Source organism: Salmo salar, chromosome ssa17 (assembly GCF_905237065.1).
Source record: "Salmo salar chromosome ssa17, Ssal_v3.1, whole genome shotgun sequence".
Classification (NCBI taxonomy): Eukaryota; Metazoa; Chordata; class Actinopteri; order Salmoniformes; family Salmonidae; genus Salmo; species Salmo salar.
The window spans coordinates 36,601,966-36,670,837 of record NC_059458.1 but is presented as its reverse complement, the minus strand read 5'-3'; the positions used below and the strand labels follow the sequence as shown (position 1 = coordinate 36,670,837).

The following is a 68,872-nucleotide window of genomic DNA, read 5'->3' as shown; positions in this document are numbered from 1 at the left end:
GGAGAGACAGAGAGAGGGAGAAGATAGAGGGAGAGAGAGAGAGGGAGAAGATAGAGGGGAGAGAGAGAGGGAGAAGATAGAGGGAGAGAGAGAGAGAGAGAGGGAGGGGGAGAGAGAGAGAGAGAGAAGATGAAGGAGAGAGACAGCGAGAGGGAGAAGATAGAGGGAGAGAGAGAGAGAGGGAGGGGGAGAGAGGTGGGGGGGTGCTTTGTATGTACACCTGGCCACCCTGCTTCTCCTCTCCCGGGGTGATAATGCTCAGATTGCAGCCCTGCCTAATAACAACCTTGAGGCTCTTGAAATGTAGTTATTTTATCGCTGTAAGAGCAAAGCTTTCATCATATTTACCCCCACCCTGTCACCCCCCACCAACCCCGAGGTATCTGATATTGACAATAAAACAGGACAGGTGGGGGTAGGGTGAGATTTAGTGATCACGCTCCAATGCAGGCTTTCATTAAGACCTTCACCACCAGAGCCTGAAGACCATATCACAGACTGTCTCTTTAATGTGGACGAATCACAGAGTGGCCCTTTAACTGCAGAGCTTTAGAGGTGTTTACTCAGCTTCACTATGGGGGGGTGCAGAGAGACACATGACAATGTGACATCACTCATACTATGGGGGGGTGAAGAGAGACACATGACAATGTGACATCACTCATACTATGGGGGGGGGGGTGCAGAGAGACACATAACAATATGACATCACTAATGCTATGGGGGGGTGAAGAGAGACAGATGACAATGTGACATCACTCATACTATGGGGGGGTGCAGAGAGACACATGGCAATATGACATCACTCATACTATGGGGGGGTGCAGAGAGACACATGACAATGTGACATCACTCATGCAATGGGGGGGTGAAGAGAGACACATGACAATGTGACATGTAAAACAACACATTACACTGCACCTATCATACTACTATGGCTGATCCTGTACAACAACACATTACACTGCACCTATCATACTACTATGGCTGACCCTGTACAACAACACATTACACTGCACCTATCATACTACTATGGCTGACCCTGTAAAACAACACATTACACTGCACCTATCATACTACTATGGCTGACCCTGTAAAACAACACATTTCACTGTACCTATCATACTACTATGGCTGACCCTGTAAAACAACACATTTCACTGTACCTATCATACTACTATGGCTGACCCTGTAAAACAACACATATCATACTACTATGGCTGACCCTGTACAACAACACATTACACTACACCTATCATACTACTATGGCTGACCCTGTAAAACAACACATTTCACTGTACCTATCATACTACTATGGCTGACCCTGTAAAACAACTCCTATCATACTACTATGGCTGACCCTGTAAAACAACACATATCACTGCACCTATCATACTACTATGGCTGACCCTGTAAAACAACTCCTATCATACTACTATGGCTGACCCTGTAAATCAACACATATCATACTACTATGACGGACCCTGTAAAACAACACATTACACTGCACCTATCATACTACTATGGCTGACCCTGTAAAACAACACATTTCACTGCACCTATCATACTACTATGGCTGACCCTGTAAAACAACACCTATCATACTACTATGGCTGACCCTGTAAAACAACACATATGTGTCAATCATAAACATACAGTGTCTATATTACATGCTACCATGACTATGTTTGGCTTTTTCCCTGCTGTCTGGTATCCCTCAGTACATCAGAGAAACTAGCTGTGGCCATGGTGACTGTGTGTTGCCTGCTCTGTTTTATGTGAATGACTCTAGCACCACCTGGTGACGTAATGTTTTATATGAATGACCCTAGCACCACCTGGTGATGTAATATTTTATATGAATGACTCTAGCACCACCTGGTGATGTAATGTTTTATATGAATGACTCTAGCGCCACCTGGTGATGTAATATTTTATATGAATGACTCTAGCGCCACCTGGTGATGTAATATTTTATATGACTCTAGCACCACCTGGTGATGTAATATTTTATATGAATGACTCTAGCACCACCTGGTGATGTAATATTTTATATGAATGACTCTAGCGCCACCTGGTGATGTAATATTTTATATGAATGACTCTAGCGCCACCTGGTGATGTAAATATATGTACCTAGCGCCACCTGGTGATGTAATATTTTATATGAATGACTCTAGCGCCACATGGTGAGTTGTTTTATATAATACTCTGGCGCCACCTTTACTCCTGTTTTAATGATGCCGCACCACCTGGTGATGTAATATTTTATATGAATACTCTGCACCACCTGGTGATGTAATATTTTATATGAATGACTCTAGCACCACCTGGTGATGTTATGATGACCTAGCGCCACCTGGTGATGTAATATTTTATATGAATGACTCTAGCACCACCTGGTGATGTAATGTTTTATATGAATGATTAGCGCCACCTGTTATTACATTATTACATGCATTATAGACTCAAAAGGGAAGCAAGCGATCATCTGGGTAGTGTCCCAATTGCACCCTATTCCTTATATAGTGCACTACTCTTGACCAGGGCCCATAATCTGATAGATTTCACTACCTGTCTTGACCAGGGCCCATAGTCTGATATACTTCACTACTTGTTTTAACCAGGGCCCATAGTTTGATAGACTGGAATATTTGTCTTGACCAGGGCCCATAGTCTGATAGACTTCACTAGTAGTGAAGTCTATCAGACTATGGGCCCTGGTCAAGACAAGTAGTGACAAGACTATGGGCCCTTGTCTTGACAAGTAGTGAAGTCTATCAGACTATGGGCCCTGGTCTTGACAAGTAGTGAAGTCTATCAGACTATGGGCCCTGGTATTGTTACCTTGTGCTGCTTATTTGAACTAAACACAATAAATCAAGTCTCCACTTTTTTTGTCCATCAAGCTGTAGGAATGTAATTATTTTATGTCTGGTTCAGATCATATGAAATGCTCAGCCTCCTGTAGATTACTCCTCTTCTTTACTGAGAGAGAACACCTGATTGTTCAACTACTTTAATTGGCATGGTTGTTACAAGAGGGAGAGAAAGATGGGAGAAATATGGAGATAGAGATAGAGAGAGATAGAGAGATAGAGAGGAGGCGGTGCGAGATGGGTGGAAAAATACCTATTCTCTCTTATTACTTTGGCCAGGTGGGATCTTACAAATCAATGCAGGATAAATTGGATCGAATCTGTTCTGTAGAGCCCTCCTCTTCATCCCCCTCCTCCGAGCACCCTGTTCTGTGCAGCCCTCCTCCTAGCCCCCTGTTCTGTGGAGCTCTCCTCCTCCTCCTAGCTCCCTGTTCTGTGGCGCCCTCCTCCCCCTCCTCCTAGCCCTCTGTTCTGTGCAGCCCTCCTCTTCCTAGCCCCCTGTTCTGTGGAGCCCTCCCCTCCTCCTCCTAGCCCCCTGTTCTGTGGAGCTCTCCTCCTCCTCCTAGCCCCCTGTTCTGTGCAGCCCTCCTCCTCCTCCTAGCCCCTGTTCTGTGCAGCCCTCCTCCCCCTCCTCCTAGCCCCCTGTGCTGTGGAGCCCTCCTCCTCCTCCTAGCCCCCTGTGCTGTGGAGCCCTCCTCCTCCTCCTAGCCACCTGTCTGTGGAGCCCTCCTCCTCCTCCTCGCCCCCTGTTCTGTGGAGCCCTCCTCCTCCTAGTCCCCCGCTCTGTGAAGCCCACCTCCTCCTAGCCCCCTGTGCTGTGGAGCCCTCCTCCTCCTCCTCCCCCCTCCTCCTAGCCCCCTATGCTGTGGAGCCCTCCTCCTCCTCCTCCCCCTCCTCCTAGCCCCCCTATGCTGTGGAGCCCTCCTCCTCCTCCTCCCCCCTCCTCCTAGCCCCCCTATGCTGTGGAGCCCTCCTCCTCCTCCCCCTCCTCCTAGCCCCCTGTTCTGTGGAGCCCTCCTCCCCCTAGCCCCCTGTTCTGTGGAGCCCTCCTCCCCCTCCTCCTAGCCCCCCTGTTCTGTGGAGCCCTCCTCCTCCTCCTCCTAGCCCCCTGTTCTGTGGAGCCCTCCTCCTCCTCCTAGCTCCCTGTTCTGTGGAGCTCTCCTCTTCCTCCTAGCACCCTGTTCTGTGGAGCCCTCCTCCCCCCTCCTCCTAGCCCCGTTCTGTGGAGCCCTCCCCTCCTCTTCCTAGCCCCTTGTTCTGTGGAGCCCTCCTCCTCCTCCTCCTCCTAGCCCCCTGTTCTGTGGAGCCCTCCTCCTCCTCCTAGCCCCCTGTTCTGTGGAGCCCTCCCCCTCCTCTTCCTAGCCCCCTGTTCTGTGGAGCCCCCCCTCCTCTTCCTAGCCCCCTGTTCTGTGGAGCCCTCCTCCTCCTCCTAGCCCCCCTGTTCTGTGGAGCCCTCCTCCCCCTCCTCCTAGCCCCCTGTTCTGTGGAGCCCTCCTCCTCCTCCTAGCCCCCTGTTCTGTGGAGCCCTCCTCCCCCTCCTAGCCCCCTGTTCTGTGGAGCCCTCCTCCCCCTCCTAGCCCCGTTCTGTGGAGCCCCCCCTCCTCTTCCTAGCCCCCTGTTCTGTGGAGCCCTCCTCCTAGCCCCCCTGTTCTGTGGAGCCCTCCTCCTAGCCCCCTGTTCTGTGGAGCCCTCCTCCTCCTCTTCCTAGCCCCCTGTTCTGTGGAGCCCTCCTCCTCCTCTTCCTAGCCCCGTTCTGTGGAGCCCTCCTCCCCCTCCTCCTAGCCCCCTGTTCTGTGGAGCCCTCCTCCTCCTCTTCCTAGCCCCCTGTTCTGTGGAGCCCTCCTCCTCCTCCTCTTCCTCACCTCTTGTTCTGTGGAGCCCTCCTCTTCCTCACCTCTTGTTCTGTGGAGCCCTCCTCCTCCTCTTCCTCACCTCTTGTTCTGTGGAGCCCTCCTCCTCCTAGCCCCTAGATGGTGCTAAACCCATATAATTCTACAGAGCTGCTGAGACAACATGAAGGCCTACCACTATATCACATTTAGTTACTCTAGTCTAGAGACGTAGTTTCACGAGCCCTACCTTGTGGCAATAACGCTAGTTAGCAACTGCACTAACACTAGTTAACAACTACCTTCAAAACTGCACGCAGACATAAAACGGTTATTCATGAGTTCATCTGAATGTGGGGAAGTAGATAACGGGCTTAAACTGTCAAAATCAAACTATCTCTGCATGGCTAGCGTTAGCTGATCAATGTAACCTGGTGGTGGCTAATTGACTGGCAAATAACGTTAGCCTGCTTTCTATGCTATCTTTAGCTAGCTATATAACATATATACCGGAATTACAATATAAAATGCAACATGCAACAATTACTAAGACTTTATTGAGTTACAGTTCATACAAGGAAATCAGTCAATTTAAGCCCCAACCTATGGATTTCACATGATTGGGCAGGGATGCATCCATGGGTGGGCATAGGCCCACCCACTGGGGAGCCAGGCCCAGCCAATCAGAATGAGTTTTTCCCCACAAAAGGGCTTTATTACAGACAGAAATACTCGTATGCCCCCCGACAATCCCGTAGGTGAAGAAGCCGGATATGGAGGTCCTGGGCTGGAGTGGTTGCACGTGGTTTGCAGTTGTGAAGCCGGTTGGACAAACTGCCAAGTTCTCTAAAAATGACATTGGAGGCAGCAGATGGTAGCTCTGGGGGACATTCTTGCAGTCAGCATGCCAACTGCACGTTCCCGCAAACCTTGAGACATCTGTGGCATTGTGTTGTGACAAAACTGCACATTTTAATAAAGTGGCCTTTTATTGTCCAAAGCACAAGGTGCATCAGTGTAATGATCAAGCTGTTTAATCAGCTTCTTGATATGCCACACCTGTGGATGGATTATCTTGGAAAAGGAGAAATGCTCATTAACAGGGACGTAAACAAATTTGCGAGAAAAAAGCTTTTTGTGTATTTAGAACATTTCTGGGATTTTTAATTTCAGCTCATGAAACATGGGACCAACACTTTACATGTTGCATTTTATAATTTTGTTCAGTGTAGTGAGACAACCTGAACCTGTCAGTCGATAATGGGTTGCTAAAAATCAACATTCACTACAACAGTTTAAAATACTATCAACTCCCGGGTGGCTCAGTGGTCTAAAACACTGCATCTCAGCGGTCTAAAACACTGCATCTCAGCGGTCTAAAACACTGCATCTCAGCGGTCTAAAACACTGCATCTTAGCGGTCTAAAACACACTGCAGTACCTGGTTCGAATCCACTCTGCATCACATCCGGCTGTGATTGGGAGTCCCGTAGGGACTAGTAAAGCTGCATGAACTGTCAAGTCTCGACATGTCCTGGGCGATGGAGAGAGGGAAATAGACAGCTATCAAAATGTTTATACAAGCACTGAAAGCTGGCCAGTCACCAGGAAAGCACCCCATCCATCCACCACCACTAAACCTTGTACCAGCTGCTTAAAAAAGCAGGAGAAAAGGAGAAAAAAATGTATTCGGACATCTAATGTACAGGATTTCCCATGTGCATTTTTTAAAATGGAACCTTTATTTAAGTGTGTCTGGATTCCCGCGCAAATGCCAGTATGCATTCTAAAAACGGTGGAAAAGGCAACATATGATAATAACACAACTGATGGCAGTTGCTAACTACTGTAGCTAACTAGCCTCTGTAGCTAGAAAGCAATGCTAAAGAGATTGCAAACGGGTTAGCAAAACTAGCCAAATAAAAACATTTTGTTCTAAATATTAGCTAATTGACTAGCATTTGAGGCCAGCAAACAAATTCCTCACATGCGAGGAACGTATTTCCTCTAACGTTATACTGAAAAGGTGCCTCTCGGTCACAAAACAAGTTTTCTGGAAACTTGTGGGAGTGCTGATGACGTCGCTCACTGTTGGCGCTTTTGGTAGCCGGATTGCATCCAGACTGACGAGAAACCCACACACAATTGTCGTGACTTTACTTTCATTAATCTGATGACTGTTATGTACCTAAATCAACAAACTTTTTAATTGTTACCCGATTAAATGAATCATGTAACAATTAACTCATTAGGAATTTGGGGCACCATGAGAGCGGTTGTTTAAAAGAGTTAACATCTCCCGAATTAAACTCTAAAAAGGTATTTACCTATCACAACCATAAAACAGTCAACATATTAATCATAACCTCGTCTCATATCATCATTCTGAACAGTGGTAACCTCCTGCATCTGCAAAAACCCCAGCCTTACTTATGATTCAGCACTATACAAATTGGTTTAAATATTTATTTACTAGCTAACTAAATGATAACACAGGATAAACAAAGACACTTAATACATAAGAAAAGGTCCCTAGCGGACTGACACAATATAGTGGAGTTTATTTTTACAAAAGGAGAGAGAGAGAGAGAAAGCGACACTTATCATTGATATATTTTAGAAACTATTCTCAAAGTAATCATATACTTTGCAGACGAATCGCCGCCCGTTTGGAGTAAGAAATCATGAATGTATTTACATGTGAATGCCTTCGTTCGCCGTTTATCTGTCGGAACCAGACCTTCTTAGGAAGGGTGTGTGGCTTTTCCCGCAGCACGTTTGTAAGGCTCTGATTGTCCAAAAGGGTTTCCCCCAAAATGTGTTCCGGCACCTATTTCAGTCCAAGTCAAGCAATGAGATTAAAATCACTCCACCACTTAATTTTTATCTTAGCTGGTCTGAGAGAACTGACGAGGCTTCTCTCCTTTATGTATACGTTGGTGTGTTTTTAAGTTGCTCTCTTGAGAGAAACTCTTCCCACACACAGAGCAGTAGTAAGGCTTCGCTCCTGTGTGTATACGTCGATGTGTGTTTAAATGGTTCTGTTGAGAGAAACTCTTCCCACAGTCAGAGCAGATGTAAGGCTTTTCTCCAGTGTGTGTTCTCAGATGAACTCTTAGATCAAATGATGTTGTGAAGCATTTTCCACAGTCACAGCAGGAGTAAGGCTTCTCTCCTGTGTGTAGACGTTGGTGTTTCTTGAAGCTGCTCTGTTGAGAGAAACTCTTCCCACAGTCAGAGCAGATGTGAGGCTTTTCTCCAGTGTGTGTTCTCTGGTGAACTTTTAGATCAGATGATGTTGTGAAGCATTTTCCACAGTCACAGCAGGAGTAAGGCTTCTCTCCTGTGTGTAGACGTTGGTGTTTCTTGAAGCTGCTCTGTTGAGAGAAAGTCTTCCCGCAGTCAGAGCAGACGTAAGGCTTTTCTCCAGTGTGTGTTCTCTGATGAACTTTTAGATCATACGATGTTGTGAAGCATTTTCTACAGTCAGAGCAGGAGTATGCCTTCTTTTCTATGTGTATACGTTCATGTGATTTTAAATGGTTCCGTTGAGAGAAACTCTTCCCACAGTCGGAGCAGTAGTAAGGCTTCTTTCCTGTATGTATACATTCATGCGATTTTAAGGTACCCAAACGGGAGAAATTCTTCCCACAGTCACAGCAGGAGTACGGCTTCTCTCCTGTATGTATACATTGGTGTGCTTTAAAGCTACCCTGGTGGGAGAAACTCTTCCTACAGTCAGAGCAGAAGTAAGGCTTAATTCCTGTATGTATACGTTTATGCAATTTTAGGGTACCCAATCGGGAGAAATTCTTTCCACAGTCAGAGCAGGAGTATGGCTTCTCTCCTGTATGTATACGTTGGTGTGCTTTTAAGCTACCCTGGTGGGAGAAACTCTTCCCACAGTTAGAGCAGATGTAAGGCTTTTCTCCAGTGTGTGTTCTCTGATGAACTGTTAGCTCAGATGATGTTGTGAAGCATTTTCCACAGTCACAGCAGGAGTACGGCTTCTCTCCTGTGTGTAGACGTTGGTGTTTTTTTAAGTTGGTCTGTTGAGAGAAACTCTTCCCACAGTACGAGCAGGAGTAAGGTTTCTCTTCTGTGTGCACTCTCTGATGAATTGTCAGAGCCTTTGATGTTGTGAATCTCTCCCCAGAGTCAGTACAGGAAAACAGATTCTCTCCTGTGTGGATTTTTAAGTGTATTTTTAGCTTTGATAGAAATGGGAAAATCTCCTCACAATGTGGGCAGTGGTGAGACCTCTTAGTTCTGTGATCTTCCTGCTGTTGCTCTCTGGATGTAGAGAAAGTCTCAACATGGTCTCCTGTGTGAACAACATCAGAAGAACCAGTCAGTTGGTGTGATATACAGTACCAGTCAAAAGTTTGGACACACCTACTCATTCAAGGGTTTTTCTTTAACAATTTTCTACATTGTAATACCAAAAGCGTGCAAAGTTGTCATCAAGGCAAAGGGTGGCTACTTTGAAGAATACAAAATATAAAATATATTTTGATTTGTTTAACACTATTTTGGTTACTACATGATTCCATATGTGTTATTTCATAGTTTTGATGTCTTAACTATTATTCTACAATGTAGAAAATAGTAAAAAATAAAGGAAAACCCTTGAATGAGTAGGTGTTGTCAGGATTCACCTAGGGATCATGATTTGGGGTTGTACAAATGTTTGATGTATTAGAATAATTGATTATGCTTATGTTATATTAATAGAAGGGGAGGGGTTATAAGACCCCCTCCATCCTTACATTTATAGGGTTTTAGACTACAGATTAACAATATATATATATTAATTGTAGAAGTTTAGTATTGTTCTACAGTTGTATTTTAGTTCTCTCTCTGCCTCATTATAAAGAGGCCCCTCTTAGAAATGTGTGACTTAGACAGAACTCTGCAGGGGAGTGAAGGAGATAAGACTAGGCAAACTTTCCACAATAAATCAACTTTTTTTGGGAAGGGGACATTTACTGCTAAGTGTTTAGCTAACAATAAAGGCCCTGTTTATACAGCTTTGTAGGTATGGCTTTGGTCCCAGGAGTAGAGGATGATAACGTGGGCAGTGACATCATCAGGGCGCGACTTAGGGTTTAATAAAACAACTGGAGACCTTTTGTTTGATGCAGAACTTACTCAGAAACATGCATTCTATGTTCCTGTTTGTCAACTTCTGTCTGCAATTGCATTAATAAAGGTTTTTGAATGATTTAATTAAAGATATTGTCATAATGCTAATTTCACCAATGAACCAATGATTGACAAGGCAGGAAGTAAGGAACGAACCCTAACAGTGTGTCCAAACTTTTGACTGGTACTGTACTTATTTTATGAAGCTACACCTGCATTGGTTGCTCTTTGGGATTTTAGGCTGGGTTTCTGTTAAAGCACTTTGTGGTCAACTGCTCATGCAAAAAGGGTTTATAAAATAAATGTATAAGTGCTTTACAGAAACCCAGCCTGAAACCCCAAACAGCAAGCAATGCAGATGTAGAAGCACAGTGGCTAGAAAAAAACTCCCTAGAAGGCAGAAACCTAGAAAGGAACCAGGCTCTGAGCCGTGGCCAGTCATCTTCTGGCTGTACTGGGTGACATATGTATTCATATCAGTAGGCTGTGAAATACAGGGGAATAAAACTATTCCAAAAGTGGGTAACAGCCAGGGTTGGGTCAATTCCATTTAAATAACGGTCAATTCAGAAAGTAAACCAAATTCCAATTCCACATTTTCCTAAATGAAAAGCATTGAAGAGAATTGGAATTTCTGTGTATTTCCCAAAATATCTGGATTGACCCGAACCCTGGTAACAGTTGAAGGCAAAATGAGTGAAAATAATTATCCATAATCATCGTCCACTCACTATCACAAGGGTTAGTAAGTACAGACTCACTTCATATCATCCTCCTCTCACTATCACAAGGGTTACTAACTACACAGACTCATTTCATATCATCCTCCACTCACTATCACAAGGGTTAGTAACTACACAGACTCATTTCATATCATCCTTCTCTCACTATCACAAGGGTTAGAAACTACACAGACTCATTTCATAGCATCCTCCACTCACTATCACAAGGGTTAGTAACTACACAGACTCATTTCATATCATCCTCCACTCACTATCACAAGGGTTAGTAACTACACAGACTCATTTCATATCATCTTCCTCTCACTATCACAAGGGTTAGTAACTATACAGACTCACTTCATATCATCCTCCTCTCACTATCACAAGGGTTAGTAACTACACAGACTCAATTCATATCATCCTCCACTCACTATCACAAGGGTTAGTAACTACACACTCATTTAGTTGAACTTTAAAACACTGGCAATTTATCTACTTCACTTCTTTAGTCTACTCTCTGATCACTCCAGATAACCCAGTTGTTCAGGGATGTGTGATGTCAGAATTACAGAATTCAACCTAGCAATAGACTGGGTCATAACTTACAGACGTTTTAACTTACGAAGATAACTTACAGATAGATAGAACCAGCTCTTACCATGATTAACAGTTGTCCTAATCTTCTCCTCCTCTTCTTCATCTTTAATGTTGACATTCAGCTCCAGTGTTTGACTGCAGTCTTCCAGCTTCACTGATGCCATCTCTGGATCCTGCAGTGCAAACTGGGCTCCACTGTCACAATCAGGACCCAGTGACTGTAGGTTTGGACTCAGTGTGGAAGGAGAGAGGCAGGCTGGGTTTGTCCTCACTGTTGACGTTACCGGCCTCAGACTTAATCTGAGTCGGCCTGTAGTAATATAGAGAAACAGAAAACAATCTTGACAGTTCTGGAGCTTTCTTTATCCTCAAAATATATTCTCTTTTTTGTTGTTCAATTATCTCATTTGAATAGATCAGGTAGCTAAACATTGACAACAAAACATTCATTCAAAACTTTAGACAAAATTCCCCCTTTAAATTACATTAATAAGAGATGGATCTAAATGTACAGAATGGTTACCTGGAGAAAAATGAGGGTTATGCTTTTTCAATTTCAGTCAAGGGGAGGGTTTAGTATTGTTTTAATCTAGTCCAGAAGAGGGTCCTGTCATTTATAATTGATGAAATGTCAATATTTCTCAGTGTATAAGAATGAGTTGCTTATTAGGCTTTATAAACTGGGTGGATCGAACCCTGAACGCTGATTGGCTGACAGCCGTGGTATATCACACCATATACCACGGGTATGACAAAACATTACTTTTTACTGTTCTAATTACATTGGTAACCAGTTTATAATAGCAATAAGGCACCTCAAGGGTTTGTGGTGTATGTCCAATATATCAGGGATAAGGGCTGTATCCAGGCACTCCACAACAGCCCTTAGCCATGGTATATTGGCCATATAACAAACCCCCTCTGGCCTTAACGCTTAAATATATCAATGTGTGGCCGATACCGCCCCTCATCTCTGATGGGCTCACAATATCAAGTTATACTCTAACATAGTTGCTGGGATGGTGTAAATACAACTAGGCTGCATTACACACTACAAAAGGTTATTCCAACCCCGAGCAACGGCCTGCTCTGCTTGTTGAGCCAAAACGTTATTTTTTTAATGGTGCCTAACCAATGGCTGTGCTGTGTCGGCCTATCCTAACCAATGGCTGTGCTGTGTCGGCCTATCCTAACCAATGGCTGTGCTGTGTCGGCCTATCCTAACCAATGGCTGTGCTGTGTCGGCCTATCCTAACCAATGGCTGTGCTGTGTCAGCCTATGGTGGCAGTTGAGGAAGGGAGTGAAAGGTTTCTTCACATTTTGTTGTTGTTGATTAGACCTAGTCCCCCCCAAAAATACACTATCTTGCTTGCGGACTAGCCTATTCCTCCACCTACCATGCACTCTTTAAATAGCCTACCTCCATGTCAGTGAAGGGCTTTTGAGTTAAAACCCAGACTCCACTTGAGGGGGTATGAGGGGTTACGACATAGGCCTCTTTTATTGAAGATGTCAAAAAGCACAGGCCTACACCTTGTTAGATTAACATGAAGAAAATAAAACTGATCTGATTATATCAAGGGATCTATAACAGTGTTTTGGTCAGCACTGCTTTATGCTACAAAACAAGCTGTAAAATAACCAGGAAAGACACAACTCAGATGCATATCACAGTTTAATTTCTTTGACATTCAGTGGCTGAGATATAACCTTCTATAGCTCAGGAGACAAAACAAAAAGAAATACACAAATCTCACTAATCTAATTCTGTCACTACCAATGTATTAAGCTATCCACTTTCTGTACAATAGAAGATGTTTAAACCCAGACAGCTTTTAGGGAAATACTTGTTGGGTTAAAGACACAGAATGAGAGTAGCCAGCAGTTAGAGATTTACATTTCTCTGCTAAAAGACTCTGGATGGTCCATCCGATATCTGAAGTGGCCATACAGCATTTACTGCAGATGCATCCTCCGCAGACATCAGGGCTTTCATACTTATTGCGCTTAACGGAGCAGAGCTGTTGTCAAGGAAGTGAGTTAGAGTTTATACTGGACCTCCCGCCCACCAATCATGTCAATGCGGAGCTATACAGAGCCCTTCACATTGTTACAAAACTTGAAGAGGCACAAGGCGATGCGTTAGGAGCTTGATTTGACCTCTACCTGCGTGGGTTCAGAAATTGTGTCACACCCTCCCTAAGAAGCTTCCCAACACATTTTGGGATCAAACATGAATCGGCTTTTACTCTGTCTGGAGTGGAGAGGTAGGCCTAACTATTTAAAGTACCAGGATCAGATGGTCTCACATGTAATTATTAGTAAACCGGGACAGTTTCGTTGTAAACGAGACACATTGATTTGGCATTGGAGAAATATAAGATGAACACACAGGCCTCTCTCTCTGTCCATTCTTAGCCTGTGTGGTATTAAAACATTCTGCTAATATGTAAAATGACATAGACTTGCATGAAATGTTTATAAAAGGCTATTTTTTTCTCAGACCTGCAAATACGATGATAGATTCATGGAATGATTTTACCATGAAATAGATCTATCCACCCCTACTCTTGTTCACAGTGGTCTGTGAACCCACAACCTCCTGGCCCGCAGCCCTGTATGCTATCAAAATTCCTGCGTTGCCATGCAATGCTTACAGGATGAAGAACAGTTTCTAAAATGGCATATCTAAAGGCTCTGGTCTGTCCAAGAAGTGAGGGTAAACATGTTCTCTACTATCCACTGTTTTCATAATTATTTTGGCTACAGGGGATACTTTTTACATTTTCAGCGTTCAGGGAGGGTTTATGTCCATTTTCCTTTCAGATGTCCTTATTAAAAATAATGTTCACTACCTAAGTGCAGTTAATTTATAGTAGACTTCCTAAATTCACAAATTACTAAATAAACAGGTACTTACTTCACTCACAAAAACCAATTGTATTTCCCATTCATATTATAGTAACAATTATAGATAAATATAGAAACTGAATGTGTCTGAATCAGGGGCGGAAATCCCAGGGGGGGGGGGTCGCGGGGGACACGACCCCCCCATCCTGGGAAAAATATGATTTGTCCCCCCCAATATATCACTGAAACATAACTATGTAATTTAAATAATATTAATAATATGCAATGAAAGCAATTGTGCTGATTATAGACACTTAATAGCGCATTTTTAAGTTTCAAAAGATTGCGACCCCCCCACCCTTTGCCTCACAATGGTTTGATCCACTGCCAGTTCCTTAGCTTGCTAGGTAACGTAGAGGTCGTATCTACTGTCTGAAAGGCACTCAATGCACGTAACTGACGAGAGGTTAATCCAGTCAATCGCGCACACACACACTAGCTGAATATGCAGAGCTAGCGCGCAAATATTAACTATTAAGCTAGCTAGTACCTATTCCATTTATGTGGCGTCGTCAAACATGGAATCTTTGCTATCGTCAATTTATTCCAAGATCAGCATGCATGTAAGTTAGTGCTTCAAAGTCCTTGTGATAAGGTTAGCGATAAACTGAACAGAACTACACTCTCATCTACCATTGTTTTAAATATATTTAATGGTCTCGTTGCAAAAGCTAAATTGTCGCAAGGGAACTTTGATTTATATATTTTATTTCACCTTTATTTAACCCGGGTAGCAAAGATTATAGCAAACACCACTGAATTGGTGCTCGCTAGCTTTGCACATTCAGCTATTGTTAGAAGCCAGCCAATATGAAACAAACGATTCAAATTACAAAAGGTTGCAGCATATGTTGTGTAAATGGTGAACTCATACAGCTGTCAACTCTTGTCACTGCAATCCGTTTCACATTTGCTAGCTACCTTTTAGATCGAAGCCCATATAGAATGATAGAAGATAAGATGATAGAAGCCCATCTCCTACTGTAAATAACCTACATACTGTGTGTGTGTGTAGCCAGCCAGGTAGAAAAATGGCAGAAAAAAGACGGATATCAGAGTATTTTTAGGTACACCAAAACGCAAAGTAAGAACCCTAGTAGCCTAATATCTCAGACTAGTTGATAAAATGTTCATAAGAAAGAAGTGAAATGCTAATGTAATGTTTCACAATGATGTCATTAGGCAGAGCAGGCAACAGATGGCACACAGACAGCAGAGTTGGGGACAGATATGCAGGGACAGACTGGCAGAGACAGGGAGTCTCAGGTAAGTTTGTTGAGTCTTTGTTTGGCAACATTATGAAAGGTTCTCAATTTTTTTGACTTGTAAAATAGGAACATAATTGGAAAATGCCATGGATACCCCCACTCTCAACTTAAACTGGTGACTGAACTAAGATTTGTTAAAGGCAATGGTATTGCTGTTGTGATTAGTTGTGTAGTTTTGGGTACCGGTAGTTAGGAGTACGGCAAACACCTTATTTCTTTGGTTCCTCAATATACATTTACCATATTACAATGTAGGCTATGTGTTACAGCACTACTTTTGGTGTCCCCCTCAGGAATTGCTCTTGAGAAAATGTAATGTAATTGTCCCCTCCAAAGTTGATATCAGATTTTCGCCCCTGGTCTGAATATTGTTACAGTGACATGTAGAAATCAGATGAACATGACATTCTGCTTCTAAACAGTAGAACAACCCTGAAAGTGTCTCTCTGGTGCATCCGCACTGCCTGCAAGTCTATTGACTCAGACCGAGGCGCCGCCATTTTACCAGCTCGTGAACATATGGAAATAATCATAATAAACATGTCAAACGAACTCAGAAATCTAAAATAAATTGATTCTTTATGAAATTAGATTATTTCGTCAATGTAGATTCATTCACTGATAAAGCCAAAGTCTAAACTTAGCTAGTTAGCTAAATGTGACTTCTAAAAGTATATTTAATCACGTTCTTCATTCACTCGGTTTAGCACAAAAATAACACGTCATAAAACCTTTAACAAACGCGATAATACCTTGACGGATTTGTTACCTAACATGTTACGACATGTTCTTTCGATATTAGAAAGTTTAAACGTGCTAATGCATACCTTTAGTAATACTTTTGAAACGGACACACAAGCTATCGTCTTCAGAGAACAATTGTGTCTGGAGCCTGCCCGGAACTTCCTGTTTCCCGACTATCAAAGCGCAACAGGACTTCTTCTTCTCCGGTGGGTTTAATGGTGGTTGGCATTCAATATCTTGCATTAGTTTATTGAGTCAATATTTTCTTAACAGCACCATCAACAAGGCAGGTCCTACAGGCCCTAGTTTTGTCGCACCTGGACTACAGTTCAGTCATGTGGTCAGGTGCCACAAAAAAGGACTTAGGAAAATTGCAATTGGCTCAGAACAGGGCAGCATGGCTGGCCCTTGGATGTACACAGAGAGCTAATATTAATAATATGCATGTCAATCTCTCCTGGATCAAAGTGAGAGGTATTGACATGTTGAATGCACCGAGCTGTCTGTTTGAACTACTGGCACACAGCTCGGACAACCATGCATACCCCACAAGACATGCCACAAGAGGTCTCTTCACAGTACCCAAGTCCAGAACAGACTATGGGAGGTGCACAGTACCACATAGAGCCATGACTACATGGAACTAACTCTATTCCATATCAAGTAACTGATGCAAGCAGTAAAATTAGATTTTAAAAAACGGATTAAAAAAAAACACCTTATGGAACCGCGGGGACTGTGAAGCAACACAAACATAGGCGCAGACACATGCATGCATACGTACATGATAACATACGCACTATACACACGTACAGTCCCTTTTAACAGTATTCATCCCCATTGGCGGTTTTCTTATTTTGTTGCATTACAACCTGTAATTTAAATAGATTTTTATTGGATTTAATGTAATGGATATACACAAAATAGTTTAAATTGGTGAAGTGAAATGAAAAAAATTACTTGTTTCAAAAAATTACAAACGGAAAAGTGGTGCATGCATATGTATTCACCCCCTTTGCTATGAAGCCCCAAAACGAGATCTGGTGCAACCAATTACCTTCAGAAGTCACAATAATTAGTTAAATAAAGTCCACCTGTGTGCAATCTATGTGTCACATGATCTCAGTATATTTACACCTGTTCTGAAAGGCCCCAGAGTCTGCAACAGCACTAAGCAAGAGGCACCACCAAGCAAGCGGCACCATGAAGACCAAGCAGCTCTCCAAACAGGTCAGGGACAAAGTTGTGGAGAAGTACAGATCAGGGTTGGTTATAAAAAAATATCAGAAACTTTGAACATCCCACAGAGCACCATTAAATCCATTATTAAAAAATGGAAAGAATATGGAACCACAACAAACCTGCCAAGAGAGGGCCGCCTACCAAAACTCAGACCAGGCAAGGAGGGTATTAATCAGAGGCAACAAAAAGACCAAAAATAACCCTGAAGGAGCTGCAAAGCTACACAGCGGAGATTGGAGTATCTGTCCATAGGACCACTTCAAGCCGTACACTCCACAGAGTTGGGCTTTATGGAAGAGTGGCCAGAAAAAAGCCATTGCTTAAAGAAAAAAATAAGCAAACACATTTGGTGTTTGCCAAAAGGCATGTGGGACACTCCCCAAACATATGGAAGGTACTCTGGTCAGATGAGACTAAAATTGAGCTTTCTGGTCATCAAGGAAAATGCTATTTCAGGCGCAAACACAACACCTCTCATCACCCCCACAGTGCAGCATGGTGGTGGCAGCATCATGCTGTGGGGATGTTTTTCCATCGGCAGGGACTGGGAAACTGGTCAGAATTGAAGGAATGATGGATGGCACTAAATACAGGGAAATTCTTGAGGGGAAACCTGTTTCAGTCTTCCAGAGATTTGAGACTGGGCCCGGAGGTTCACCTTCCAGCAGGACAATGACCCTAAGCATTCTGCTAAAGCAACACTCGAATGGTTTAAGGGGAAACATTTAAATGTCTTGGAATGGCCTAGTCAAAGCCCAGACCTCAATCCAATTGTGAATCTGTGGTATGACTTAAAGATTGCTGTACATCAGCGGAACCCATCCAACTTGAAGGAGCTGGAGGAGCGGTTTTCCATTGAAGAATGGGCAAAAATCCCAGTGGCTAGATGTGCCAAGCTTATAGAGACATACCCCAAGAGCTGTAATTGCTGCAAAAGGTGACTCTACAAAGTATTGACTTTGGGGTATGGTTCAAAATAACAAAATTTAGCATCTTCAAAGTGGTAGGCATGTTGTATAAATCCAATGATACAAACCCCCAAAAAATATATTTTAATTCCAGGTTGTAAGGCAACAAAATAGAAAAAATGCCAAGGGGGGGTGAATACTTCCGCAAGCCACTGTACACATGGATTTTGTACTGTAGATATGTGGTGGTGTAGGGGCCTGAGGGTACAGAGTGTGTTGTTTTTGGGGGGGGGGGTTGGACCCCAGGAAGAGTAGCTGCAGCCTTGGCAGCAGCTAATGGGGATCCATAATAAAAACAAAAATACAGATACAACATACTATAGCGATACACATCACGCGTAACCAATCCTGCCCAGGACCTCCACATCCTGCTTCTTTACCTGGGGGGTGCTGAGGAGTATTTCTGACTGTAATAAAAATAAAACATATTTTGCATCTTCAAAGTGGTAGGCATGTTGTATAAATCAACTGATACAACCCCCCCAAAAATCTATTTTAATTCCAGGTTGTAAGGCCACAAAATAGGAAAAATGCCAAGGGGGATTGAATACTTTCGCAAGCCACTATACACATGGATCTGGTTTGCACTTAGTGGGACTATCATTTGTTTTTCAACAGGACAATGACCCAAAACCCCTCCAGGCTGTGTAAGGGCTATTTGGCCAAGAATGAGAGTGATGGAGTGCTGCATCAGATGACCTGGCCCTCCACAGTCACCCGACCTAAACCTAATTGAGATGGTTTGGGATGAGTTAGACCGCAGAGTGAAGGAAAAGCAGCCAACAAGTGCTCATCATATGTGGGAACTCCTTCAAGACTGTTGGAAAAGCATTCCAGGTGAAGCTGGTTGAGAGAATGCCAAGAGTGTGCAAAGTTGTCATCAAGGCAAAGGGTGGCTACTTTGAATAATATATTTTGATTTGTTTAACTCTTTTTTTTTTTTGGTTACTACATGATTCCATGTGTTATTTCATAGTTTGTCTTCATTGTTATTCTACAATGTAGAAAATAGTAAAAAATTAAGAAAAACCCTTGAATGAGTTGGTGTGCTAGAAAACAAATCCCTAGAATGCAGGAACATAGGAAGAAACCTAGAAAGGAACCAGACTCCGAGGGGTGGCCAGTCATCTTCTGGCTGTACCAGGTGACATATGTATTCATATCAGTAGGCTGTACAATACAGGAGAATAAAACTATTCTAAAAGAGGGTAACAGCCAGGGTTGGTGTCAATTCCATTTCAATTCCAATCAATTCAGAAAGTAAACCAAATTCCATTTCCACATGCTGCTAATTGAGAAGCATTGAAGAGAATTGGAATTTCAGTGTATTTCCTGAATTATCTGGAATTGACACCAACCCTGACAACAGTCTAAGGCAAAAGGGGTGAAAATAATTATCCATAATCATCGTCCACTCACTATCACAAGGGTTAGTAACTACACAGACTAATTTCATAGAATTTTAAAACACTGGCAGATTGTCTAGTTCTCCTCTTTAGTCTCTCCTAGCGTTAGACCTCCATAACTTACGACCCAGTCTAACTTATGAGGAACCTGCTCTTACCATGAGTAAGATATTTCCCAATCTTCTCCTCCTCTTCTTCATCTTTAATGTTGACATTCAGCTCCAGTGTTTGACTACAGTCTTCCAGCTTCACTGATGTTACTGGCCTCAGAATTAATCTGAGTCGGCCTGTAGTAATAAAGAGAAACAGACACAAAATCTTGACAGTTCTGGCACATTGTTTATCCTCAAAATATATTCTCTTTTTTGTTGTTCAATTATCTCATTTCAATAGATCAGGTAGCTAAACATTGACAACAAAACATTCATTCAAATCAGACAAAATTCCCCCTTTAAATTACATTAATAAGAGATGGATCTAAATGTACAGAATGGTTACCTGGAGAAAAATGAGGGTTATGCTTTTTCAATTTCAGTCAAGGGGAGGGTTGAGTTTAAAAAAAAAAAAACTAGTCCAGAAGAGGGTCATGTCATTTGTACTTGCTGAAATTTCTATATTTCTCAGTGTTTAAGAATTAGTTGCTTATTAGGCTTTATAAACTGGGTGGTTCGAACCCTGATTGGCTATATAGCAATGTGTGCCCGATGCCGCCCCTCATCTCTGATTCGCTGCTGGGCGCGCAATATCAAGTGTGCCTATAGGCTATTTAGTGTGGTGTCAATCAAATGATCCACAGCCTATAGGCTAAAGCAGGGCTCTCCAACCCTGTTCCTGGAGAGCTGTATGTTTACACTCCAACCATGTTCCTGGAGAGCTGTATGTTTACACTCCAACCATGTTCCTGGAGAGCTGCCCTCCTGTATGTTTACACTCCAACCATGTTCCTGGAGAGCTGCACTCCTGTATGTTTACACTCCAACCATGTTCCTGGAGAGCTGCCCTCCTGTAGGTTTACACTCCAACCATGTTCCTGGAGAGCTGCCCTCCTGTAGGTTTTAACTCCAGCCCTGTTCCTGGAGAGCTACCCTCCTGTAGGTTTTTACTCCAGCCCTGTTCCTGGAGAGCTACCCTCCTGTAGGTTTTAACTCCAGCCCTGTTCCTGGAGAGCAACCCTCCTGTAGGTTTTAACTCCAGCCCTGTTCCTGGAGAGCTACCCTCCTGTAGGTTTTAACTCCAGCCCTGTTCTTGGAGAGATAGCCTCCTGTAGGTTTTAACTCCAGCCCTGTTCTTGGAGAGATTGCCTCCTGTAGGTTTTCACTCCAAGTTTTCACTGGAGCGAAAGCCTACAGGACTGTAGCTCTCCAGGAACAGGGTTGGAGAGCCCTGGCCTATAGGATACGAAGTGCATGCTAGGAGAACCACAGAGCAAAGTTATACTGTATTTCTAACATAGTTGCTGGGATGGTGTAAATACAACTAGGCTGCATTACACACTGCAAAGGTTATTCCAACCCTGAGCCCCGGCCTGCTCTGTGCTTGTTGAGCCAAAACTTGTTTAATGCTGCCTAACCAATGGCTGTGCTGTCGGCCTATCCTAACCAATGGCTGTGCTGTGTCGGCCTATCCTAACCAATGGCTGTGCTGTGTCGGCCTATCCTAACCAATGGCTGTGCTGTGTCAGCCTATGGTGGCAGTTGAGGAAGGGAGTGAAAGGTTTCTTCACATTTTGTTGTTGTTGATTAGACCTAGTCCCCCCCAAAAATACACTATCTTGCTTGCGGACTAGCCTATTCCTCCACCTACCATGCACTCTTTAAATAGTCTACCTCCATGTCAGTGAAGGGCTGTTGAGTTAAAACCCAGACTCCACTTGAGGGGGTATGAGAGGGTATGAGGAGTTATGCCATAGGCCTCTTTTATTGAAGATGTCAAAAAGCACAGGCCTACATCTTGTTAGATTAAGATTTTGAAGAAAATAAAACTGATCTGATTATATAAAGTGATATATAACAGTGTTTTGGTCCGCACTGCTTTATGCTACAAAACAAGCTGTAAAATAACCAGGAAAGACGTGACTTTGTTTCTTTGACATTCAGTGGCTGAGATATAACCTTCTATAGCTCAGGAGACAAAACAAAAAGAAATACACAAATCTCACTAATCTAATTCTGTCACTACCAATGTATTAAGCTATCCACTTTCTGTACAATAGAAGATGTTTAAACCCAGACAGCTTTTAGGGAAATACTTGTTGGGTTAAAGACACAGAATGAGAGTAGCCAGCAGTTAGAGATTTACATTTCTCTGCTAAAAGACTCTGGATGGTCCATCCGATATCTGAAGTGGCCATACAGCATTTACTGCAGATGCATCCTCCGCAGACATCAGGGCTTTCATACTTATTGCGCTTAACGGAGCAGAGCTGTTGTCAAGGAAGTGAGTTAGAGTTTATACTGGACCTCCCGCCCACCAATCATGTCAATGCGGAGCTATACAGAGCCCTTCACATTGTTACAAAACTTGAAGAGGCACAAGGCGATGCGTTAGGAGCTTGATTTGACCTCTACCTGCGTGGGTTCAGAAATTGTGTCACACCCTCCCTAAGAAGCTTCCCAACACATTTTGGGATCAAACATGAATTGGCTTTTACTCTGTCTGGAGTGGAGAGGTAGGCCTAACTATTTAAAGTACCAGGATCAGATGGTCTCACATGTAATTATTAGTAAACCGGGACAGTTTCGTTGTAAACGAGACACATTGATTTGGCATTGGAGAAATATAAGATGAACACACAGGCCTCTCTCTCTGTCCATTCTTAGCCTGTGTGGTATTAAAACATTCTGCTAATATGTAAAATGACATAGACTTGCATGAAATGTTTATAAAAGGCAATTTTTTTCTCAGACCTGCAAATACGATGATAGATTCATGGAATGATTTTACCATGAAATAGATCTATCCACCCCTACTCTTGTTCACAGTGGTCTGTGAACCCACAACCTCCTGGCCCGCAGCCCTGTATGCTATCAAAATTCCTGCGTTGCCATGCAATGCTTACAGGATGAAGAACAGTTTCTAAAATGGCATATCTAAAGGCTCTGGTCTGTCCAAGAAGTGAGGGTAAACATGTTCTCTACTATCCACTGTTTTCATAATTATTTTGGCTACAGGGGATACTTTTTACATTTTCAGCGTTCAGGGAGGGTTTATGTCCATTTTCCTTTCAGATGTCCTTTTAAAAATAATGTTCACTACCTAAGTGCAGTTAATCTATAGTAGACTTCCTAAATTCACAAATTACTAAATAAACAGGTACTTACTTCACTCACAAAAAACGATTGTATTTCCCATTCACACCATACTAACAATTATAGATAAATATAGAAACTGAATGTGTCTGAATATTGTTACAGTGACATGTAGAAATCAGATGAACATGACATTCTGCTTCTAAACAGTAGAACAACCCTGAAAGTGTCTCTCTGGTGCATCCGCACTGCCTGCAAGTCTATTGACTCAGACCGAGAGGCGCCGCCATTTTACCAGCTCGTGAACATATATCAAATAAAATACATGTCAAATCAATTGATTCTTTATGAAATTACATTGACGATATAATGTACATTCATTCACTCTGACAAACCCAAAGTCTAAACTTAGCTAGCTAGATAAAATCGATTTTAATCACGTTCTTCACTCACTCGGTTTAGCACACAAATAACACGTCATAAACCTTTAACAAACGTGAAAATACCTTGACGGATTTGTTACTTAACATGTTACGACATGTTCTTTCGATATTAGAAAGTTTAAACGTGCTAATGCATACCTTTAGTAATACTTTTGAAACGAACACACAAGCTATCGTCTTCAGAGCACAGTTTCGCAGACTTCATTGTGTCTGGAGCCTGCCCGGAACTTCCTGTTTCCCGACTATATATACACAGTTGAAGTCGGAAGTTTACATACACCTTAGCCAAATACATTTGAACTCAGTTTTTCACAATTCCTGACATTTAATCCTGGTAAAAAATTCCCTGTCTTAGGTCAGTTAGGATCACCACTTTATTTTAAGAATGTGAAATGTCAGAATAATAGCAGAGATAATGATTTATTTCAGCTTTTATTTCTTTCATCACATTCCCAGTGGGTCAGAAGTTTACATACACTCAATTAGTATTTGGTAGCATTGCCTTTAAATTGTTTAATTTGGGTCAAACGTTTTGGGTAGCCTTCCACAAGCTTGCCACAATACGTTTTGTGGGAAGCTTTTGGCCCATTCCTCCTGACAGAGCTGGTGTAACTGAGTCAGGTTTGTAGGCCTCCTTGCTCGCACACGCTTTTTCAGTTCTGCCCACAAATGTTCCATAGGATAGAGGTCAGGGCTTTGTGATGGCCACTCCAATACCTTACCTTTGTTGTACTTAAGCCATTTTGCCACAACTTTGGAAGTATGCTTGGGGTCATTGTCCATTTGGAAGACCCATTTGCGACCAAGCTTTAACTTCCTGACTGATTTCTTGAGATGTTGCTTAAATATATCCACATAATTTTCCTTCCTCATGATGCCATCTATTTTGTGAAGTGCACCAGTCCCTCCTGCAGCAAAGCACCCCCACATCATGATGCTGCCACCCCCGTGCTTCACGTTTGGGATGGTGTTTTTCGGCTTGCAACCACCCCCCATTTTTCCTCCAAACATAACGACGGTAATTATGGCAAACAGTTCTATTTTTGTTTCATCAGACCAGAGGACATTTCTCCAAAAAGTACAATCTTTGTCCCCATTTGCAGTTGCAAATCGTAGTCTGGCTTTTATATGGTGGTTTTGGAGCAGTGGCTTCTTCCTTGCTGAGCGGCCTTTCAGGTTATGTTGATATAGGTCTCGTTTTACTGTGGAAATACTTTTGTACCTGTTTCCTCCAGGATCTTCACAAGGTCCTTTGCTGTTGTTCTGGGATTGATTTGCACTTTTCGCACCAAAGTACGTTTATCTCTAGGAAACAGAACGCATCTCCTTCCTGAGCGGTATGACAGCTGCGTAGTCCCATGGTGTTTAAACTTGCATACTATTGTTTGTACACATGAACGTGGTACATTCAGGCGTTTGGAAATTGCTCCCAAGGATGAACCAGACTTGTGGAGATCTACAATTTTTTTATGAAGTCCTGGCTGATTTCTTTTGATTTTCCTGTAATGTTAAGCAAAGAGGCACTGAGTTTGAAGGTAGGCCTTGAAATACATCCACAGGTACACCTCCAATTGACTCAAATGATGTCAAACCAGCCTATCAGAAGCTTCTAAAGCCATGACATAATTTTCTGGAATTTTCCAAGCTGTTTAAAGGCACAGTCAACTTAGGGTATGTAAACTTCTGACCCACTGGAATTATGAGACAGTGAATTTTAAGTGAAATAATCTGTCTGTAAACAATTGTTGGAAAAATGACTTGTGTCATGCACAAAGTAGATGTCCTAACCGACTTGCCAAAACTATAGATTGTTAACAAGACATTTGTAGATAGGTTGAAAAACGAGTTTTATTGACTCCAACCAAAGTGTATGTAAACTTCCAACTGTATATATATATATACATGAACTCTGCAAAAAAAGAAACGTCCTCACTGTCAACTGTGTTTATTTTCAGCAAAATTAACATGTGTAAATATTTGTATGAACATAAGTTTCAACTGAGACATAAACTGAACAAGTTCCACAGACATGTGACTAACATGAATGGAATAATGTGTCCCTGAACAAAGGGGGGTGTCAAAATCAAAAGTAAGTCAGTATCTGGTGTGGCCACCAGCTGCATTAAGTACTGCAGTGCATCTCCTCCTCATGGACTGCACCAGATTTGCCAGTTCTTGCTGTGAGATGTTACCTCACTCTTCCACCAAGGCACCTGCAAGTTCCCAGACATTTCTGGGGGAATGGCCCTAGCCCTCACCCTCCAATCCAACAGGTCCCAGACGTGCTCAATGGGATTGAGATCCGGGCTCTTCGCTGGCCATGGCAGAACACTGACATTCCTGTACTTGCAGGAAATCACAAACAGAACAAGCAGTATGGCTGGTGGCATTGTCATGCTGGAGGGTCATGTCAGGGTGAGCCTGCAGGAAGGATACCACATGAGGGAGAAGGATGTCTTCCCTGTAACGCACAGCATTGAGACTGCCTGCAATGACAACAAGCTCAGTCCGATGATGCTGTGACACAGCGCCCCAGACCATGACGGACCTTCCACCTCCAAATGGATCCCGCTCCAGAGTACAGGCCTCAGTGTAACGCTAATTCCTTTGACGATAAACGCGAATCCGACCATCACCCCTGGTGAGACAAAACTGCGACTTGTCAGTGAAGAGCACTTTTTGCCAGTCCTGTCTGGTCCAGCAACGGTGGGTTTGTGCACATAGGCAACGTTGTTGCCAGTGATGTCTGGTGAGGACCTGCCTTACAACAGGCCTACAAGCCCTCAGTCCAGCCTCTCTCAGCATTTTGCGGACAGTCTGAGCACTGATGGAGGGATTTTGCGTTCCTGGTGTAACTCGGGCAGTTGTTGTTGCCATCCTGTACCTGTCCCGTAGGTGTGATGTTCGGATGTACCGATCCTGTACAGGTGTTGTTACACGTGGTCTGCCACTGCGAGGACGATCAGCTGCCCGTCCTGTCTCCCTGTAGCGCTGTCTTAGGCGTCTCACAGTACGGACATTGCGATTTATTGCCGTGGCCACATCTGTAGTCCTCATGCCTCCTTTCACCATGCCTAAGGCACGTTCATGCAGATGAGCAGGGACCCTGGGCATCTTTCTTTTGGTGTTTTTCAGAGTCAGTAGAAAGGCCTCAGTGTACTAAGCTTTCATAAATGTGACCTTAATTGCCTACCGTCTGTAAGCTGTTAGTGTCTTAACGACCGTTCCACAGGTGCATGTTCATTAATTGTTTATGGTTCATTGAACAAGCATTGGAAACAGTGTTTAAACCCTTTACAATGAAGATCTGTGATGTTATTTGGATTTGTACAAATTACCTTTGAAAGACAGGGTCCTGAAAAAGGAACGTTTCTTTTTTTCCCGAGTTAATATATATGGAAATCAGTCCATTTAAATGTAATTAATTAGGCCCTAATCTATCGATTTCACATGATTGGGCAGGGATGCAGCCATGGGAGCCTTGGAGGGCAAAGGCCCACCCACTTGGGAGCCAGGCCCAGTCAATCAGAATAAGATTTTCCCCACAAAATTGCTTTATTACAGACAGAAATACTCCTCAGCAACCCCCTCAAACAATCCCGTAGGTGAAGAAGCCGGATGTGGAGGTTGTGGGCTGGCATGGTTACATGTGGTCTGCGCTTGTGAGGCCGGTTGGACAAACTGCCAAATCCTCTGAAAATGACGTTGGAGGCAGCTTATGGTAGAGAAATTAACATTAAAATATCTGGAAATAGCTCTGGTGGACATTCTTGCAGTCAGCAAGCCAACCACAAACCTTGAGACATCTGTGGCATTGTGACAAAACTTCACATTTTAATAAAGTGGCCTTTTATTGTCCAAAGCACAAGGTGCACCAGTGTAATGATCATGCTGTTTAATCAGCTTCTTGATATGCCACACCTGTGGATGGATTATCATGGCAAAGACGTAAACAAATTTGTGCACAACATTTGAGAGAAATAAGTTTTTTTTTTTTTCAGCTCATGAAACATGGGACCAACACTTTACATGTTGCATTTTATATTTTTGTTCAGTGTAGTGAGACAACCTGAACCTGTCAGTCGATAATGGGTTGCTAAAAATCAACATTCACTACAACAGTTTAAACTATTCAACAACTTACGTGCAAATGGGACATCCTGTACATTAGTCCTCCCTCTGTATCATGTGAAAGAAAACTCCTATTTCCAGGTCTGAATACATTGTATTATCCTTTTCTCCTGATTCACTACCTTTTTTAACAGCTGGTTCAAGGTTTGGTAGTGGTGGTGGATGGATGAGGCGCTTTCCTGGTGACTGGCCAGTTTTTTCCCCCTCATCAATCAACACACAATGCCCCATAATGACAAAGCAAAAACAGGTTTTTAGATATATTTTTGTTTAAAAACTCTAATATTACATTTACATAAGTATTCAGACCCTTAGTACTTTGTTGAAGCACGTTTGGCAGTGATTACAGTCTTCTTGGGTATGATGCTACAAGCTTGGCAAACCTGTATTTGAGGAGTTTCTCCCATTCTTCTCTGCAGATCCTCTCAAACTCTGTCAGGTTGGATGGGGAGCGTCACTACACAGCTATTTTCAGGTCTCTCCAGAGATGTTCAATCGGGTTCAAGTCCAGGCTCTGGCTGGGCCACACAAGGACATTCAGAGACTTGTCCTGAAGTCACTCCTGCATTGTCTTGGCTGTGTGCTTAGGGTCGTTGTGGTCCTGAGTGCTCTGGAGCAGGTTTTCATCAAGGATCTCTCTGCAATTTGCTCCGTTCACCTTTCCCTCAATCTTGACTAGTCTCCCAGTCCCTGCCGCTGAAAAACATCCCCACAGCATGATACGATCACCACCATGCTTCACCATAGGGGTGGTGACAGGTTTCCTCCAGACGTGACACTTGGCATTCAGGCCAAAGAGTACAATCTTGGTTTCATCAGACCAGAGAATCTTGTTTCTCATGGTCTGAGAGTCCTTTAGGTGCCTTTTGGCAAACTCCAAGCAGGCTGTCATGTGCCTTTTACTGAAGAGTGGCTTCCGTCTGGCCACTCTACCATAAAGGCCTGAATGGTGGAGTGCTGCAGAGATGGTTGTCCTTCTGGAAGATTCTCCCATCTCCACAGAGGAACTCTGGAGCTCTGTCAGAGTACCCACCGGTTCTTGCTCACCTTCCTGACCAAGGCCCTTCTCCCCGATTGTTCAATTTGGACGGGTGGCCAACTCTAGGAAGAGTCTTGGTGGTTCCAAACTTCTTCCATTGAAGAATGATGAAGGCCACTGTGTTCTTGGTTACCTTCTAACCTGCAGAGAGGTTTTGGTACCCTTCCCCAGATCTATGCCTCAACGCAATCCTGTTTCAGGATCTACTGACAATTCATTTGACCTCATGGCTTGATTTTTGCTCTGACATGCACTGTCAACTGTGGGACCAATATAGACAGGTGTGTGCATTTCCAAATCATGTCTGATCAATTGATTTTACCACAGGTGGCCTCCAATCATCTCAAAGATGACCAACGGAAAAGGGATGCACCTGAGCTCAATTTCAAGTCTCATAGAAAAGGGTCTGAATACTTATGTAAATAAGGTTTCTGTTTTGTATTTTTAATAAATTTGCAAAAATGTCACTATACATTTTTGAATAAGGATGTTAAAAAAAAATTGAAAAAGGGAAGGGGTCTGAATACTTTACGGATGCACCTTTTTTACCATCCAAAGTTTGGGACTGGACCTAAAACATCCGGGGCTGAAGCCCCGAAAGCCCAGGACTAGTAACGCCACTGGATGCAATTATCCAAACCCATTGATGATGAATAACTTCAATATCTAATCTAGTTTTGAAAGACAACTTAATAAACACATGTAGTTGTTTCAGAGACTGTGTATCATTAAACAAATAACTATGTAGTAAAAACCAATCCCCCCCCAAACTAATAGTGAAAACTGATCATCACACCATCTCTATCTGATGCATGTTGTGTCTACTAACTCATTCCCACAGAGAACTGATCATCACATCATCTCTATCTGATACATGTTGTGTCTACTAACTCATTCCCACAGAAAACTGATCATCACACCATCTCTATCTGATGCATGTTGTGTCTACTAACTCATTCCCACAGAGAACTGATCATCACACCATCTCTATCTGATACATGTTGTGAGTACCGGCGCTTGACTTGGGCAGGAACTTACCGGAGCGGAGTACCAGGACCTCAAGTGTTCTACTGCTTGAGCTCCTGTTCCTGTTATAGATTAGCTCAAAAATATGGTGGAGGTCCTGAAGCTAAATATAAACAGTACCGGCACCCAAAATAAGTACCGGCACATATTTCAGTTCAAGTCAAGCAATGAGATTAAAATCACTCCATCACTTAATTTTAATCTCAGCTGGTCTGAGAGAACTGACGAGGCTTCTCTCCTTTATGTATACCTTGGTGTGTTTTTAATCGGTTCTGTAGAGAAATTCTTCCCACCGACAGAGCAGTAGTAAGGCTTCTCTCCTTTATGTTTACGTTGGTGTGTTTTTAAGTTGCTCTCTTGAGAGAAACTCTTCCCACAGTCAGAGCAGTAGTAAGGCTTCTCTCCTGTGTGTATACGTCGGTGTGTTTTTAAGTTGCTCTGTTGAGAGAAACTCTTCCCACAGTCAGAGCAAGAGTATGGCTTCTCTCCTGTGTGTATACGTTGGTGTGCTTTAAAGCTACCCTGGTGAGAAAAACTCTTCCTACAGTCAGAACAGGAGTAAGGCTTCTTTCCTGTATGGGTACGTTCATGTGATTTTAAGGTATACAATCGGGAGAAATTCTTCCCACAGTCAGAGCAGGAGTATGGCTTCTCTCCTGAATGTATACGGTGGTGTGCTTTAAAGTTACACAGGTGGGAGAAACTCTTCCCACAGTCAGAGCAGATGTAAGGCTTTTCTCCAGTGTGTGTTCTCTGATGAACTGTTAGCTCAGATGATGTTGTAAAGCATTTTCCACAGTCACAGCAGGAGTAAGGCTTCTCTCCTGTGTGTAGACGTTGGTGTTTTTTGAAGTTGCTCTGTTGAGAGTAACTCTCCCCACAGTACGAGCAGTAGTAAGGTTTCTCTCCAGTGTGCACTCTCTGATGAAGTTTCAGAGCCCTTGATGTTGTGAATCTCTTCCCACAGTCAGTACAGGAATACAGATTCTCTCCTGTGTGTATTTTTAGGTGTAATTTTAGCTTTGATATAATTGGGAAAATCGCCTCACAATGTGGGCAGTGGTGAGACCTCTTAGCTCTGTGATCTTCCTGCTGTTGCTCTCTGGATGTAGAGAATGTCTCAACATGGTCTCCTGTGTGAACATCAGAAGAACCAGACAGTCGATGTGATATTCATGTCAAATGTATTTTATGAAGCTACATCTGCATTGCTTGCTCTTTGGGGATTTTAGGCTGGGTTTCTGTTAAAGCACTTTGTGACAACTGCTGATGCAAAAAGGGTTTCATAAAATAAATGTATAAGTGCTTTACAGAAACCCAGCCTAAAACCCCAAACAGCAAGCAATGCAGATGTAGAAGCACAGTGGCTAGAAAAAAACTCCCTAGAAGGCAGAAACCTAGAAAGGAACCAGGCTCTGAGCCGTGGCCAGTCATCTTCTGGGTGTACTGGGTGACATATATACTCATATCAGTAGGCTGTAAAATACAGGGGAATAAAACTATTCCAAAAGTGGGTAACAGCCAGGGTTGGGGTAAATTCCATTTAAACAAAAGTCAATTCAGAAAGTAAACCAAATTCCAATTCCACATTTTCCTAAATGAAAAGCATTGAAGAGAATTGGAATTTCTGTGTATTTCCCAAAATATCTGGAATTGCCCCGAACCCTGGTAACAGTTGAAGGCAAAAGGGTCCAAAAGGATTAAAATAATTATCCATAATCATCGTCCACTCACTATCACAAGGGTTAGTAACTACACAGACTCATTTCATAGAACTTTAAAACACTGGCAGTTTGTCTACTCACTCCACTTCTTTAGTCTACTCTCTGATCACTCCAGATAACCCAGTTGTTCAGGGATGTGTGATGTCAGAATTACAGAATTCAACCTAGCAGTAGACTGGGTCATAACTTATGGAGGTCTAATTTATGAAGATAACTTATAGATAGAACCAGCTGCTTACCATGATTAACAGTTGTCCTAATCTTCTCCTCCTCTTCTTCATCTTTAATGTTGACATTCAGCTCCAGTGTTTGACTGCAGTCTTCCAGCTTCACTGATGCCATCTCTGGATCCTGCAGTGCAAACCTGGCTCCACTGTCACAATCAGGACCCAGTAACTGTAGGTTTGGACTCAGTGTGGAAGGAGAGAGGCAGGCTGGGTTTGTCCTCACTGTTGATGTTACCGGCCTCAGACTTAATCTGAGTCGGCCAGTCGTAATAAAGAGACACGGACACAAAAAATTATTCTCTTGACAGTTCTGGCACTTTCTTTATTCTCTAAAAATAGATGTTTTTCTTGTTCAATTATCTCATTTCAACAGATCAGGTAGCTAAACATTGACAACAAAATATTAATTCACATTAGACAAAGTTCACACTTTAAATGACCCAACGTAAGAGATGGATCTAAATGTACAGAATGGTTACCTGGAGAAAAATGAGGGTTATGCTTTTTCAATTTCAGTCAAGGGGAGGGTTTAGTATTGTTTTAATCTAGTCCAGAAGAGGGTCATGTCATTTATAATTGATGAAATGTCAATATTTCTCAGTGTTTTAGAATTAGTTGCTTATTAGGCTTTATAAACTGGGTGGATCGAACCCTGAACGCTGATTGGCTGACAGCCGTGGTATATCACACCATATACCACGGGTATGACAAAACATTACTTTTTACTGTTCTAATTACATTGGTAACCAGTTTATAATAGCAATAAGGCACCTCAAGGGTTTGTGGTGTATGTCCAATATATCAGGGATAAGGGCTGTATCCAGGCACTCCACAACAGCCCTTAGCCATGGTATATTGGACATATAACAAACCCCCTCTGGCCTTAACGCTTAAATATATCAATGTGTGGCCGATACCGCCCCTCATCTCTGATTCTCTGCTGGGCTCACAATATCAGGTGTGACTATAGGCTATTTAGTGTGATGTCAATCAAGTGATCCGTAGCCTATAGGATACGAAGTGCATGCTGGGAGAAGCACAGAGCAAAGTTATACTGTATTTCTTAGATAGTTGCTGGGATGGTGTAAATACAACTAGGCTGCATTACACACAGCAAAGGTTATTCCAACCCTGAGCCCCGGCCTGCTCTGTGTGTGTTAATCCCAAACGTGTTTAATGCTGCATAACCAATGGCTGTGCTGTGATTTTGTTGTTGATTAGGCCTAGTCCAAAAAAAATACTATTCCTCCACCCACCAGGCCTCTTTTACTGAAGAAAATGTCCAAAAGCAAGCATTCAGGGAGGGTTTAGGTCAAATATATTTTGTTGATGGGACGGCCATCCATTTTCCTTTCAGAGGTCCTTAATTGTAAATAGTGTTCACCCCCTAAGTGCACTCAATATAAAGTAGACTACCTAAATTTACGTAAATGCATAAATTACTAAATAAACAATTAATACAAGTTTGCAGTTTGTTTGAAGCAGAACTATGTACTATTTTCTACTTATTTCACTCACAAAAACCGATTGTATTTCTCATTCACACCATAGTAACAATTATAGATAAATATAGAAACTGAACGTGTCTGAATATTGTTACAGTGACATGTAGAAATCAGATGAACATGACATTCTGCTTCTAAACAGTAGAACAACCCTGAAATTGTCTCTCTGGTGCATCCGCACTGCCTGCAAGTCTATTGACTCAGACCGAGAGGCTCCGCCATTTTACCAGCTCGTGAACATATGGAAATAATAATGTAATGAAACAGCAGGGAGCAGGTCTCGAACCCTCGACCTTCTAGCCCGAAGTCCCGCGCGCTATCGACTGTTCCGCAAAAGCACGCTCGTACTGGAGAGTCGATTTCCGCGCTAATAAACCCAGGGTCGTTACAATAATAATAAACATGTCAAACGAACTCATAAATCTCAAATCAATTGATTCTTTATAAAATTACATTGACGAAATAATGTAAATTAATTCACTCTGGAAAACCCCCAAAGTCTAACGTCAGCTAGCTAACTATATGACTAACAATATTTTTTTACACGTTCTTCACTCGGTTTAACACAGAAATAACACGTCATAAAACCTTTATTAACAAACGCGATAATACCTTGACGGATTTGTGACCCGACATGTTCTATCGATATTATAAAGTTTAAACGTGCAATGACATACCTTTTAGTAATATATTTGAAACGGATATTAAAGCTATCGTCTTCAGAGAACAGTTCTGGCGCTTTCATTACGGCTTACGCCTGCCCGGAACTTCCTGTTCAGCGACGACCACAGCGCAACAGGACTTGTCCTTGTTCTTGTTCGGTGGGGTTTAATGGCGGTTGGTCGATATGCTGCAATACCACCCCCAACTGGACTTTAGTATAAACCAGGTTCCCCCCGAGCGGCACACGGGTGGTTTTATTTGGCCCCCCAAGTTTTAATGAGAAAAACAAATAAACATAATAGACTGTAAAAACACCAGGAAATCAGCTCCAAGTGATTTTAAATAGCAGTATAATAATTTGTATTTATTTACTTTTATTTAACCTTTATTTCACTAGGCAAGTCAGTTAAGAACGAATTCTTATTTACAATGAAGGCCTATGGGGGAACAGTGGGTTAACTGCCTTGTTCAGGGGCAGAATTTTTACCTTTTCAGCTCCAGTAACCTTTCGGTTACTGGCCCAAGTGGTGGAAAAAGTACCTAATTGTCATACTTGAGTAAATGTAAAGATACCTTAATAGAACATTTCTCAAGTGGAAGTCACCCAGTAAAATACTACTTGAGTAAAAGTCTAAAAGTGTTTGGTTTGAAATATACTTAAGTATCAAAAGTAAATGTAATTGATAAAATATACTTAAGTATAGAAAGTAAAAGTATAAATCATTTCAAATTCCACATATTAAACAAACCAGGCGGCACCATTTTCTTGTTTTTTAAATTTACAGATAGCCAGGGACATGCTCCAACACTCAGACATGATTTACAAACGAAACATTTGTGTTTATTGAGTCCGCCAGATCAGAGGCAATAGGGATGACCAGGAATTTTCTCATGATAAGTATGTGAATTGGACCATTTTTCTGTCCTGCTAAGCATTCAAAATGTACAAAGTACTTTTGGGTGTCAGGGAAAATGTATGGAGTAAAAAGTACATTACTTTCTTTAGGAATGTAGTGAAATAAAAGTAAAAGTTGTCAAAAATAGAAATAGTCAAGTAAAGTACAGATACCCCAAAACACTACTTAAGTAGTATTTAAAAGTATTTTTACTCAAGTACTTTACTTAAGTACTTTACCCTACACTCATTAAAACCCACTACCCTATTCCAGGTCGCAATTGTAAATGAGAACTTGTTCTCAACTTGCCTACCTGGTTAAATAAAGGTGAAATAAATAAATAAATAAATAAAAATTCCACCATTAGACCTCTATCTGGTTCTACACCAGGCCAATGGCCTGGGAGGACAGGACACGGCCACTCAACACACCTTGTAACTCTTCTGAAGTTAAATCTCATACACCCAAGTATTTCTCTGAAACTGCCACCACGACATCTATGTTCTGTGATTTACATTCCATTTCTGCTGTACATTTGATAACCATTGCTATGAACGCTAGAAGACCATCTTACTGAAGCATATTACCTATTGGCCTACAGTATCCCTCTGTATTGGTAGAGATCTACTACTCACAGGGATCCTCTCAGAATCCCTCACCCTTGATACATCCTCCTCTACTTTATTCACTGTCTCAGCATATGGCACCTTCTGCACTACTCTGACCCTGGACTGATGCACTAACTTCTTCTTCTCTGGTAAAATGACGTTCACACAAAATGTAATGTGTATGCTGCCACCTACTGTACAGTTAGTGAACTGGATAAAAAATAAACATCCATTGTCGAAAGGGGGGGGGGGATGACTTCAGACAAAATACAACAACGTGTAAATCCAACAACCATCCCACAGTGACAGTCCAATCGAGATCACATCCCTACACAGGCTCAGGGGCCTGGGAGTGGGGAACGTCTTCGGTCAGTATTCCCTGCAATGCTTCGGCTGTAAATTCCTGGTTTGTGGAAGAACTTGACAGGCCTGCACAGAGCCCTGACCTCAACCTTATCAAACACAATTGGGATGAATTGGAACGCCGACTGCAAGCCAGGCCTAAACACCCAACATCAGTTCCCGACTTTACTAATGCTCTTGTGGCTGAATGGACACAAGTCCCCGCAACAATGATCCAACATCTAGTGGAAAGCCTTCCCAGAAGAGTGGAGGCTGTTATAGCAGCAGAACCAACTTTGACTGGTTCTGCTGCTATAAATGTAGTGTATAATATATATATATATATATATATGTGTGTATACATAAATACATATATACAGTACCAGTCAAAAGTTAAGACATACCTATGCACTTTTTTTTTTACTATTTTGTACTTTGTAGAATAATAGTGAAGACATCATAACTAGGAAATAACACATGCAGTAACAAAAAAAGTGTTAAACAAATCAAAATATATTTTAGATTTTAGATTCTTCTGCCTTGAGGACTGCTTTGCTCACTCTTGACATTCTCTCAACCAGCTTCATGAGGAATGCTTTTCCAACAGTCTTGAATGAGTTCCCACATATGCTGAGCACTTGTTGGCTGCTTTTCCTTCACTCTGCGGTCCAACTCATCCCAAACCATCTCAATTGGGTTGAGGTCGGGTGATTGTGGAGGCCAGGTCATCTGATGCAGCACTCCATCACTCTCCTTCTTGGTCAAATCGCCCTTACACAGCCTGGAGGTGTGTTTTGGGTCATTGTCCTGTTGAAAAATAAATGATAGTCCCACTAAGCGCAAATCAAATAGATTGGTGTATCACTGCAGAATGCTGTGGTAGCCATGCTGGTTAAGTGTGCCTTGAATTCTAAATAAATCAGTGTCACCTGCAAAGCACTCCCACACCATCACACCTCCTCCTCCATGCTTCACGGTGGGAACCACGGAGATCATCCATTCACCTACTCTTCGTCTCACAAAGACGCAGTGGTTGGAAGCAAAAATCAGAAATTTGGACTCATCAGACCAAAGGACGTTATTTCCACCAGTCTAATGTCCATTGCTCGTGTCACTTGGCCCAATCAAGTCTCTTCTTATTATTGGTGTCCTTTAGTAGTGGTTTCTTTGCAGCAATTCTACCATGAAAGCCTGATTCACGCAGTCTCCTCTGAACATTTGATGTTGAGATGTGTCTGTTACTTGAACTCGGTGAAACATTTATTTGGACTGCAATCTGAGGTGCAGTTATTCTAATGAACTTATCCTATGCAGCAGAGGTAACTCTGGGTCTTCCTTTCCTGTGGCGGTCATCATGAGAAACAGTTTCATCATAGCACTTGATGGATTTTGCCACTGCACTTGAAGAAACTAACATTTCTTGAAAGGTTCTGGATTGACTGACCTTCATGTCTAAAAGCAATGATGGACTGTCATTTCGCTTTACTTATTTGAGCTGTTCTCGTCATAGTATGGACTTGGTCTTTTACCAAATAGGGATATCTTCTGTATACACCCCTACTTTGTCACAACACAACTGATTGACTCAAATGCATTAAGAAGGAAAGAAATTCCACAAGTTAACTTTTAACAAGGCACACCTGTTACCGTAATTTCCGGACTATTAAGCGCAACTGAATATAAGCCGCACCCACTGAATTTTTTATTTTTTATTATTTTGAACATAAATAAGCCGCACATGTCTATAAGCCGCAGGTGCGTACCGGTACATTGAAACAAATGAACTTTACACAGGCTTTAACGAAACACGGCTTGTAACAAAAATAAATAGTAGGGTGACCATATTTTAGTTTTCAAAAAAGAGGACATGTCCGGGAAAAAGAGGACGTATGGTCACCCTAGTATCAGCTGTCTCATTTGGAGTGTTTTTAACTTCGACTAATTTACTTTGCACACCACCATTCTTCCAATCAAAATACTGAATAAGCAGAGGGAATATTTTCACAGCACCGTGTTTGCTCCCATCAGTAGAAACACCACAGTAACGTATGTCTTCTAGTGCTTTCTGAGCTATGTCGACAGAATGTGGTGCTATCACAGCGTTAACAATTGCTTCGGTCTTAGTACGAGCGCTTGAAAATGTTCGCGCAGTCTCGGAATCAGGGAATACCTTTTTAACAAGGCAGACATGCAGTCCATTGATCTGTAGCTATTGCAGGGGCGGAAATCCCGGGGGGGACGGGGGGGACACGACCCCCCCATCCTGGGAAAAATATGATTTGTCCCCCCCAATATATCACTGAAACATAACTATGTAATTTAAATAATATTAATAATACGCAATGAAAGCAATTGTGCTGATTATAGACACTTAATAGCGTGTTTTTAAGTTTCAGAAGATTGCGACACCCCCACCCTTTGCCTCACAATGGTTTGATCCACTGCCAGTTCCTTAGCTTGCTCCGTAACAGAGAGGTCGTATCTACTGTCTGAAAGGCACTCAATGAACGTAACTGACGTGAGGTTAGCCAGTCAATCGCGCACACACACTAGCTGAATATGCAGAGGTAGCGCGCAAATATTAACTATTAAGCTAGCTAGTACCTATTCCATTTATGTGGCCTCGTCAAAGATGGAATCTTTGCTATCGTCAATTTATTCCGAAATCAGCATGCAGATGATGTAAGTTAGTGCTTCAAAGTCCCTGTGATAAGGTTAGCGATAAACTGAAATCCAAACTGAACAGGTTCTAATTTTAAGACAATGGTCTTAAATATATTTAATGGTCTCGTTGCAAAAGCTAAATTGTCGCAAGGGAACTTTTATTTATTTTATTTCAACTTTATTTAACTCGGGTAACAAAGATTATAGCAAACACCACTGAAACGGAATTGGCGCTCACTAGCTTTGCACATTCAGCTATTGTTGGAAGCCAGCCAATATGAAACAAACTATTAAAATTACAAAAGGTTGCAGCATATGTTGTGTAAATGGTGAACTCATACAGCTGTCAACTCTTGTCATTTTAATCCGTTTCACATTTGCTAGCTACCTTTTAGATCGAAGTCCATATAGAATGATAGAAGATAAGATGATAGAAGCCCATCTCCTACTGTAAATAACCTACACACTGTGTGTGTGTGTAGCCAGCCAGGTAGAAAAATGGCAGAAAAAAGAAAAAAGACGGACATCAGAGTATTTTTCAGTACACCAAAACGCAAAGTAAGAACCCTAGTAGCCTAATATCTCAAAGACTAGTTGATAAAATGTTCATAAGAAAGAAGTGAAATGCTAATAGAAATGTTTCACATTGATGTCATTAGGCAGAGCAGGCAACAGATGGCACACAGACAGCAGAGTTGGGGACAGATATGCAGGGACAGACTGGCAGAGACAGGGAGTCTCAGGTAAGTTTGTTGAGTCTTTGTTTGGCAACATTATGAAAGGTTCTAATTTTTTTGTTATCTTGTAAAATAGGGACATAATTGGAAAATGCCATAGATACCCCCACTCTCAACTTAAACTGGTGACTGAACTAAGATTTGTTAAAGGCAATGGTATTGCTGTTTTAATTAATTGTGTAGTTTTGGGTACCGGTAGTTAGGAGTACAGAATGAAATTCTGAACATCATGGCCAATACAGTCATTCAAGGCATTGCAGCTGAGATTAGGTCTCTTCCGATTGTACAATTTTCAGTAATTGTTGATGGTACTCAAGATGTCTCTGGTGCTGAACAGGAGAGTGTCTCCGTTATGTTGACCATGACCTTGTCCCTCACAAGAAGTTTATTGGGCTATACAGGGTGTCGGAGACAACAGGCGAGGGCATTGCGAAAGTGGCAACTGATGTGTTGTTGAGGCTCAATTTGCCCATGTCTGGCTTACGTGGGCAGAGCTACGATGGTGACTCTAAACATGGCAGGAAAATACACAGGTGCACAGGCAATTGTGAGGAGGCAGCAGCCATTAGCCCTCTATGTGCATTGTGGAGCACACTGTGTAATCTGATTACACAGGCTGGCTGCACAGCCTCCCCACTGATCCGGGATTCCCTTTCTTGGGTCCATCAGTTAGGTGTCCTCTATGGCCAGTCAGGAAAGTTTAAGAGCATGTTTGAATCAATTGCCACGTCCAAAGATACAAATCTGACCACCCTGAAACCCCTATGTCCAACGAGGTGGACTGTGCGGAATACTGCTATTAGAGCTGTGCTAGGGCAGTATGAGCGGGAACTAAGCAGCCTAGAGGAGATGGCAACAACTGCATCCAAGACAGCTTCAACCGCCAGTGGCTTATTCGAGCACTTCAGCAAAGGCAAGACTGTGTTGGGCCTCACACTTGCCTCTGCTGTTCTTGGAGAGCTTGAATGTCTAAACATTTCACTGCAGAAGAAAACTCAGACTGTCTCTGGTATGCAGGCTGCAGTCGAGTGTGTGCGGTCATCTCTTAGGGGCAAGAGAAATGACGAAAGCTACCTTGCACTGTATGAGAAAGCAACAACATTGATTGACTCTATTGAATCCATTGAGACACACTCAAGACGATTTGCTGGCAAAGCAGTGGATCACTATAGGGCAGAATTTTTTGTGTTGGATGGTGTGGAGGTTCAGTTTGGCGACCGTTCTGACCAGGACAGTCTAAACGTCCTGCAAAAGTTGGAAAGAGCGCTTCTCACGGGGGAGTTGGATGAGTCTCTAGATCAGTACCCAGAGCTAAACATAGATTATCTTTCAGTGCAGATCCCTCTCTTTCACAACAAATACCCCTGTAGCAGCAGTGGAGAGGCAGCAGAGGTCCTCAGGAGGCTTTAGTACATGACAGTACACTTACTAATTATTTATTTCATGTTATTTTATTTAAAATGTCATACTTTGTGTGACATACTTGTCCATAGCTGCTGTTTGAAGAGTTGAGACACAGACTGAAGGATATTTTGGTTGATTTATTTGGGTTATTCATTGAAGTAGTTATTTTGCTTTTAGAACTGTACTTATTTTTAGCTTTTTGTTCTTGTAAAGCTATTGTAGTAGACTCAGGCCAGTGGCACATATTTAATGACTTTATAAATGTATCAGAAAAAGTAAAATTAAAAGGTCAATTCAATACGGAGAACAACTTTGTGATGTTACTCAATGGAGATTATTTTAGACGAGATCACACCATGTTCATTGTATTTACGAAAACTGCACCCATACAGTGTACAGTACCATTGCCACCTACTGGCTTTTCTTGGTATTGCTGGTTGTAAATACAAATACCTGCGGACATACTGGACTGATAAGGAACACTGCTATAACTATTATTAGTAGTAGTATTATGATGATTTAAACATTTGAACAAGTTGGGACAACCCTTCTGTTAACTACTGTACCTATCAATTATCCAGTAGTAGTAAGTATGGTTCCTCAATATACATTTAACATATTACAACGTAGGCTATGTGTTACAGCACTACTTTTGGTGTCCCCCTCAAGAATTGCTCTTGAGAAAATTTAATGTAATTGTCCCCTCCAAAGTTGATGTCAGATTTTCGCCCCTGAGCTATTGTGGTGCTTCGTGTTGTGGAATGCAAAAACTCCCTCCGCAGCAGTAACAGCATCTTCTGTTTTACCTGCTCTCACAAAATAGTCAATGAATTTACCTGACGAACTCTCTCCTTTAGCTGCAATTTAGTGTTTTGCGGAGCTTATGTGGGTTTCTAGGTCGCTAGCACCTTTATTTGACACTGACACGTACGTGCCAGCTTTGCAGGTCAAGCATTCTGCTTCACACGGATCCCGACCAAGACGAAAACACAGGAATTTTCTCTGTAAATCGTCTGTGAATTTACATATCCGTTTGGGCATTTTTGCGCTGTTCTGGAGCCATGTGTCACTGTTGACAAGCAAGCTGTTGCTCTATCTCTTGGCTGTTGCCATGGTGAGGGTAATGATTGAGATGCAGTTTGACCAATGTTTGCGTAGGCCTACATGACCCACCAATGGTGGCGTGTGAGAAGGCGGGACCTAAAGAGAAAGGTCAAAGCAATACAAAACCCCCAAAACGCACACATTGAATGGGACTGTAGAAAGCAAAAGCCGAATCCCGGACATTTTGGGCGATTTAGAAATCCCGGCCGGACGCATTTTTTTTAGGTCCAAAAAGAGGACATGTCCGGGAAAAAGAGGACGTATGGTCACCCTATAAATAGGCAATAACGAAACACGGCTTGTAACAAAAATAAATAGGCTTTAACGAAACACGACTTGTAACAAAAATAAATAGGTTTTAACGAAACACGGCTTGTAACAAAAAATAAAAAATTAGCAGTAAACAGTAGCCTACCAAGAAAGTCATTGGTCACTATCTTCCTCCTCCTGTGCACTGAAGTCATCTCCTTCGGTGTCGGAGTTGAATAGCCTCAGAATTGCTTCATCCGATATTGGATCGTTTTCATTGTCGCTCTCGTCACTTTCATCCGGAGGCAAATCCCCCGCTGAGCCCTCTTCAACACGCAGCAGTCCAGCCTTTCGAAACCCGTTGATGATAGTGGATTTTTTGACAATGCTCCACGCTGTCAGGACCTACTGGCAGACTTGACCATAAGTTGCTCTTCGCATGCGGCCCGTTTTAGTGAAGGATTTAAAAAAAGGGTTTCCCCCAAAAAAATTGAAAGCGGGAAAAAACCATATATTAGCCGCGTCATTGTTTAAGCCGCGAGGTTCATAGCTTGGAAAAAAAGTTGCGGCTTATAGTCCGGAAATTACGGTAATTGAAATGCATTCTAGGTGACTTCCTCAAGAAGCTGGTTGAGAGAATGCCAAGAGTGTGCAATGCTGTCATCAAGGCAAAGGGTGGCTACTTTAAAGAATCTCAAATCTCAAATATATTTTGATTTGTTTAACACTTTTTTGGTTACTTCATGATTCCATATGTGTTATTTCATCATTTTGATGTCTTCACTATTATCCTATAATGTAGAAAATAGTAAAAATTAAAAAAAAACCTTGAATGAGTAAGTGTTCTAAAACGTTTGACTGGTACTGTATATCCACAGTGTTCTGTCATCAGTCTTGCTCTGTGGAGGAACTCGTGGCTTCAGGCAACCCTACAGCTACAGCCACACATGTCAGTACAGACCTGAGTACAGTCTGAACAGCCTGTTGTCATAGCAGACATACCATCAGTAGATCAAGATTTCAGGAAATTTAAACTGCAGCCCCCTCCCCCCCTGCCCCTTAGCCCCGCCCTCTTCTATCAGTTCACAGATCTGAAAGGACAGGATAGGTGTAAACAACAACCAATAGGCTGTGTGGTGTGTGGAACCTCAAATATATATTGTTCAAAGTAAGTGACCAAACTATATCTCTACTTCTGGGACACATTGGGTTAGGCTACTAGTTCAAGAGCAATAAGAGAATTGCTCAAGAAGGGAACAGTGAAGACAGAGTTGTGTAAGTTGGCCTCCCGAGTGGCGCGGTGGTCTAAGGCACTGCATCACAGTGCTAGCTGTGCTACTAGAGATTCTGGGTTTGAGTCCAGGCTCTGTCTCAGTGGTCTAAGGCACTGCATCACAGTGCTAGCTGTGCTACTAGAGATTCTGGGTTTGAGTCCAGGCTCTGTCTCAGTGGTCTAAGACACTGCATCACTGTGCTACTAGAGATTCTGGGTTTGAGTCCAGGCTCTGTCTCAGTGGTCTAAGGCACTGCATCACAGTGCTAGCTGTGCTACTAGAGATTCTGGGTTTGAGTCCAGGCTCTGTCTCAGTGGTCTAAGGCACTGCATCACAGTGCTAGCTATGCTACTAGAGATTCTGGGTTTGAGTCCAGGCTCTGTCTCAGTGGTCTAAGACACTGCATCACAGTGCTAGCTGTGCTACTAGAGATTCTGGGTTTGAGTCCAGGCTCTGTCTCAGTGGTCTAAGACACTGCATGACTGTGCTACTAGAGATTCTGGGTTTGAGTCCAGGCTCTGTCTCAGTGGTCTAAGGCACTGCATCACAGTGCTAGCTGTGCTACTAGAGATTCTGGGTTCGAGTCCAGGCTCTGTCGCAGCTGGCCACGACTGGAAGACCCATGGGGCGGTGCACAATTGGCCCAGCGTCGTTCGGGTTAGGGGAGGGATGTCCTTGTCCCATTGCGCACTAGTGACTACCGTTGCGGGCCGGGTGCAGTGCATGCTGACACAGTTGCCAGGTGTATGGTGTTTCCTCCGACACATTGGTGTCAAGAAGTAGTGTGGCTTGGTTGGGTTGTGTTTCGGAGGACGCACTGCTCTCGACCTTCGCCTCTCCCGAGTCCGTACGGGAGTTGCAGTGATGGGACAAGACTGTAAAAAAAGCCTGGGCTATTAATAATAGACAATTCGTATGCTAGCCTACAGTGGATTTAGGTGGTCTGTGCTATGTACGCCAGAGACAAAACAATATTTTAGTCTGACGCAGGATTTTTCCTGTGAGTGGAGTGGTGTACCCAGGGAGAAAACTAAACAAATCTTCTGTCATTTCATTTGTGGCCTTATGCTGCCATCTATTGGAATTATTTAGCAACTGCTGTAGTACTGAATAAAAGTAATAATTACTCAGAATTGCAAAAGATTCAATTTCATGGAAAATTGTATGACTTATAACCATAAAAAAAACAATTTATAGCATAAAAAACTATTAAACTGACATAAACCAAAAACACCATACATTTAGTTAATTTAAACAATGTTTTTGTCTGACGCACGTTTGGTGCCTGTGAATTGAAGTTGAAAACTGGCAAATGTGTCGGTTTAATTACATTTTAAATAAAAAAGTATAGTGCCTATGTCACGGGTGTCGTTGGGTAGCGATGACCAAAACGCAGCAGGAATGTGGATGCTCATCTTGATATTTATTAAATAAAGTGAACACCAACAAAAAAAACAAAGACCGACAGAAGACAGTTTAACAGGCTATAATAACAACAACAGCAGTGCTAAAGACTACTACCCACACAGCCCCCAGGTGAAAACAAGCAACTAATATATGACTCCCAATCAGGAACAACGACGTACAGCTGTTCCTGATCGGGAGCCACACCGACCACACAGAAATAGACAAACTAGAAAACCATACAAAACACAAACCCTTCTGCCACGTCCTGACCAAATACTAATACAATTACTCCCTCTGCTGGTCAGGACGTGACAGCCTAGGCCTATTTAATGAAACCCTGGCTGTTGACCTAGGCAACAGATCGCAAAGCAGACTCCCCATTCCCCACTGAGCTTATTTTTGGAAATGGCAAGAACACTTTTTTATCCATAAACACATACAGTATCAAGTGCAACTACACTGTCCTCTGCAGCTCACACCAGCAGGATGTGGAGTCTTTTCATTAGAAGGGATGTCTACCGTGGAGGCTCAAAACAATTATTAGGATCACATTTCCTCAATTAAAATGTTAGATCTATGGGGACACCTATACATTTGGCACGGGTGATCATTGAAGCCTTTTATGATCTGGACATGATGTTGAAATATCTTTACGCCAGGCTTCCGTCATAGACTCAACTGAATGAAACCAAATTAAGAATTACAGGGGGCAGTTTAGAAAAAACGTTAAGATTGCTGAAAGGCCAGTCTCTTTGGCAATGACAAGGAGTGGCAAGGAGTGGATTGTTAAAGAGACTCGTACTCAAGCTAATTGAGCCCTGCCAACAGACAGAATAGAAAGAGAGAGAGACAGACAGAATAGAAAGAGAGAGAGAGCCCTACAGACAGATAGAATAGAGAGAGAGAGAGCCCTACAGACAGACAGAATATATATAGAGCGAGAGTCCTACAGACAGACAGAATAGATAGAAAGAGCCCTACACACAGACAGAATAGAGAGAGAGCGAGCCCTACACACACAGAATAGAGAGAGAGAGAGCCCTACAGACAGACAGAATAGAGAGAGCCCTACAGACAGACAGAATAGAGAGTGAGAGAGCCCTACAGACAGAATAGAGAGTGAGAGAGCCCTACAGACAGAATAGAGAGAGAGAGAGCCCTACAGACAGAATAGAGAGAGAGAGAGCCCTACATACAGACAGAATAGAGAGAGAGAGCCCTACAGACAGACAGAATAGAGAGAGAGAGAGAGCCCTACAGACAGACAGAATAGAGAGAGAGAGAGAGAGAGCCCTACAGACAGACAGAATAGAGAGAGAGAGCCCTACAGAGACAGAATAGAGAGAGAGCCCTACAGACAGACAGAATAGAGAGAGAGAGAGCCCTACAGACAGACAGAATATATATATATAGAGAGAGAGAGCCCTACAGACAGACAGAATATATATATAGAGAGAGAGAGAGCCCTACAGACAGACAGAATAGAGAGAGAGAGCCCTACAGACAGAATAGAGAGAGAGAGCCCTACAGACAGACAGAATAGATAGAAAGAGCCCTACACACAGACAGAATAGAGAGAGAGAGCGAGCCCTACACACACAGAATAGAGAGAGAGAGAGCCCTACAGACAGACAGAATAGAGAGAGCCCTACAGACAGACAGAATAGAGAGTGAGAGAGCCCTACAGACAGAATAGAGAGTGAGAGAGCCCTACAGACAGAATAGAGAGAGAGAGAGCCCTACAGACAGAATAGAGAGAGAGCCCTACAGACAGAATAGAGAGTGAGAGAGCCCTACAGACAGAATAGAGAGAGAGAGAGCCCTACAGACAGAATAGAGAGAGAGAGCCCTACAGACAGACAGAATAGAGAGAGAGCCCTACAGACAGACAGAATAGAGAGTGAGAGAGCCCTACAGACAGACAGAATAGAGAGTGAGAGAGCCCTACAGACAGAATAGAGAGTGAGAGAGCCCTACAGACAGAATAGAGAGAGAGAGAGCCCTACAGACAGAATAGAGAGAGAGAGCCCTACAGACAGACAGAATAGAGAGAGAGAGAGAGAGAGAGCCCTACAGACAGACAGAATAGAGAGAGAGAGAGAGAGAGAGCCCTACAGACAGACAGAATAGAGAGAGAGAGCCCTACAGAGACAGAATAGAGAGAGAGCCCTACAGACAGACAGAATAGAGAGAGAGAGAGCCCTACACACAGACAGAATAGAGAGAGAGAGAGCCCTACAGACAGACAGAATATATATATATAGAGAGAGAGAGCCCTACAGACAGACAGAATAGAGAGAGAGAGCCCTACAGACAGACAGAATAGAGAGAGAGAGCCCTACAGACAGAATAGAGAGAGCCCTACAGACAGACAGAATAGAGAGAGAGAGAGCCCTACAGACAGACAGAATAGAGAGAGAGAGCCCTACAGACAGAATAGAGAGAGAGAGAGCCCTACAGACAGACAGAATAGAGAGTGAGAGCCCTACAGACAGAATAGATAGTGGGAGAGCCCTACAGACAGAATAGAGAGAGAGAGAGCCCTACAGACAGAATAGAGAGAGAGAGAGCCCTACAGACAGAATAGAGAGAGAGAGCCCTACAGACAGACAGAATAGAGAGAGAGCCCTACAGACAGACCAAATAGAGAGAGAGAGAGAGCCCTACAGACAGACAGAATAGAGAGAGAGACAGCCCTACAGACAGACAGAATAGAGAGAGAGAGAGAGAGAGAGAGAGAGAGAGACAGCCCTACAGACAGACAGAATAGAGAGAGAGAGAGAGAGAGTGAGAGAGAGAGCCCTACAGACAGAATAGAGAGAGAGAGCCCTACAGAGACAGAATAGAGAGAGAGCCCTACAGACAGACAGAATAGAGAGAGAGAGAGCCCTACACACAGACAGAATAGAGAGAGAGAGAGCCCTACAGACAGACAGAATATATATATATATAGAGAGAGAGCCCTACAGACAGACAGAATATATATATAGAGAGAGAGAGAGCCCTACAGACAGACAGAATAGAGAGAGAGAGCCCTACAGACAGAATAGAGAGAGAGAGCCCTACAGACAGACAGAATAGAGAGAGAGAGAGCCCTACAGACAGACATAATAGAGAGAGAGAGCCCTACAGACAGACAGAATAGAGAGAGAGAGCCCTACAGACAGAATAGAGAGAGAGAGCCCTACAGACAGACAGAATAGATAGTGAGAGAGCCCTACAGACAGAATAGAGAGTGAGAGAGCCCTACAGACAGAATAGAGAGAGAGAGAGCCCTACAGACAGAATAGAGAGAGAGAGAGCCCTACAGACAGAATAGAGAGAGAGAGAGAGCCCTACAGACAGACAGAATAGAGAGAGAGCCCTACAGACAGACCAAATAGAGAGAGAGAGAGAGCCCTACAGACAGACAGAATAGAGAGAGAGAGAGAGAGAGAGAGAGAGAGAGCCCTACAGACAGACAGAATAGAGTGAGAGAGAGAGCCCTACAGACAGAATAGAGAGAGAGAGAGAGAGCCCTACAGACAGACAGAATAGAGAGAGAGAGAGCCATACAGAATAGAGAGAGAGAGAGAGAGAGAGAGAGAGAGAGAGAGCCATACAGAGAGAGAGAGAGAGAGAGAGAGAGCCATACAGAGAGAGAGAGAGAGAGAGAGAGAGAGAGAGAGAGAGAGAGAGAGAGAGAGAGAGAGAGAGAGAGAGAGAGAGCCATACAGACAGACAGAATAGAGAGAGAGAGAGAGAGAGAGAGAGAGAGAGAGAGAGAGAGAGAGAGCCATACAAACAGACAGAATAGAGAGAGAGAGAGAGAGAGAGAGAGAGAGAGAGAGAGAGCCATACAAACAGACAGAAGGAGAAATGATCTAGTGAATGATTAGCTTTTAGCTGATATCTGCATTGTAAAGCTGTACAGCGGGCAGGAAGTTAGCCAGGCAGGCCCTGGGCTAGGGGTGTAAAGTTCACCACACCTTAGCCATTGTAGCGGTGGGTAGCAGCATTCTCTCTCTGTGGTTCCCTCTCTCAGTCACAACAAGACAACATCTATTGATCCTGTTCCTGATCCGTGTTAGGAGGAGGAGGAGTGGGTTCTGAGACGTCCAACTGAAAGGTAAGACTTTTGTTTCATCTGATGGGTTTTGATTGGATACAGGGCATTGTAGTGTATCTCAAATAGCTGAATTCTAAGTGGTTGCTCATGGTCAGTAAGCACTATGCTATCTTATAAAGAACACACCCACCTTATCCTGGACACACCCACCTTATCCTGGACACACCCACCTTATCCTGGACACACCCACCTTATCCTGGCAAGTACTACTAACTGCATGTACACTACAAATAGCCTATTGGATGTATAGTAACTCAGTAACTCACTGGATGTATAGTAACTCAGTAACTCACTGGATGTATAGTAACTTAGTAACTCACTGGATGTATAGTAACTTAGTAACTCACTGGATGTATAGGAACTCAGTAACTCACTGGATGTATAGTAACTCAGTAACTCACTGGATGTATAGTAACTCAGTAACTCACTGGATGTATAGTAACTCAGTAACTCACTGGATGTATAGTAACTTAGTAACTCACTGGATGTATAGGAACTCAGTAACTCACTGGATGTATAGTAACTCAGTAACTCACTGGATGTATAGTAACTCAGTAACTCACTGGATGTATAGTAACTTAGTAACTCACTGGATGTATAGGAACTCAGTAACTCACTGGATGTATAGTAACTCAGTAACTCACTGGATGTATAGTAACTCAGTAACTCACTGGATGTATAGCAACTCACTGGATGTATAGTAACTCAGTAACTCAGTGGATGTATAGTAACTCAGTAACTCACTATAGTATAGTAACTCAAAATAGCACCAGAATGACATATACTGTATACATTGTGGTGTATTTAGTCACCAAGTCATTTTATTTCTATCTTATCTACTGCTTAAGTTGTGTTGTGATGCACTTTCTATATAACCCTGCTGTTATATTAGTATTCAATTCCCCCAACCCATTCTCTCTCTCTCTCCCTCACTCTCTTTTTCCTCCCCCTTCTCATTCACCTCCACTCTCTCTCTCTCTCCCTCACTCTCTTTTTCCTCCCCCTTCTCATTCACCTCCACCCTCTCTCTCTCTCTCCCTCACTCTCTTTTTCCTCCCCCTTCTCATTCACCTCCACTCTCTCTCTCTCTCCCTCACTCTCTTTTTCCTCCCCCTTCTCATTCACCTCCACCCTCTCTCTCTCTCTCTCTCCCTCTCTCTTTTTCCTCCCCCTTCTCATTCACCTCCACCCTCTCTCTCTCTCTCCCTCGCTCTCTTTTTCCTCCCCCTTCTCATTCACCTCCACCCTCTCTCTCTCTCTCCCTCACTCTCTTTTTCCTCCCCCTTCTCATTCACCTCTACCTCTCTCTCTCTCTCCCTCGCTCTCTTTTTCCTCCCCCTTCTCATTCACCTCCACCTCTCTCTCTCTCTCTCTCTCTCTCTCCCTCCCTCTCTTTTTCCTCCACCTTCTCATTCACCTCCACCCTCTCTCTCTCTCCCTCCCTCTCTTTCACCTGAGGTTTTGTAAGTGTTATTCTTTGTAATTCACAGATCACAAACAGCCATACATTACCATTATTCTCTGGGTGCTGTTGGCAACACCAATACAATGATAACAAAAGGTGAGCTCTCTCATGCGAGAGAAAAAGAGAAAATTGAGATTCCAGATTCCATTTCCTCCTCCAAATTGTTAGTTTCTAGTGTCCCTCACTCTCAACCCCTCTCTGAGTTACCCTAACCCAATTATGGCTGTGTGAACAGAATAGAACAGAACAGCACCTGAATGTTTGCATAATGATATACTGGGCCTGTTCTGTAACTCTGCAGCTGGAATACACAAACACAGGACAGTGTCCCAAATGGCACCCTGTTCCCTATGTAGTGCACTACTTTGGACCAGAGGCCTATGGGGGAATAGGGAGCCATTTCAGATGCAGTCATACTGTAGGTTTAAAAAAGAGGAAGTTGTGTGCAACTGGTATTAATTAGGACATTTGATAACCTTTATTATCTCATTGGAGGACATTCATGTGGTCACATGCTTTAAAAATCACTCCCATCATTCAGAAAACACTGTCAATCATTAAAGAAATATCTTTTGGTATTTGTTTCATTAGTCCATTGTTGATATAGTCCCCAAAAAGTCAGATCAGCAGTCAAATTTTCATGATATAGAACTTTCAAAATACAGAAATACAGCCGGTATGATGCATTTTGGTCCCTTTATTTTGATCTTTTAGATTTTTTTCAGTAGAATGGAAAATGTTTCCCATTACATTTGAGCTACTTAACCGACCTATCAAAATGCCTGGAAGGAATGTTCTGTGCTACATTCATCTCTTTTGATTCTATAGATTTGCCGTCGGATCACATCTATGCGTACGCTCTGTCCAAGACTCTGATTAAAGTGTCCTCTCCTGCCACGGTGGGCCTCTACTCATCATGTCAGAACCGCATCAACATGATCCTCAGATATATAGAGGGTAGGTAGACACAACATGATCCTGTCTCATAGAGGGTAGGTAGACACAACATGATCCTCAGATATATAGAGGGTAGGTAGACACAACATGATCCTGTCTTATAGAGGGTAGGTAGACACAACATGATCCTGTCTCATAGAGGGTAGGTAGACACAACATGATCCTGTCTTATAGAGGGTAGGTAGACACAACATGATCCTGTCTCATAGAGGGTAGGTAGACAAAACATGATCCTGTCTTATAAAGGGTAGGTAGACACAACATGATCCTCAGATATATAGAGGGTAGGTTGACACAACATGATCCTGTCTTATAGAGGGTAGGTAGACACAACATGATCCTGTCTCATAGAGGGTAGGTAGACAAAACATGATCCTGTCTTATAAAGGGTAGGTAGACACAACATGATCCTCAGATATATAGAGGGTAGGTTGACACAACATGATCCTGTCTTATAGAGGGTAGGTAGACACAACATGATCCTCAGATATATAGAGGGTAGGTAGACACAACATGATCCTGTCTTATAGAGGGTAGGTAGACACAACATGATCCTCAGATATATAGAGGGTAGGTAGACACAACATGATCCTGTCTTATAGAGGGGAGGTAGACACAACATGATCCTCAGATATATAGAGGGTAGGTAGACACAACATGATCCTGTCTCATAGAGGGTAGGTAGATAAAACATGATCCTGTCTCATAGAGGGTAGTTACACATCGCATGATCCTGTCTCATAGATGGTAGTTACACACAACATGATCCTGCCTCATAGAGCATAGGTAAACACAACATGATCCTCAGATATATAGAGGGTAGGTAAACACAACATGATCCTGTCTCATAGAGGGTAGGTAGACACAACATGATCCTCAGATATATAGAGGGTAGTTACACACAACATGATCCTGTAATATAGAGGGTAGGTGGACACAACATGATCCTGTCTCATAGAGGGTAGGTACACAAAACATGATCCTGTCTTATAGTGGGTAGGTACACACAACATGATCCTGTCTTATAGAGGGTAGGTACAATATGATCCTGTCATATAGAGGGTAGATACAACATGATCCTGTCATATAGAGTGTTGCCAATATTCATCCACTCAGGATGCTCAGCGTTAGAAAGTAGCCCTAATGCCCAGAGCTAGAAGGAACATATCCTTATCTCACTGTTCTCTTTCTCTCTCTTTCTCTCTTGCTCGCTCGCTCGCTCCTTGACTAGTCCACATGGAGCAGGAGGCAGAGAGGAGGGAGCAGAGTTACCAGGGCAGGTCCAAGCCTCGTTCCGTCAAAACCTCTATCACTGGTCTCCTAGCTCTGATCTGCAGGCTGCTGTTCTACAGACCCGTCTGGACCGAGGAGAACCAGCGACGGAAGAATGTCCGGTTCATCTATGTTCGGTTCTCCGCATGGCACTTCGCCGGGAGTGACCTCCTCTGGGCAGGGCTGGTGATGAGACTGTGCCTGGCACTGCAGGAGAGCTTCGGGAAACTTCAGGTGGGTTACCCTAGAGGTTAGAGGTTAACTTCAGGTAGGTAGCCTAGAGGTTAGAGGTCAGAGCCCAGCTAGCACATTTGGTTCCTTGGAGGTTGTGAGAACGTATGTTTTTGGTTTCCCATTGGTTCTGGGAATGAAGCCATAAGTTTCCCGACCTGTAAAACTTAACCTTTTTTTTTTTGTTACGTTCTGAGAATGGAAGTGAATGTTTTGCCTGTTCTGGGAATGTACCTTTTTAGGTTGCGGGGAGGTTCTGAGAACGCTTTACTATGGTTCCCTAAACGTTTACCTGGAAGGTTTTATTAAAGTTCTGAAAACAAAAATTATAGTTTATTTGAAGATGATGAGTTAATGTTCTGAGAACATTTCAATAAGACTTTTGATTACACTGTTAGCTTAGTTGGGGTTAACTGTTTTGCTTAGGTATCAAACACATTTATGTTTTATTGTGGCACGGCGTCAGTGAGATTCAAAGCTATGAAATTAGTCCACTGCGGTACAAGGATGGAGCTAGCATGCCATGTTGTTTTTTTATTCATACAAAGCTGTTCATTTTAGTCTGTTCTAACAGACCCCGTTTCAAAGTAAACAAGCACTCATTAAGATCAGGCGTGACTAATTTACTGGGCTCAGCCAACACAGCTGAGCACACTTAACAAGATAGAGAATAAATAGAGTCTAGTTGATGCTGAGAACAAAATGTATATGTTTCTAAATTACATTCTTAGAACGTATTTTGAACATTACTAATGTTTTTCTATGTCTTTTATGAAATTTCTTCTTAATGTTATTATAACATGACTTTAAATAGAACCATGAGGAAACCTGCAGAAAACGTTATGCTGAAGTACTGAAATTCCCACAGAAGGTTGTTTCTTAACGTTCTCGAAACAATTTGAGAACATTACTTTAAATAGAACAATGAGGAAACCTGAAGGAAATGTTATGCTGAAGTACTGAAATTCCCACCTAAGAAACATATGGTTCTCAGAACATTATGTGCTAGCTGGGTATCCTGCACCATTCCCAGATCGTTGTGGGAAGGATGTATGCAAAATAACTATAGGACGACCACACTCTCACCAAGCTCTAAGAAACATATGGTTCTCAGAACGTTAGGTGCTAGCTGGAAGGTTAGAGATAAGGATCAGAGGTTAACTTCAGGTAGGTAACCTAGAGGTTAGAGGTTGACTTCAGGTAGGTAGCCTAGAGGTTAGAGGTTAGAGGTTAACTTCAGGTAGGTAACCTAGAGGTTGACTTCAGGTAGGTAGCCTAGAGGTTAGAGGCTAACTTCAGGTAGGTGACCTCGAGGTTAGAGGTTGACTTCAGGTAGGTAACCTAGAGGTTGACTTCAGGTAGGTAACCTAGAGGTTGACTTCAGGTAGGTAGCCTAGAGTTTAGAGGTTGACTTCAGGTAGGTAACCTAGAGGTTGACTTCAGGTAGGTAACCTAGAGGTTAGAGGTTGACTTCAGGTAGGTAGCCTAGAGGTTAGAGGCTAACTTCAGGTAGGTGACCTAGAGGTTAGAGGTTAACTTCAGGTAGGTAACCTAGAGGTTGACTTCAGGTAAGTGACCTAGAGGTTAGGGGTTAACTTCAGGTAGGTAGCCTAGATGTTAGAGGTTGACTTCAGGTAGGTAACCTAGAGGTTGACTTCAGGTAGGTAACCTAGAGGTTGACTTCAGGTAGGTAACCTAGAGGTTGACTTCAGGTAGGTAACTTAGAGGTTGACTTCTGGTAGGTAACCTAGAGGTTAGAGGTTGACTTCAGGTAGGTAGCCTAGATGTTAGAGGTTTACTTCAGGTAGGTAACCTAGAAGTTGACTTCAGGTAGGTAACTTAGAGGTTGACTTCAGGTAGGTAACCCAGAGGTTAGAGGTTGACTTCAGGTTGGTAGCCTAGAGGTTGACTTCAGGTAGGTAACCTAGAGGTTCACTTCAAGTAAGTGACCTAGAGGTTAGGGGTTAACTTCAGGTAGGTAGCCTAGATGTTAGAGGTTGACTTCAGGTAGGTAACCTAGAGGTTGACTTCAGGTAGGTAACCCAGAGGTTAGAGGTTGACTTCAGGTAGGTAACATAGAGGTTAGAGGTTAACTTCAGGTAGGTAGCCTAGAGGTTAGAGGTTTACTTCAGGTAGGTAACCTAGAGGTTGACTTCAGGTAGGTAACTTAGAGGTTTACTTCAGGTAGGCAACCCAGAGGTTAGAGATTGACTTCAGGTAGGTAACCTAGAGGCTAGAGGTTGACTTCAGGTAGGTAACCTAGAGGTTAGAGGTTAACTTCAGGTAGGTAACCTAGAGGTTGACTTCAGGTAGGTAACCTAGAGGTTAGAGGTTAGAGGTTGACTTCAGGTAGGTGACCTAGAGGTTAGAGGTTAACTTCAGGTAGGTGACTTAGAGGTTAGTGGTTAACTTCAGGTAGGTAACCTAGAGGTTGACTTCTGGTAGGTAACCTAGAGGTTAGCGGTCTCCCTCATAAAATAGAACCCAGTTCTGACTGGAAACATCAAGATAATGGACAATAAAGTCTTCTTCTTGTTCTTCAGCTGGGCCTGTACCGCGTGGCGCAGCACAACGAGGAGGATGAGGTGAGGAAGAAGGTGATTGAAAACACATCGTCAGAGTGGAGATCTAAGAAGTTCTGCTGTTTCCCTACCTGGTCCCTGGTCCTGGCCTTGCTGCTGGCTGCTCTCATAGTCCTCGTCTTCCTGGTGAGGATCAGAAGGTTGTTAGAGGCTGCTTCCTAAATGGCTCCCTTTTGCCTTCAAAGTGCACTACCTTGGAGTAAAAGTAGTGCACTATGTAGGGAACAGGGTTCCAATCTGGGATAGATCCATAGTAACAAGGTCCATTCATGTTCTAGTATCCCATAATATGTTTAGCATAAATGAGGAAGAATTGTAAACAAAGGGACCAGTGAAGCAAGGTGATACAATATGACTACGAGTGAGGGAATCTTTGGCAGCATGAAAATTTCACCCATCAGCATTAAGATGGAAAATATATTTATTGTGAATTTCAGCGAACTAGTCAGTGAACACTGAATAGGACGTTGTCCTGACCTTGTGTTCCTGCACCTATAGATGAAGTATGGCTTCCCGGAGGTTCCAGAAGCACCAGAGCTGGACGGACTGGGATCAGGAAATGGAACAGGAGAAGAAGGTCAGAGTGAAGCCCAAAGAGGGGCCGGGGTGTTGGAGGGCCTGACGTTCGCTGTCTTCGGGGTTCCTGCAGCAGCAGCTATACGATTTATCTTCCAGATGGGAAAGAACCTGATCTTCAACCAGGACCTGAACGTCCGTAATGCGCTGGACAACGAGAGGGTCAGCGGCCAACTGGGGTTCATGAACGAGGTGAGAAAGGATATAATGGCACCCTATTCCCTACAGAGTGCACTACTTTAGACCAGGGCCCTATGGCACCCTATTCCCTATATAGTGAACTACTTTAGATCAATTCACCAACTTTTGACCAATGAATCAGTTCCTTAACCTGCTTTTTCCAACTTTTCTCTCTCTCCCTTCCTCCCCCCTTTCTCTCCCAGGTGAGGAAGGAGATGTGGCTGTTATCCAGGTTCATCCAGTTCATGGAGGTGTTTGAGCAGAGGAGGATCCGCGTGGTTCTGGAGATCACTAACCTGGACCGATGTGCTCCTAAGAAGATCGTTGGTGTCCTGGATGCTATCAGTATACTGCTCTCTGATGAGGAGTCCCCCTTTATCTCTCTGCTGGCAGTCAACCCTGAGGTCCTTGTTCAACAGGTACATATTGTTCCATCAGTCAACCCTGAGGTCCTGGTTCAACAGGTACATATTGTTACATCAGTCAAACCTGAGGTCCTGGTTCAACAGGTACATATTGTTCCATCAGTCAACCCTGAGGTCTTGGTTCAACAGGTACATATTGTTACATCAGTCAACCCTGAGGTCCTGGTTCAACAGGTACATATTGTATTACCAGTCAACCCTGAGGTCCTGGTTCAACAGGTACATATTATATAATCAGTCAACCCTGAGGTCCTGGTTCAACAGGTACATATTGTATTACCAGTCAACCCTGAGGTCCTGGTTCAACAGGTACATATTGTTCCATCAGTCAACCCTGAGGTCCTGGTTCAACAGGTACATATTGTATTACCAGTCAACCCTGAGGTCCTGGTTCAACAGGTACATATTTTATTATCAGTCAACCCTGAGGTCCTAGTTCAACAGGTACATATTGTATTACCAGTCAACCCTGAGGTCCTTGTTCAACAGGTACATATTGTTCTATCAGTCAACCCTGAGGTCCTAGTTCAACAGGTACATATTGTTCCATCAGTCAACCCTGAGGTCCTGGTTCAACAGGTACATATTGTTACATCAGTCAACCCTGAGGTCCTGGTTCAACAGGTACATATTTTAATATCAGTCAACCCTGAGGTCCTGGTTCAACAGGTACATATTTTAATATCAGTAAACCCTGAGGTCCTGGTTCAACAGGTACATATTTTAATATCAGTCAACCCTGAGGTCCTGGTTCAACAGGTACATATTTTAATATCAGTCAACCCTGAGGTCCTGGTTCAACAGGTACATATTGTATTATCAGTCAACCCCGAGGTCCTAGTTCAACAGGTACATATTTTAATATCAGTCAACCCTGAGGTCCTGGTTCAACAGGTACATATTTTAATATCAGTCAACCCTGAGGTCCTGGTTCAACAGGTACATATTTTAATATCAGTCAACCCTGAGGTCCTGGTTCAACAGGTACATATTGTAATACCAGTCAACCCTGAGGTCCTGGTTCAACAGGTACATATTGTATTATCAGTCAACCCTGAGGTCCTGGTTCAACAGGTACATATTGTTCCACCAGTCAACCCTGAGGTCCTGGTTCAACAGGTACATATTGTTACATCAGTCAACCCTGAGGTCCTAGTTCAACAGGTACATATTGTATTAGCAGTCAACCCTGAGGTCCTGGTTCAACAGGTATATATTGTATTACCAGTCAACCCTGAGGTCCTGGTTCAACAGGTACATATTGTTCCATCAGTCAACCCTGAGGTCCTGGTTCAACAGGTACATATTGTATTACCAGTCAACCCTGAGGTCCTGGTTCAACAGGTACATATTTTATTATCAGTCAACCCTGAGGTCCTAGTTCAACAGGTACATATTGTATTACCAGTCAACCCTGAGGTCCTTGTTCAACAGGTACATATTGTTCTATCAGTCAACCCTGAGGTCCTAGTTCAACAGGTACATATTGTTCCATCAGTCAACCCTGAGGTCCTGGTTCAACAGGTACATATTGTTACATCAGTCAACCCTGAGGTCCTGGTTCAACAGGTACATATTTTAATATCAGTCAACCCTGAGGTCCTGGTTCAACAGGTACATATTTTAATATCAGTCAACCCTGAGGTCCTGGTTCAACAGGTACATATTTTAATATCAGTCAACCCTGAGGTCCTGGTTCAACAGGTACATATTTTAATATCAGTCAACCCTGAGGTCCTGGTTCAACAGGTACATATTGTATTATCAGTCAACCCCGAGGTCCTAGTTCAACAGGTACATATTTTAATATCAGTCAACCCTGAGGTCCTGGTTCAACAGGTACATATTTTAATATCAGTCAACCCTGAGGTCCTGGTTCAACAGGTACATATTTTAATATCAGTCAACCCTGAGGTCCTGGTTCAACAGGTACATATTGTAATACCAGTCAACCCTGAGGTCCTGGTTCAACAGGTACATATTGTATTATCAGTCAACCCTGAGGTCCTGGTTCAACAGGTACATATTGTTCCACCAGTCAACCCTGAGGTCCTGGTTCAACAGGTACATATTGTTACATCAGTCGTCAACCCTGAGGTCCTAGTTCAACAGGTACATATTGTATTAGCAGTCAACCCTGAGGTCCTGGTTCAACAGGTATATATTGTTACATCAGTCAACCCTGAGGTCCTAGTTCAACAGGTACATATTGTATTATCAGTCAACCCCGAGGTCCTAGTTCAACAGGTACATATTTTAATAACAGTCAACCCTGAAGTCCTGGTTCAACAGGTACATATTTTAATATCAGTCAACCCTGAGGTCCTGGTTCAACAGGTACATATTTTAATATCAGTCAACCCTGAGGTCCTGGTTCAACAGGTACATATTGTATTATCAGTCAACCCCGAGGTCCTAGTTCAACAGGTACATATTGTAATACCAGTCAACCCTGAGGTCCTGGTTCAACAGGTACATATTGTATTATCAGTCAACCCTGAGGTCCTGGTTCAACAGGTACATATTGTTCCACCAGTCAACCCTGAGGTCCTGGTTCAACAGGTACATATTGTTACATCAGTCAACCCTGAGGTCCTAGTTCAACAGGTACATATTGTATTAGCAGTCAACCCTGAGGTCCTGGTTCAACAGGTACATATTGTTCCACCAGTCAACCCTGAGGTCCTGGTTCAACAGGTACATATTGTTACATCAGTCAACCCTGAGGTCCTAGTTCAACAGGTACATATTGTATTACCAGTCAACCCTGAGGTCCTGGTTCAACAGGTACATATTGTATAACCAGTCAACCCTGACGTCCTGGTTCAACAGGTACATATTGTTACATCAGTCAACCCTGAGGTCCTGGTTCAACAGGTACATATTGTATTATCAGTCAACCCTGAGGTCCTAGTTCAACAGGTACATATTGTATTACCAGTCAACCCTGAGGTCCTGGTTCAACAGGTACATATTGTTACATCAGTCAACCCTGAGGTCCTGGTTCAACAGGTAGATATTGTTACATCAGTCAACCCTGAGGTCCTAGTTCAACAGGTACATATTGTATTACCTCCCTAATCTTACTACATTTGCACACACTGTATATAGACTTTTCTATTGTGTTATTGACTGTACGCTTGTTTATTCCATGTGTAACTCTGTGTTATTGTTTGTGTCGCACTGCTTTGCTTTATCTTGGCCAGGTCTCAGTTGTAAATGAGAACTTGTTCTGAACTGTTCTACCTGGTTAAATAAAGGTGAAATAAAACATTTAAATAATAAAAGAGCTGAAACGTTGACTATTTAAATGATTTACAGTGGAAGAATGTGAATAGGGCAATAATGGCTTTCATTATTAACTAACACAGTTTGTTTCTCTCCAACAGGTGAACTATGCAGACGGGTGCTTCAGTCAAGAAGACAGAGCCTATGCCTTCTTGAACCGCATCGTGACCCTGGCCTTCACCATACCGCCACTCTGCCACACCTCCAAGCACAAGGTGTTCTATATGAAATGGATACATTGCATCAAATAACTCTGCCACACCTCCAAGCACAAGGTGTTCTATATGAAATGGATACATTGTATCAAATAAGTCAGCCTTTGCTGCCATTCATAATCTGTAATGCTTCCAAACTGTGTAAAAAAAACAATTCTCTCTCTCTCTCTCTCTCTCTCTTCCGCTCTCTGTTTCTCTCCGTCTCTCTCCCAAGGTGTTCTACAATATCGTTAGCGGCCAATCAGAGATCACGGAAGAAGTCAAGGGTCATGGGTCAAAGGGGATCGAGCTGAGAGAGCTGGACCTGGGCAGCCCGAAGTCATCCCTCTCCTGGATCGAGAGCACCTCCCAAACAAAGGAGACGTCAAGTTTTCTGAAGGAGGCCAGTATTCCTTTGATAGACAACAACCACATCAAGGCGGCGCACGTGGTGTTTGCGCTGAGTGAGGACGAGGTGGACAAGGCAATAGAATCTGCGTTGGAGAGCATCCTGTCCAGTAACAGAGGGAACCTCCACCACTACATCTCTGATGACACCATGTCCATGAGACGGGTCATCAACTCCATCAGGGTGACCGTGGTGCTCATGGAGGCTCTGAAGACTGAGCTGCCCCTGCCAGAGAACATCGCTGCCTGGGTACTGTAACACCCCCCTTTATGTTGTGGAGGGAGGGAGAATGAGGGAGCGAGGGAGAATGAGGGAGCGAGGGAGAATGAGGGAGCGAGGGAGAATGAGGGAGCGAGGGAGAATGAGGGAGCGAGGGGAGAGAGAGGGAGGGAGTCATACAAACGATACGATTAGAAAAACGTAAGTCGGTTGGGGCATCTGATATGTTTGTTGAACTTTACTGAAGGCATTGTGGGGATAGCTACATACATTGTTGTTCACTAGTTCTCTTGCTCAACTACTGCCTGAGTAAAACATGGAATGGAATTCTGAGTGTCAGTCTGTAATGTAATGAAAACATGGACTGGACTAACAGTAATGTTCACTACATTAGACTAAAACATGGAATGGCATTCTAAGCGACAGTTTGTAGTAGAATGAAAACATGGACTGGACTAACAGTAATGTTCACTACATTAGACTAAAACATGGAATGGCATTCTAAGCGACAGTTTGTAGTAGAATGAAAACATGGACTGGACTAACAGTAATGTTCACTACATTAGAGTAAAACATGGAATGGCATTCTAAGCGACAGTTTGTAGTAGAATGAAAACATGGACTGGACTAACAGTAATGTTCACTACATTAGACTAAAACATGGAATGGCATTCTAAGCGAGTTTGTAGTAGAATGAAAACATGGACTGGACAAACAGTAATGTTCACTACATTAGAGTAAAACATGGAATGGCATTCTAAGCGACAGTTTGTAGTAGAATGAAGACATGGACTGGACTAACAGTAATGTTCACTACATTAGAGTAAAACATGGAATGTCATTCTAAGCGACAGTTTGTAGTAGAATGAAAACATGGACTGGATTAACAGTAATGATCACTTCATTACAGGTCGTTCTTGCCAACCATTGGCCCTGTCGTCTCAGCTGGATACTACAGTGTCTGGAGGACGAGCAGCAGAGAGCAGAGATCGATGACGCTGTCGGGACGGCGACACTCGTCGACGAGTCGAAGACTTTGTGGGAGGTCTGCTAAATGGCATATATTATTATAATTAAATTCTATATTATTATTTTATATACTATTAATACATTATTATATATATTATAATAGGTGTTCAGCGATTCGAGGATGGAGCTTCACATGATGAGGGAGGAGATCGAAGACCTGCTGGAACAGGACGGAGATCCAGAGATGTTTGAGATGTTCCTCAAGGTGTGTGTCCCTTTTACGCTCCTTCGAGACAGATTTGAACCAGCGACCTGTGTGTGTGTTTGTTTGTGTGCGCGCGCATCTCTCCAACACTCAATCTTCATCTTCCAATCCTCCAGGTGCATTTCCAGTTCAGGGTGAGAGACGCGGAGAGGTTGAAGCTGACCACGGTTAACCTGGATCATTCTATCAGGAGGCAGCTGGCCCGGATCAGAGGGACCACCAGACTGAAGAATTCTGGGTGGGGGAGGAACCTGGCTCCTCTCAACATCAGGACTGTTATCAACATGACCTCTGAGGATGTCTGCAAAGCGGTAGGGGGTTGGCTGTGTCCCACATGGCACCCTATTCCCTATATAGTGCACTCCATTAGACCAGGGTCCATAGCCACCTTTAGACCTCAGATAAATCCAATAAAGATGTTTTATTTTTTTTATTTAACCAGGCAAGTCAGTTAAAAACAAATTCTTATTTACAATGAATCTCTAGGAACAGTGGGTTAACTGCCTTGTTCAGAGGTAGAACAACAGATTTTTACCTTGTCCGCTCGGGGATATGATCGAGCAACATTTCGGTTACTGGCCCAACGCTCTAGCCACTAGGTTACCTTCCTCCCCAAACATGTAAACTGAAATCTTCTTTCTATGTTCTGCATCTTTCCAAATTCCCCAAAAGCTGGCAAGGATGAATCTCCCTAAGAAGTACGCAGACATCGTCCGTAGCAATGACCTCACCGGCCAGGCGCTGGTCTTCGGTGATCCTGACGACCTCAAACAGCTGCTCCAGATGACCTTCGGGGAGTGGACAACCTTCAGACTCCACTTCCTGGGTATCGGTGGGAGGCCCCAAGGTGGAGCCAAGGCCACGTCCCTAAACCTAAACCCCAAACAACTGACCAATCAGCAGTCCAAACAACCCCAGTTCAGTTCCCATAGCCACGGGTCAACATTAAATCTGTCTTTTTCTTGATGCCGTGGCGAGATAGAGATGCATGAAAACGGATGAAATCTGATACATATACAGACAGATGATCTGTGAGAATGGCCTGTGTATTGATGTGTAGTACCCATGAGAACCTACTTACCTATTGTGTAATAACAGTGAACTGCATTCCTCTACCAGCTCCTGTTGGATCTATAGAGCTTTCAGTTGCTCAAACCAGACACTAGGTGGCGCTGCCACTGGATACATGTCAAAGGGACTTACTGTCAACCAACAAAATAAAATAACACACACAAAAATGTAAAAATGTAACAAAAAGGGTCTCTAGTTGAATACTACTCATATTACAGAGTGGTAAAACTTCGTATGACACCAAGTTTAACTTTGTAGCACCTACAGAGGAAATATAGTCTCAGAGGAGGCCTGGGTAAGGCTGAAATGTCATAAATATACAGACTTCTTTCAATTATTTATCAATTCTGCTTTTAGATACAAATGTCAATAATATGTCAACAATCCACCAGTGGAGGCTGCTGAGGGGAGGACAGCTCATAATCATGGCTGGAACGGAGAAAATGGAACGGCATCAAACATCTGGAAACCATGGAAACCATGTGTTTGGTGTATTTGATACCATTCCACTCATTCCGCTCCAGTCATTACTATGAGCCTGTCCTCCCCAATTAAGGTGCCGTCAACCTCCTGTGAAATCCATCCCCTATTCAATTTCATGAAAATCCCCAAAGTCATGGACTCATTTTTGTCCTGGTTTCATTGGTAAGAAGAAGGCCCCTCTCCCCACAGGTGTGATTACTACCGCTAAGGGTTTAGAGCTTGAGGTAGTCACCTCATACAAGTACTTGGGAGTATGGCTAGAGGTACACTGTCCTTCTCTCAGCACATATCAAAGCTGCAGGCCAAGGTTAAATCTAGACCTGGTTTCCTCTATCGTAATCGCTCCTCTTTCACCCCAGCTGCCAAACTAACCCTGATTCAGATGACCATCCTGCCCATGCTAGATTATGGAGATGTAATTTATAGATCGGCCATCAGATTTGCCACCAATGTTCCTCATAGGACACATCACTGTACTCTATAGTCTTCTGTAAACTGGTCATCTCTGTATACCTGTCGCAAGACCCACTGGTTGATGCTTATTTATAAAAACCTCTTAGGCCTCACTCCCCCCTATCTGACATATCTACAGCAGCCCTCATCCTCCGCATACAACACCAGCTCTGCCAGTCACATTCTGTTAAAGGTCCCCAAAGCGCACACATCCCTGGGTCGCTCCTCTTTTCAGTTTGCTGCAGCTAGCGACTGGAACGAGCTGCAACAAACACTCAAACTGGACAGTTTAATCTTAATCTCTTCATTCAAAGACTAAATCATGGACACTCTTACTGACAGTTGTGGCTGCTTTGTGTGATGTATTGTTGTCTCTACCTTCTTTCCCTTTGTGCTGTTGTCTGTGCCCAACAATGTTTTATACCCTGTTTTGTGCTGCTACCATGTTGTGCTTCTGCTGTGTTGTGTTGCTACCATGTTGTCATGTTGTGTTGCTACCATCCTGTGTTGTCATGGGTTGCTGCCTTGCTATGTTGATGCCTTAGGTCTCTTTATGTAGTGTTGTGTTATCTCTCTTGTCGTGATGTGTGTTTTGTCCTATTTTTTTTATTTTTAATCCCAGCCCCCATCCCTGCAGGAGGCCTTTGCCTTTTGGTAGGCCGTCATTGTAAATAAGAATTTGTTCTTAACTGACTTGCCTTGTTAAATAAAGGAACAATTAAATAAATAAATGTGGAATCACTCCAAGGCATTATGAACTTTACCCTGGTTTCATGTGGAATCACTCCAAGGACATTATGAACTTTACCCTGGTTTCATGTGGAATCACTCCAAGGACATTATAAACTTTACCCTGGTTTCATGTGGAATCACTCCAAGGACATTATGAACTTTACCCTGGTTTCATGTGGAATCACTCCAAGGACATTATGAACTTTACCCTGGTTTCATGTGGAATCACTCCAAGGACATTATGAACTTTACCCTGGTTTCATGTGGAATCACTCCAACTATACCACAATGCAACATGTTTTAGTGAGACAACCAATGCTAATTCTCTTGGGCTTGAGTTCTGAATAGCTCCCTATTCCCTAAAGAATATATTTTGATTTGTTTAACACTTGTTTGGTTACTACATGATTCCATATGTGTTATTTCATAGTTTTGATGTCTTCACTATTATTCTACAATGTATAAAATAGTCAAAATAAAGAAAAACCCTTGAATGAGTAGGTGTGTCCAAACTTTTGACTGGTACTGTATATCTCTAACAATAGGGTGTGGAAAAGGTCTGTTGAAATGAATACTGTAGTGGTGTGAGAAAGGTAACACAAGCTTCCTCTGGTTCCATTCCCCAATAGTAACTGGGTCATTATTGGATTGTGGTGGTAATGCTGTCCCTGGACTTTGGCACCATATAAAAAATGACAAATACATTTATTTAACAATAAACATATGTAAATCCTTTATACTGATAAACATATATTTGTATGCATTGTAGAAAATACTGGTGCCTAGATAATGGGCTTGCTCCAGTGGTGATGTGTAGAGATGTAGTAACATGTTTTGACTAGATAAATAGAAACATATTATTTTGAATGACATGAATTAAACAAAGACATTGTATTTTCTGTATAGATACACCCCCCCAAAACAAGGTTACATTTTTAATTAGCAGATCAATTCAGTTCATTAAAGTTATCCAAATACATGAATCATCAATGGCTAACATAATGAATCTAGTTTAAAAACACATGCAGTCATTTCATAGCCTGTGTATCATTAAACAAAAGTCATTTAGTAGTAAAAAAAAGATCCACCCAGGACCAAGTTTAGAAAACCCTGATTTAGCAGACACTCCCATCCAGAGCTACCTACAGCTTGTGGATTCATCTTAACATAGCCAGGAGAGACAACCACACATCAGTCGTATCCCAACCATGTATCATAATACAATACAAAATACCATATACAGTGCATTCGGAAAGTATTCAGACTCCTTGACTTTTTCCACATTTTGTTACGTTACAGCCTTATCTAAAACTGGATAAATCGTTTTTCCCCCCCTCACCAATCTACACACAATAATACATAATGACAAGACAAAAACATCACACTTACATAAGTATTCAGACCCTTTACGCCGTACTTTGTTGTAGCACCTTTGGCAGCGATTACAGCCTCATGTCTTCTTGGGTATGACACTACAAGCTTGGCACACACTTTTTGGGGAGTTTCTCCCATTCTTCTCTGCAGATGCGCTCAAGTTTTGTCAGGTTGGATGGGGAACATCGCTGCACAGCTATTTTCAGGTCTCTCCAGAGATGTTCGATCAGGTTCAAGTCCGGCTCTGGCTGGGCCACCCAATGACATTCAGAGAATTGTCCCAAAGCCACTTCTGCATTGTCTTGGCTGTGTGTTTAGGGTCGTTGTCCTGTTGGAAGGTGAACCTTCGCCCCAGTCTGAGGTCCTGAGTGCTCTAGACCAGGTTCTCATCAAGGATCTCTCTGTACTTTGCTCCATTCATCTTTCCCTAGATCCTGACTAATTTCATAGTCCCTGCCGCTGAAATACATCCCCACAGCATGATGCTGCTACCACCATGCTTCACCATAGGAATGGTGCCAGGTTTGCTCCAGACGTGACACTTGGCATTCAGGCCAAAGAGTTCAATCTTGGTTTTATCAGACCAGAGAATCTTGTTTCTCATGGTCAGAGTCCTTTAGGTGCCTTTTGGCAAACTCCAAGCTGGCTGTCATGTGCCTTTTACTGAGGAGTGGCTTCCATCGGCCACTCTACCATAAAGGCCTGATTGGTGGAGTTCTGCAGAAAAGGTTGTCCTTCTGGAAGGTTCTTCCATCTCCACAGAGAAACTCTGAAGCTCTGTCAGAGTGACCAAGGCCCTTCTCTCCCAATTTCTCAGTTTGGCCGGGCGGCCAGCTCCAGGAAGTCTTGGTTCTTCGAAACTTCTTCCATCGACACAATCCTTTCTCGGCGCTCTATGGACAATTCCTTTAACCTCATGGCTTGGTTTTTGCTCTGACATGCACTGTCAACTGTGGGACCTTATATAGACAGGTGTGTGCCTTTCCAGATTATGTCCAATCAATTTAATTTACCACAGATGGACTCCAATGAAGTTGTAGAAACATCACAAGGATGATCAATGGAAACAGGATGTACCTGAGCTCAATTTCTAGTCTCATAGCAAAGTGTCTGAATACTTATGTAAACAATGTATGTTCTATATATATCAATTGGAAAAATTTTGTAAAACCTGTTTTTGCTTTGTCATTAAGGGGGACTGTATGTAGACTGATGAGTAAAAAAAGCAATTTAATCAATTTTAGAATAAGGCTGTACCGTAACAAAATGTGGAAAAAAGGAAGGGGCCTGAATACTTCCCAATGCACAGTTTGTTTATCGATCAGCGTTTTTAATATTAAGTACATTGCTTCGCTTTACAACAGGAGTAGCATACACGGCTTGCATGAAAATAAACCGCGGGAAAAACATGACATATAATTCAGACATATTATTTAGTATATGTAAAGACAAGATTAACTTCATTACATTTCTATTGGTTGACAATATTGTCACTTGTGAATGATGTATTATCACTCGTGAATGTTGTCCAGCGTATGCAGTCTAAAGCAAGAAACAGCACATGCCTTTTTCCAAATCATAGTCACACGCATCATGTAGCATAACTCATAGCCCTATGTTTTAATAAGGTTTATATCACAACTAAAAATGTCCAAATAACACGAAACGTAGCCTATAGACTAGGACCCCTGGAACACAGAGAGCACAGAACCTAGTGAAAACGTGTTCTTTAAAGCCCAGTCATTGATCCTACAGAGCCTAGTGAAAACATGTTCTTTAAAGCCCAGTCATTGATCCTACAGAGCCTAGTGAAAACGTGTTCTTTAAAGCCCAGTCATTGATCCTACAGAGCCTAGTGAAAACGTGTTCTTTAAAGCCCAGTCATTGATCCTACAGAACCTAGTGAAAACGTGTTCTTTAAAGCCCAGTCATTGATCCTACAGAGCCTAGTGAAAACGTGTTCTTTAAAGCCCAGTCATTGATCCTACAGAGCCTAGTGAAAACGTGTTCTTTAAAGCCCAGTCATTGATCCTACAGAGCCTAGTGAAAACGTGTTCTTTAAAGCCCAGTCATTGATCCTACAGAACCTAGTGAAAACATGTTCTTTAAAGCCCAGTCATTGATCCTACAGAGCCTAGTGAAAACGTGTTCTTTAAAGCCCAGTCATTGATCCTACAGAACCTAGTGAAAACGTGTTCTTTAAAGCCCAGTCATTGATCCTACAGAGCCTAGTGAAAACGTGTTCTTTAAAGCCCAGTCATTGATCCTACAGAGCCTAGTGAAAACGTGTTCTTTAAAGCCCAGTCATTGATCCTACAGAGCCTAGTGAAAACGTGTTCTTTAAAGCCCAGTCATTGATCCTACAGAACCTAGTGAAAACATGTTCTTTAAAGCCCAGTCATTGATCCTACAGAGCCTAGTGAAAACGTGTTCTTTAAAGCCCAGTCATTGATCCTACAGAGCCTAGTGAAAACGTGTTCTTTAAAGCCCAGTCATTGATCCTACAGAACCTAGTGAAAACGTGTTCTTTAAAGCCCAGTCATTGATCCTACAGAACCTAGTGAAAACGTGTTCTTTAAAGCCCAGTCATTGATCCTACAGAACCTAGTGAAAACGTGTTCTTTAAAGCCCAGTCATTGATCCTACAGAGCCTAGTGAAAACATGTTCTTTAAAGCCCAGTCATTGATCCTACAGAGCCTAGTGAAAACGTGTTCTTTAAAGCCCAGTCATTGATCCTACAGAGCCTAGTGAAAACGTGTTCTTTAAAGCCCAGTCATTGATCCTACAGAACCTAGTGAAAACGTGTTCTTTAAAGCCCAGTCATTGATCCTACAGAACCTAGTGAAAACGTGTTCTTTAAAGCCCAGTCATTGATCCTACAGAGCCTAGTGAAAACGTGTTCTTTAAAGCCCAGTCATTGATCCTACAGAACCTAGTGAAAACGTGTTCTTTAAAGCCCAGTCATTGATCCTACAGAACCTAGTGAAAACGTGTTCTTTAAAGCCCAGTCATTGATCCTACAGAGCCTAGTGAAAACATGTTCTTATTTTCACCATAAAAATGCATTATTACATTTGTAGACTTATGTAAAATAGTTTATTATTTATAATGCTATGAGTAGATTGGATAGTCATAATTCTGACTAATAATATCACTCAATCACTGTTTGCAAAAAAGACCATTCAATGCATGACTGAGCGCGTATAGCAGGCCTGG

General features: G+C 42.8%; 2 protein-coding genes and 1 pseudogene across 3 annotated transcripts; 1 reads left to right on the top strand and 2 right to left on the bottom strand.

The window, feature by feature from the left end:
• Window positions 1-7,160: 7,160 nt before the first annotated feature.
• Window positions 7,161-23,619, bottom strand: LOC106594540 (gastrula zinc finger protein XlCGF26.1-like; annotated as a pseudogene).
• Window positions 23,620-29,278: 5,659 nt separating this feature from the next.
• On the bottom strand, window positions 29,279-33,722 carry LOC106593524 (zinc finger protein 239-like). The gene is made up of 2 exons (XM_045698584.1): window positions 31,562-33,722; window positions 29,279-30,731 (listed from the first exon to the last, which is right to left on the bottom strand). Exons 1-2 carry the CDS (start codon window positions 31,662-31,664, stop codon window positions 29,839-29,841), a joined length of 996 nt encoding a protein of 331 aa, XP_045554540.1. The 5' UTR covers window positions 31,665-33,722; the 3' UTR covers window positions 29,279-29,838.
• A 14,503-nt stretch (window positions 33,723-48,225) lies between these two features.
• On the top strand, window positions 48,226-63,479 carry LOC106593609 (NTPase KAP family P-loop domain-containing protein 1). Of its 2 annotated transcripts, XM_045698515.1 has the most exons (13): window positions 48,226-48,510; window positions 50,001-50,071; window positions 50,804-50,932; window positions 52,164-52,438; window positions 54,979-55,143; window positions 55,516-55,785; window positions 55,977-56,192; window positions 59,588-59,701; window positions 59,916-60,338; window positions 61,219-61,353; window positions 61,441-61,542; window positions 61,659-61,853; window positions 62,215-63,477. In XM_045698515.1, the coding sequence occupies exons 2-13, from the start codon at window positions 50,059-50,061 to the stop codon at window positions 62,506-62,508; spliced, it is 2,331 nt and encodes a 776-aa protein (XP_045554471.1). In that variant the 5' UTR covers window positions 48,226-48,510; window positions 50,001-50,058; the 3' UTR covers window positions 62,509-63,477. The 2 variants fall into 2 exon arrangements, with proteins under 2 accessions (XP_045554471.1, XP_045554472.1); XM_045698516.1 differs by lacking the exons at window positions 48,226-48,510; window positions 50,001-50,071; window positions 50,804-50,932 and adding an exon at window positions 51,804-51,823 and having other exon boundaries at window positions 62,215-63,479.
• The last annotated feature ends 5,393 nt before the right edge of the window (window positions 63,480-68,872 follow it).

What these genes read in the sequence shown, in the direction of transcription:
- LOC106593524 (XM_045698584.1), bottom strand. Translation starts at nt 31,664, where the DNA reads ATGGCATCAGTGAAGCTGGAAGACTGCAGTCAAACACTGGAGCTGAAT. An exon ending in TAGGACAACTGTTAATCATG is followed by an intron (nt 30,732 to 31,561) that starts GTAAGCAGCTGG and finishes ATGTTCACACAG; the next exon opens with GAGACCATGTTGAGACATTC.
- LOC106593609 (XM_045698515.1), top strand. An exon ending in AGAGCTTCGGGAAACTTCAG is followed by an intron (nt 52,439 to 54,978) that starts GTGGGTTACCCT and finishes CTTGTTCTTCAG; the next exon opens with CTGGGCCTGTACCGCGTGGC. An exon ending in TGTTTGAGATGTTCCTCAAG is followed by an intron (nt 61,543 to 61,658) that starts GTGTGTGTCCCT and finishes CCAATCCTCCAG; the next exon opens with GTGCATTTCCAGTTCAGGGT.